Genomic DNA, 72,089 nt, shown 5'->3' on the forward strand with positions numbered 1-72,089 from the left:
GTATCCACTATCTTTACTACATGTATGTTTCCTTAAACACTATATAACTTAGTTTTGCCTATTTTATATAAATGGAATATTTGGTTGTATTCCATTACATCTTATTTCTTTTACTCAATATCATGTTTGTGAGATACATACATGTTGCCTAGTAATTTTTTTTTTTTTTTTTTTTGCGGTACGCGGGCCTCTCACTATTGTGGCCTCTCCCGTTGCGGAGCACAGGCTCCGGAGGTGCAGGCTCAGCGGCCATGGCTCACGGGCCCAGCCGCTCCGTGGCATGTGGGATCTTCCCGGACCCAGGCATGAACCCATGTCCCCTGCATCAGCAGGCAGACTCTCAACCACTGCGCCACCAGAGAAGCCCCCCTAGTATAGTTTTAATCTGTCCATTTTTATTGTTGTATATTATTTCAGTATACAAATACAATACAATTTGCCCATTCTCTTCCTGATAAACCTGTGGGGATTTTTTTCCCGTTCAGAATTGCTATGGATACAGCTGGTTAAACTCTAGGTGCATGTCTCCTGTTGTTCACAGGCAAGAGCTTTCCTGAAGTATATAATTAATGTGGAATTGCTGTCAAAGGGTATGTGACTATCCAAGTTTACAATATAATGATTAAATGTTTTCATTAAATGACTGCATCAACACACATTCCCACCAGCAATGCAGGAGTTCCTGTTGATACATTTTTTTCTTTAATACTTAGTATTAACTACTTTTAAAGTGTTTGCCAATATAATGGATATAAAAAGGAGGATTTCATTGAAGTCTTAACTTGCAAGTCCTTGATTACTTATGAGATTCAGCATTTTTTTCATATGTTGAATGGACTTTTAAATTACTTTTGTGAAGTCATTGAGAGTGATGGTGAGAGTGGATAATCCTATTTCCACTTCCTGGTTCCTGGAGATCTGGCATCAAATATCAGTCATTGGTTCAATACAAATACTGTATACTGGAAGACAACATCCTGACTCAAGCTGCCATACATGAGCAAGGCACTCTAGCAGAACTTTAATAGGCCATCCCAACTTTATATCAGACTAGCTTCTTCTGAGCAATGAGGTATATGGTGAATCCAGGGAATCGCATTGTCATGAGCTCATTGTCACATCTCCTTTGCCATAAGATTGATCTTGTGGTCTGAGGTAATAACATGCTGAATACTGTGTGGATAGATTAGATAGTCTGTAAACCTTCAATGGTGATGGAGGAAAGGCAAATCCATATCTGGAGTAGGTGTCAATTTAAATAAAGAAGAATCACTAATTCACCTAGGGTGGATGGGCTCCAATGTAATCAACCTGGCCTCTAGTTGTGGGCTAGTTTCTTGAAGAAATGCTGCCATATTAAGGGCTTAACATTGAATTCTGATAGATGAGGCACTCAGCAATAGCAATAGCTAGATGAATATTGAAGAGAGAGGAGCCCATGTTATTGAGCTATGCATAACCTTTATTCTTGCTACCACACCCACACTGTTATGGTCAACATTTGGAATCACAAAGGAGAAAGTCTGCCTGATATCCATAGGATGAATCTTTCTGTTCATCTTGCATTTAAGAGTTAAATGCTGTCACCTGGCCTCTAACATTCCATAATCCCATCATCCATTTAGAGTATCTCCTAGGGAGTTCAGTTCAATGGCAGTGTCTCCCACTGTCAACTCTAAGCTATAGAGGACAACCACCATTGAGCTTCTTAAAGATGCAAGTGTCCATGTCACTAGTGTGAATCCCACTTATCTGGCCCTCTAACTTCTTCCTCAACAGTTTTTCAAAGGACTTCTGGCATCTTTATGTCATTTACTCTATGCCATTATCTTTGTCCAAGTTTTAGGGAGCTATCCCAAAGGAGTTCTATGAAGAGCTCCAGGCACCTTTGCCAGAACATAGTATCCTGAGTCACATGTGACTACCCTCACCTTAATAAATTTTCCCTTATATAGATTTATATTCCACCACCTACTCCAATCTGATACTCCCATGATTCTTCTTCCGATACTCCCATGCTTCTTTTATCTCCTATTTTTTCTGATGTATCTGTCTGATTCTGTAATTCTTTTAGTGTGTAAGTTATTTCTTCCCATCACAGGGATTTTATTTTAGCTCACGCTGTGCTGAAACCCAACCCTGGTTGCTGGCCTGGAGGCAGTGGGGAGAAGAGGGGCCAGATCTTAAGGAAGATGAACATCATCATGCAATGCACCTGGCTAAGGTGAGGTCTTTGCAGTCTTCAGCTAGGGGAGGCCGCTCATCTCTAACAAGGGAAAGAAGGCTGCTAATGTTGGTGCAGAAAGTTAGAGGAAAACTGAAGATTGAAGATTCTCAGGATTGTCCACTTAAGTATGACCATCTCCTTCTTCCAGGTCCAGTTTGCTCCTTTCATAGCCCTGGCTTTGCCATAGGAGATCATTCAGATGGTCACCATTGCTGTTCTGCCACCCTTCAATTAGATATTGAAAGTCAGCTGTGGTAGATGAATTTCCACTCCTTGCCACCAAAGAGGCCATCTGTCTTTCACATCATGGCTTGAGTTGATATTTGGCTGGTCTGAGCATGTCATTTTCTTTTTTCAAAACTTTCAAAAGAATTAACAACAGCTAGCCCACTTCACAGTTTTTATAATTATAATTACCATTACAGTCATACAATTTCTGTGCCATAACAAAGCATAACCTAATGCTTTATAGTCCACCTGCCACTTATCCCAATCACAAACAGGTGGAAGTTCTAAGTAATAGTGGTACTATTGCTAATGGCTATTTCTGCCACTTACTAACAGCAATGGACCTCTTATTGACATAAGATCAGTGAGTGATCCAGCTCTAAAACCCTATACCAGGGTTCTCCTTTTTAGGGCAATTCTTGGTACTAACTGTTATAACATGAGTTCTCCCAAAAGCAGACCCTGAGATAAAGGGGTATATATGAGTAGTTTGGGAATATTCCCAGGGAGCAGTGGAGGATTCAAGGGTAATGAAAAGTGAAAAAAAAAAAAAGGAGGAGTTATTGTTAGCCACTAATACAAGCAACTGATACATAGAAGCCATGAGATCTCTAAGATAACTGTGAAATGCATCCCAGAACTATGTGCTCTGCAAAGAAAAAAAGTATTTAGACATAGACTTCTGTCAAGGATCAATCTACTGGGCATTAACTCCCTCTCATTTCTGGGTTGCTCATTCATGGATACTAAGTAATTTCCTAAAGGCTCCTGTGCTGTGGTACCAGATAAACCCAGGGATAAAGAACAAAGAAGTAAAGTGAGGCACAGTCAGGCTGAACCTGTATGAATCTGGTTAAACTGGTTGCTGTATCAGTGGCTGAAATAAGCAATGAAGACAAAAGGATTTGAAATGGTGCAAAATTGGTATCTAATACAATCATCCATTCAAGGCTTTTGCCCATGTTACCACTCAGACTTACTCAATTTAAAAGGCTAATTTCATAGCTGATTTAAATATGATTAAGGGGGGTATGGTATATTTTATATACCCCAATATAGCTTATCTAAGCTTGAAAGCTGAGAGGTAGAATGAAGGAAAAGGACCAAGGTCTTTAATGTTTATTTAACTGAAGTTATAAAGTTCTATTTGCTGATCATTAATACTTATCTAGTTAACACCTGCTGGTCCTGGATGTCTTCTGTGTGTCCAGCATCCAAATGCTGATTCTCTGGTGGAATATATGGTTGAGCTTTTTGAAAAGCCAGGCAAATCTTCTTCAATGCCTGCCATGAGAAATGTGGCTCTGGATAACCCTCCCAGTGTTTCCGCATAACCTTCTGCCACAGGCTGTACAGCCTATAGACTTCTCCTGATCAAAACCAGCCACCTACCACAGTATTCCCTTTACCCACAAGGGATTCATGCATTTTTACTAAATTATGTTGCTTCACCAATATTTCTTCTAGAATTGTTATTGCTTTCAAATATTTCAAAAATCTGAGAATGCTTTTAGAGTCAGAAATGACATAGTGAACCCAGCTTTATTTTTTTCAAAATGGATAAGGAATTGAACCAGCAACATATATTGAAAAATTCAAATTTTACTAATGACCTTAAAAATAAACTCTGTCATATCAACTCCTCATATGTAATTTGATCTCTCTTTATACTCTCAATTCAGTTCCATTGAAATGTCTATTTCTGTACTAGTTTCACACTATTTTAAGTATTGTAGCATTATAATATGTTTTAACATCTGCTTGGTCAAGCCCTCCCTAATTATTGTCAATTTTCTTAGTTCTTTAAATTTTTGGTCACCTACTATGTGCTGGGAATTCTTAGAGATACTTAGTATACATATGTGTCCCTGTCATTATGGAGCTTACATTTTAGTGACTATTCTAATAGGCTCACATTACTATTCTTGTATATAAATTTGAAAATAATGTTGTCAAGTGTTCTCTCTCCCAAATCCTAGAACTAGCTTGACATAACTACAAATTTTATAGATTTAGAAAAACTGATATTATTGTAATATTTAATCTTCCTATCAAAGATCTGACTCTCCATTTATTGAGGTCTTTATTTTTATCCCTTAATAGGGTTTTAGATCTTTATACATATAGATTCTAGGGTAGTCTATATGTTTTTGTTATTACTAAAGTAAATACCTTTGATAAGCTTTCTACTTGGTTACTACTGGTAGAGAGTTGTTCAACTGATATTTTTATCTAGATGTTTTATATTATTTCCAAAGTTTTTCAGCTAGTTTATTAAATCCTTGAGATTTACAGATACATGATCATATCATTTGTAGGTAAATGGTAATTTTGCCTTTTTCTAATTTTACACTCTGTATTTTATAATTTTTACTAAAATACATTGACTACCATTTACAGATCATTGTTAAATAGCAGTGTTGTCATTCTAGTTCTAGATTTTAATTGAAATACTTTCAGTGTAACATTAAGCATAATGCCAATAATTTAAAATGTATAATTTTCTTAATTTTAAGAAAGTGTCTTTTTATTCTCTATTTAGTCATATATAATCATAACAGATTTTGAAAATAACAAATGCCTTTCCAGCAGCCACCAAAATGAGTACATGGCCTTTTTCATTTGCCTTATAGTGAGAAATAGGAATAGATTTTCTAACATTATCCTATTTACTTCCTAGTTATAGTATGCTACTCTTTTTTTTTTTGTCTGCTACTCTTTAAGTATATCTCTAGATGTACTTTTCTCATATTTTGTTTAGAAGTTTCTACATTCATAAGTGAGACTGCATTGTAGTGTTCCTTTTGAGTGTTAGTTTTGTCAAGTAATTTTCTGGTTTCAAAAAAATTGGGGAAAATTTCTTTTAATAATTTGTGGAACAATTTAAGTACACTAATAAGTAGCCATTGCTTAAAAGTTGAATAAATACACCTGTAAACAGGCATCCTCAGGCAGCATTGATAAATATATAGGTTGGCACAAATTTTCTGAAGGAGGGTTTGACAATATATGCCAAAATTCCAATTCTAGTAATTTATCTTATAGAAATTTTCAAAAATGCACACACAAGAATGTTTATTACATTCCAGCAAACAATTAGAAATAATATAAATATTCATCAGCATCAGCAAAAAGAGATGAAACCATCACTAGTCATAAGTCCTGGATAATATTGGCATCTGTGCAGGAGGAAACATAAGAAAACAAAAGGATGTCTGAAGGGTTTTAACATATTTTTAGTTTACCTGTTACTATTTTTTAATGCATTCCTTGTATTATACTATGGTTATAAAATGTATTCTATAATATTTTTATTTTCTTGAATTTATTAATTTTTTGCCTAAGGTATTTTCAAGTTGTTTAAATTACACATAGAAATTTGATAACTTAAAAGGGCATTCTCTGTGTTCAAAGAAGAGTATTTGATATGCATATATTAGAACAACTTTATAAATAATATTATTCACACTATATATATAGATGCATACTTTTTGTCTAAATATTCTGAAAAGCAGAGATGTGCTATAAATCATTATTTTTTCTAGCAAATTCTTATATTTACAGAAAATTTCAATATATATTATAATATCATTAATATAACACTTTAATATACAATATGCTACATTATTCAGTCCATAAATATACATGACAGGTAAATTTTCATTGCAGCATTCAACTTTCATGAATATAAAATGACTCATGTCATACTACTTAATGCTAATTGATTTTTACCTTATTTGACATTAATATAGCTATACTTGCTTTCTTTGTTTGCATTTATTTGCTGTAGATGCCTAATTTTTTCCTTTCTACTTTTTAAGTTTTGGGTGTATGACTTTTAGGTAAAATATGGTTAAAACTGGTTTTTTATCCAATTTGTGAATTCTTTATTTGTTATGTTTCTCAATTTTCATTTACGCTAAAAATCTATAAATTTGGTCTTACTGTTGTCACCTTCTTTTAAGATTTCTCTTTTCTATCTTTTGTTTCTCATTTATTTTCTAACTTTTGCTACATGATCTGTGCTTCCTTTTATTGTTCTCTCTAGGAGTTTGAAAAATGTACCTTCTTTTTTGGTTCTACTAGTGATTATTTTTATAATTATAAATAGAATGCACAGGAATATATTGATCTATTTGTAACTTTCAGAAAAAGAAAACTGAAATCCATTGACTATAGATCATGAGGAAATTAACATTTTACATTTCTTCCCACTTCCTACTTTTAAATTTTAGAATTGTAGTTTTGTTCAACAATAAATTGGGTAAGGTTTTTTTTTTTTAAACATCTTTATTGGAGTATAATTGCTTTACAATGGTGTGTTAGTTTCTGCTTTATAACAAAGAGAATCAGCTATACATATACATATATATCTCCATATCCCTCCCTTTTGCATCTCCCTCCCACTCTCCCTATCCCAACCCTCTAGCTGGTCACAAAGTACCAAGCTGGTCTCCCTGTGCTATGTGGCTGCTACCCACTAGCTATCTATTTTACATTTAGAAGTACATATTACTCCATGCCACTCTTTCACTTCGTCCCAGCTTACCCTTACCCCTTCCCAAGTCCTCAAGTCCATTCTCTACATCTGTGTCTTTATTCCTGTCCTCGCCCTAGGTTCTTCAGAACATTTTTTTTTTTAGATTCCATATATATATGTGTTAGCATACAGTATTCTCCTTCTGACTTACTTCACTCTGTATGACAGACTCTAGGTCCATCCACCTCACTACAACTAACTCAATTTCATTTCTTTTTATGGCTGAGTAATATTCCATTGTGTATATGTGCCACATCTTCTTTATCCATTCATCTGTCAGTGGACACTTAGGTTGCTTCCATGTTCTGGCTATTGTAAATAGAGCTGCAATGAACATTGTGGTAATGACTCTTTTTGAATTATGGTTTTCTCAGGGTATATGTCCAGCAGTGGGATTGCTGGGTCATATGATAGTTCTATTTGTAGTTTTTTAAGGAACCTCCATACTGTTTTCCATAGTGGCTGTATCAATTTACATTCCCACCAACAGTGCAAGAGGGTTCCTTTTTCTCCACACCCTCTCCAGCATTTGTTGTTTGTAGATTTTCTGATGATGCCCATTCTAACTGGTGAGAGGTGATACCTCATTGTAGTTTTCATTTGCATTTCTCTAATGATTAGTGACATTGAGCATTCTTTCATGTGTTTGTTGGCTATTATGTATTTCTTTGGAGAAATGTCTATTTAGGTCTTCTGCCTATTTTTGGATAGGGTTGTTTGCTTTTTAGATATTGAGTTGCATGAGCTGCTTGTAACTTTTGGAGATTAATCCTTTGTCAGTTGCTTCATTTGCAAATATTTTCTCAATTCTGAGGGTTGTCTTCTTGTCTTGTTTATGGCTTCCTTTGTTGTGCAAAAGCCTTTAAGTTTTATTAGGTCCCATTTATTTATTTTTGTTTTTTATTTCCATTACTGTAGGAAGTGGATCAAAAAAGATCTTGCTGTGATTTATGCCAAAGAGTGTTCTTCCTATGTTTTCCTCTCAGAGTTTTATAGTGTCCGGTCTTATATTTAGGTCTCTAACCCATTTTGAGTTTATTTTTGTGTATGGTGTTAGGGAGTGTTCTAATTTCATTCTTTAACATGTAGCTGTCCAGTTTTCCCAGCACCACTTATTGAAGAGGTAGTCTTTTCTCCAGTGTATATTCTTGCCTCCCTTATCAAAGATATGGTGACCATATGTGTGTGAGTTTATTTCTGGCCTTTCTATCCTGTTCCATTGATCTATAGTTCTGTTTCTGTGTCAGTACCATACTGTCATGATTACTGTAGCTTTGTAGTATAGTCTGAAGTCAGGGAACCTCATTCCTCCACCTTCATTTCTCTTTCTCAAGATTGCTTTGGCTATTCGAGGTCTTTTATGATTCCATACTAATTGTGAAATTTTTTTCTCTAATTCTGTGAAAAATGCCATTGGTAGTTTGATAGGGATTGCATTGAATCTGTAGATTGCTTTGGGTACTAGAGTAATTTTCAAAATGTTGATTCTTCCAATCCAGGAACATTGTATATCTCTCCATCTGTTTGTATCGTCTTTAATTTCTTTCATCAGTGTCTTATAGTTTTCTGCATATAGGTTTTTTTGTCTCCTTTGGTAGGTTTACTCCTAGGTATTTTAATTTCTCCATCAAATCTGAATGAGATCCTTGCTGGGTAGAGTAGTCTTGGTTGCAGGTTTTTCTCCTTCATCACTTTCAGTATGTCCTGCCACTCCCTTCTGTCTTGCAGAGTTTCTGCTGAAAGATCAGCTGTTAACCTCGTGGGGATTCCCTTGTATGTTATTTGTTGTTTTTCCCTTGTTACATTTAATATTTTTTCTTTGTATTTAATTTTTGATATTTTGATTAATATGTGTCTTGGTGTGTTTCAACTTGGATTTATTCTGTATGGGACTTCTGCACTTCCTGTACTTGAATAATTATTTTCCTTTCCCATATTAGGGAAGTTTTCAACTCTAATCTCTTCAAATATTTTCTCAGTCCCTTTCTTTTTCTCTTTTTCTGGGACCCCTATAATTTGAACGTTGGTGCGCTTAATGTTGTCCCAGAAGTTTCTGAGACTATCCTCAATTCTTTTCATTCTTTTTTCTTTATTTTGCTCTGCAGTGTTTATTTCTACTATTTTATATTCCAGGTCATTTATCTGTTCTTCTGCCTCAGTTATTCTGCTATTGCTTCCTTCTAGAGAATTTTTAATTTCGTATTTTGTGTTGTTCATCACTGTGTTTGTTTGCGCTTTAGCTCTTCTAGGTCCTTGTTAAACGTTTCTTGTATTTTCTCCATTGTATTTTCAAGATTTTGGAAATCTTTACTATCATTACTCTGAATTCTTTTTCAGGTAGACTGCCTATTTCCTCTTCATTTGTTTGGTCTGGTGGGTTTTTCCTTGCTCCTTCATCTGCTGTTTATTTCTCTGTCTTCTCATTTTGCCTAACTTACTGTGTTTGGGGTCTCCTTTTCAAAGGCTGCAGGTTCATACTTCCCGTTGTTTTTGGTGTCTGCCTCCAGAGGCTAAGGTTGGATCAGTGGGTTGTGTAGGCTTCTTGGTGGAGGGGACTGGTGACTCTGTTCTGGAGGATGAGGCTGGATCTCATCTGGTCTGGCAGGACCACATCCGGTGATGTGTTTTGGGGTATCTGGATCTCATCTGGTCTGGCAGGACCACATCCGGTGGTGTGTTTTGGGGTATCTGTGACCTTATTATGATTTTAGCTAGTCTCTCTGCTAATGTGTGGGGTTGTGTTCCTGTCCCGCTAGTTGTTCGGCATAGGGTGTCCAACACTGTAGCTTGCTGGTCGTTGAGTGGAGCTGGGTCTTAATGTCGAGATGGAGACTTCTGGGAGAGCTTTCACCATTTTATATTATGTGGAGCTGGGAGGTCTCTGGTGGACCAATGTCCCGAACTTGTCTCTCCCAACTCAGAGGCAAAGGCCTGACACCCGGCCGGAGCACCAAGACCTTGTCAACCACATGGCTCAGTAAAAAAGGGAGAAAAAAAGAAGGAAAGAAAGAGAAAACTAAAGTATAATAAGATAAAGTTGTTAAAATAAAAATAAGGAAATAATTTTTAAAAATTAAAAAGTAATAAAAAATAAAAAGAGAGTAACGAAACCAAAAAACAAATCCACAAATGATAAGAAGTGCTAATAACTATACTAAAAAATGAATAAATAAAATAAACAACAACAAAACTGACAGAGAGAGCCCTAGAACAAATGATAAAAGCACAGCTATACAGACAAAATCACACAAAAGAGCATACACATACACGCTCACAAAAAGAGGAAAAGGAAAAAAATATATATCTTTGCTCCCAAAGTCCACTGTCTCAATTTTGTGATGATTCGTTTTCTATTCAGGTATTCCTCAGATTCAGGGTACATCAAGTTGATTGTGGAGATTTAATCTGTTGCTCCTGAGGCTGCTAGGAGAAATTTCCCTTTCTCTTCTTTGTTCGCACAGCTCCTGGGGGTCAGCTTTGGATTTGGCCTCCCCTCTGCATGTTAATCGCCCAAGGGCATCTATTCTTCACTCAGACAGGATGGGGTTAAAGTAGCAGCTGATTCGGGGGCTCTGGCTCACTCAGGCTGGGGGGAGGGAGGGGTACGGAATGCAGGGCAAGACTGCAGTGGCAGAAGCCGGTGTGATGTTGCAACAGCCTGAGGTGCACTGTGTGTTCTCCCAGGGAATTTGTCCCTGGATCACGGGACCCTGGCAGTGACAGGCTGCACACACTCCTGGGAGGGGAGGTGTGGATAGTGACCTATGCTTGCACACAGGCTTCTTGGTGGCAGCAGCAGCAGCCTTAGCGTTTCATGCCCGTCTCTGCTGTTTGCACTGATAACCATGGCTTGCACCCGTCTCTGAAGCTCGTTTAGGCAGTGCTCTGAATCCCCTCTCCTTACACACCCTGAAACAATGGTCTCTTGCCTCTTAGGCACTTCCAGACATTTTCCTGGACTCCCTCCCGACTGGCTGTGCTGCACTAGCCCCCTTCAGGCTGTGTTCACACAGCCAACCCCAATCCTCTTGCTGGGATCTGACCTCTGAAGCCCAAGCCTCCGATCCCAGCCCCCACCTTCCCTGGTGGGTGAGCAGACAAGCATCTTGGGCTGGTGAGTGCTGGTTGGCACTGGATCCTCTGTGCACAAGTCTCTCCACTTTGTCCTCTGCACCCCTGACTTTTGCTGTGCTCTCTTCTGTGGCTCCAAAGCTTCCCCCCCGCTACCACTGTCTCCACCAGGGAAGGAGCTTCATAATGTGTGGAAACTTTTCCTCCTGCACAGCTCCCTCCCCGAAGTGCAGGTCCAGTCTCTATTCTTTTGTCTCTGTTTTTTCTTTTTTCTTTACCCTACCCAGGTACGTGGGGAGTTTCTTGCCTTTTGGGAAGTCTGACGTCTTCTGCCAGCACTCGGTAGGTGTTCTGTAGGAGTTGTTCCACATGTAGAGGCACTTCTGATGTATTTGTGCAGAGGAAGGTAATCTCCATGTCTCACTCCTCTGCCATCTTGAAGGTCTCTGTCTGGGTAGGGTTTTGTAACAATTCTTAATGTTGATTAAATTTTCTGTTACATGGATTTCATGCTCATTATCGTTTCTTTCATACCTTAACTTTCCTATTCAGTGATTTATTACTTTTAGATTTATTTTTCAGTTGGATAGATTATAACAACTTGATTTATCAAAATGGGGGCAGAATTGATGTACTTCCTGATTCCCTGTATATGCAAGCATATACTTAAGATCTATTATGATGTTTTCAAACATGTATGACAAACTGGATGGATGTAAAATTTCAGTATCCTGCTCTAAAATTCTCTGTAGATGTCTTTCTTTTTCCTTCTGGCATCTAACGTTGCTGAGGAAAAGTCTTATGTAGATGATTTTCTTTATTTACCAGAATTTTAGGAGTCTGTCTTTATTCTTAAAGTTTAATAATGTGTAGTGAATTTCAGTATTGGTATTGGTGAAGTTTTATTCCTGTTCCTTGTACATGGAAAGCCCATTTGAATTGACAAATCAGTTCTTTCATTTTAGGAAAGTTTTCTTCCATTATATACTTATCTCCAAGAGGGGATGATTGATTTTGTCTTATCTTGACCTATTTGTCCATCAATTTATTGAGTATAACTGGAGATGATAAGAGAATACACAATTCTGGTTAACAAAACTGGGGCTATAATTCAATGGGTTTAGTTTTTTAGAAATTAAAGAACAGTTAAATGATATAAACAACAAAATGTGATCATACCACCTTTTTATTATAATTTTATTCTGGTAAAGGCTTTTACTTTGTAGAAATATTTAACTTTATTGCAATTTTGTTTGACTGCATTTTGTTGATGTATAGGATATTTAAATTTGTATTCTTGTTTTGAATCAATCTTTACTATTAATAGTATATTATTAAAACCTTATATACATATATTATCACAGTCCAGTTTCACTCTTCCATGATCATTCCATTCATTCGTCTATTTATATGTCTGATCCTAATAACATATATGTTCTTTGGAGCAAAGATTTTCTTTATTTCTATTCTCCAAAGTTTAGCCAATGTCTAGCAGACAGGTTTCTTTTGTCATACTTTCAAGAATTCCACAAAACTGCACATATCATTATTATTACTTTATGGCTCTTTTCACTTTTATCCAAACTTTTAACTTAAAAATTTCCAAACATACACAAAAGTGGAAAGAATAGTGCAGTTGATATCCATATGCCCTTTATGTAAATAAACTGCTGTATGCTGCCACAGATACTTTAATTCTCTATTTCTTTTGAATTTTTTTTATACAGTAGGTTCTTATTAGTTATCTATTATATATATATATTAGTGTGTATATGTCAATCCCAATCTCCCACTTCATCCCACCACAACCCTCCCCCCCCTTCCCCCCTTGGTGTCCATATGTTTGTTCTCTACACCTGTGTCTCTATTTGTGCCTTGCAAGCCAGTTCCTCTGTACCATTTTTTCTAGATTTCACATACATGCGTTAATATGTTTGTTTTTCTCTTTCTGACTTACTTCACTCTGGATGACAGTCTCTAAATACATTCACATCTCTACAAATGACCCAATTTTGTTCCTTTATATGACTGGGTAATATTCCATTGTATATGTGCCTTATCTTCTTTATCCTTTCATCTGTTGATGGGGATTAAGGTTGCTTCCATGACCTGGCTATTGTGAATATTGCTGCAATGAACATTGGGGTGCATGTGACTTTTTGAATTATGGTTTTCTCTGGGTATATGCCCAGTAGTGGGATTGCTGGGTCACATGGTAGTTCTATTTTTAGGTTTTGAAGGAACCTCCATAGTGTTCTCCATATTGGCTGTATCAATTTACATTCCCACCAGCAGTGCAAGACAGTCCCCTTTTCTACACACCCCCTCCAGCATTTGTAGTCTGTAGATTTTCTGGTGATGCCCATTCTAACTGACGTGAGGTGATACCTCATTGTAGCTTTGATTTGCACTTCTCTAATAATTACTGATGTTGAGCAGCTTTTCATGTGACTCTTGGCCATCTGTATGTCTTCTTTGGAGAAATGACTATTTATATCTTCTGCCCATTTTTGGATTGGGTTGTTTGTTTTTTAATATTGAGCTGCATGAGCTGCTTATATATTTTGGAGATTAATGCTTTGTCTGTTGATTCATTTGCAAATATTTTCTCCTATTCTGAGTGTTGTCTTTTCGTCTTGTTTATAGTTTCCTTTGCTGTGCAAAAGTTTTTAAGTTTCATTAGGTCTCATTTGTTTATTTTTTTTCCATTATTCCAGGAGGTGAGTTAAAAAGGATCTTGCTGTGATTTATGTCAAATAGTGCTCTTCCTATGTTTTCCACTAAGAGTTTTATAGTGTCCTGCCTTACATTTAGATCATTAATCCATTTTCAGTTTATTTTTATGTGTGGTGTTAGGGAGTGTTCTAATTTAATGCTTTCCATGTATCTGTCCAGTTTTCCCAGCACCACTTATTGAAGAGGCTGTCTTTCTCCATTGTATATCCTTGCCTCATTTGTCATAGATTAGTTGACCATAGGGGCATGGGTTTATCTCTGGGTTTTCAATCCTGTTCCATTGATCTATATTTCTGCTTTTGTGCCAGTACCATATTGTCCTGATTACTGTAGCTTTGTAGTATAGGCTGAAGTCAGGGAGCCTGATTCCTCCAGCTCCGTTGTTTTCTCTCAATATTGCTTTGGCTATTCAGGGTCTTTTATGTCTCCATACAAATTTTAAGATCTCTTGTTCTAGTTCTGTGAAAAATGCCATTGGTAATTTGATAGGGATTGCACTGAATGTATAGATTGCTTTGGGTAGTGTAGTTATTTTCACAATATTGATTCTTCCAATCCAAGACAATAGTATATCTCTCCATCTGTTTGTGTTATCTTTGATTTCTTTCATCAGTGTCTTATAGTTTTCTGTGTACAGGTCTTTTACCTCCTTAGGTAGCTTTCTTCCTAGGTAGTTTATTCTTTTAGTTGCAATGGTGAATGGGATTGTTTTCATAATTTCTCTTTCTGATCTTTTGTTTTTAGTGTATAGGAATGCAAGAGATTTCTGTGCATTAATTTTGTATACTGCAACCTTACCAAATTCATTGATTAGCTCTAGTAGTTTTCTCGTCCCATATATACAATTACCTATGTATCATGTCATTTGCAAACAGTGACTGTTTTATTTCTTCTTCTCCAATTTGGACTCTTCTATTTCTTTTTCTTCTCTGACTGCTGTGGCTAGGACTTCCAAAACTGTGTTGAATAATAGTGGCGAGAGTGAGCATTCTTGTCCTGTTCCTCATCTTAGAGGGAATACCTTCAGCTTTTCACCATTGAGAATGATGTTAGTTATGGATTTGTCATGTATGTCCCTTATTATGTTGAGATAGGTTTTCTCTATACCCACTTTCTGAAGAGTTTTTATCAGAAATCGGTGTTGAATTTTGTCAGAAGCTTTTTCTGCATCTATTGAGATGATCATATGGTTTTTATTCTTCAATTTAATATGGTGTATCACATTGATTGATTTGCATTTATTGAAGAATCCTTGCATCTGTGGGATAAATCCCACTTGCTCATGGTGTATGATACTTTTAATGTGTTGTTGGGTTTTGTTTGCTAGCAGTTTTTGAGGATGTTTGCATCTATATTCATCAGTGATATTGGTATGTAATTTTCTTTTTTTGTAGTATGTTTGTCTGGTTTTGGTATCAGGGTGATGTTGGCCTTGTAGAATGAGTTTGGGAGTGTTCCTTCCTCTGCAAATTTTTGGAAGAGTTTGAGAAAGATGGGTATTAGCTCTTTTCTAAGTGTTTGATAGAATTCACCTGTGAAGCCATCTGATCCTGGACTTTTGTCTGTTGGAAGATTTTTCATCACAGTTTCAATTTTGTTACTTGTGATTGGTCTGTTGATATTTTCTATATCCTTCCAGTTCAGTATAGGAAAGTTATACCTTTCTAAAAATTTGTCCCTTTCTTCCAGGTTGTCCCTTTTATTGGCATAGAGTTGCTTGTAGTAGTCTCTTATGATGCTTTGTATTTCTGCAGTGTCCGTTGTAACTTCTCCTTTTTCATTTCTAATTTTATTGATTTGAGTCCTCTTCCTCTCTTTCTTGATGAGACTGGCTAAAGGTTTATCAATTTTGTTTATCTTCTCAAAGACCAGCTTTTAGTGTTACTGACTTTTGCTATTGTTTTCTTTGTTTCTATTTCATTTATTTCTGCTCTGATCTTTATGATTTCTTTTCTTCTATTAACTTTGGGTTTTGATTGTTCTTCTTTCTCTACTTCCTTTAGGTGTAAAGTTAGATTGCTTATTTGAGATTTTTCTTGTTTCTTGAGGTAGAATTGTATTGCTATAAACTTCCCTCTTAGAACTGCTTTTGTTGCATCCCATAGGTTGTGGATCATCGTGTTTTCAATGTCATTTGTCTCTACGTATCTTTTGATTTCCTCTTTGATTTCTTCAGTGATCCCTTGGTTATTTAGTAGTGTATTGTTTAGCCTCCATATGTTTGTGTTTTTTACATTTTTTCCCTGTAACTGATTTCTAATGTCATAGCATTGTCAGAAAAGATGCTTGATATGATTTTAATTTTCTTAAGTTTATCAGGGATTGATTTGTGACCCAAGATGTGATCTATCCTGGAAAATTAGCCATGTGCACTTTAGAAGATAGTGTAATCTACTGTTTTCAGTTGGAATGTCCTATAAATGTCAATTACATCTATCTGGTCTATTGTGTCATTTAAGGCTTGTGTTTCCTTATTAATTTTCTGTCTGGATAATCTGTCCATTGGTGTAAGTGAGGTGTTAAAGCCCCCTACTATTATTGTGTTACTGTCGCTTTCCTCTTTTTTTTTTTTTTTTTTTTTGCGGTACGCGGACCTCTCACTGTTGTGACCTCAGGCTCCAGACACGCAGTCTCAGTGGCCATGGCTCATGAGACCAGCCACTCCACAGCATGTGGGATCTTCCTGGACTGGGGTACAAACCCATGTCCCCTGCATCAGCAGGTGTACTCTCAACCACTGCACCACCAGGGAAGCCCCTCCTCTTTTATAGCTGTTAGCATTTGCCTTATGTATTGTTGTACTCCTATGTTGGGTTCATAAATATTTACAATTGTTATATCTTCTTGGATTGATCCCTTGATCATTATGTAGTGTCCTTCCTTGTCTCTTTTAACATTCTTTATTTTAAAGTCTATTTTATTTGATATGAGTATTGCTACTCCTGCTTTCTTTTGATTTCCATTTGCATGGAGTATATTTTTCTATCCCCTCACTTTCAGTCTGTATGTGTCCCTATGTCAGAACTGGGTGTCTTGTAGACAGCATATATATGAGTCTTGTTTTGTATCCTTTCAGCAAGCCTGTGTCTTTTGGTTGGAACATTTAATCCATTCACATTTAAGGTAATTATTGATATGTATGTTCCTATGACCATTTTCTTAATTGTTTTTGGTTTGTTTCTGTAGGTCCTTTTCTTCTCTTGTGTTTCCCACTTAGAGAATTCCTTTAGCATTTGTTGTCAAGGTGGTTTGTTGGTGCTGAATTCTCTTAGCTTTTGCTTGTCTGTGAAGCTTTTGGTTTCTCCATCAAATCTGAATGAGATCCTTGCCAGGTAGAGTAATCTTGGTTGTGGGTTCTTCCCTTTCATCACTTTAAATATATCTTACCACTGCCTTCTGGCTTGTAGAATTTCTGCTGAGAAATTAGCTGTTAACCTATGAGTGTTCCCTTGTATGTTATTTGTTATTTTCCCCTTGTTGCTTTTAATAATTTTTCTTTGTCTTTAGTTTTTGTCAGTTTGATTACTATGTGTCTCATCATGTTTCTCTTTCAGTTTATCCTGCCGGGGATTCTCTGTGCTTCTTGGACTTGGGTGTCTATTTCCTTTCCCTTGTTAGGGAAGTTTTCAACTGTAATCTCTTTAAACATTTTCTCTGGTTCTTTCTCTCTTCTTCTTCTGGGACCCCTATAATTCGAATGTTGGTGTGTTTAATGTTGTCCCAGAGGTCTCTTGGCCTGTCCTCATTTCTTTTCATTCTTTTTCCTTTAGGCAGTGATTTCCACCAATCCATCTTCCAGATCACTTATTCATTCTTCTGCTTCATTTATTCCGCTGTTGATTCCTTTCAGTATGGTATTGTTCATCTCTGTTTCTTTGTTCTCTAGATCTTCTAGCTCTTTGTTAAATATTTCTTGTATCTTCTACATCTGTGCCTCCACTCTTTTATTGAGATCTTGTATCATCTTTACTGTCATTTCTCTGAGTTCTTTTTCAGGCAGATTGCCTATCTCCTATCTTTACTTAGTTGTGCTTCTGGGCTTTTATCATGTTCCTTCATCTGTAACATATTCCTCTGCTGTCTTATTTTGTGTAAATTTCTGTGTTTGTGGACTCTGTTCCACAGCGTGCAGAATTGTATTTCTCTTGCTTCTGGTGTCTGCCTCCTGGTGAGTGAGGCTTGTCTAGTGACTTGTGAAGGCTTCTGGGTGGCAGGGACTGATGCTTGTCCACTGGTAGTTGGAGCTGGGTCTTGTCCCTCTTGTGGGCAAGACCATGTCAAGGGCTGTGTTTAGCAGTGGTTGTGGGCTCAGGAAGAGTTTAGGCAGCCTGTCTTCTGTGTTACTTCCCTGTTGGTTGTTTGGCCTGAGGCGTCCCAGCACTGGAGACTACAGGCTGTTGGATGAGACCAGGTCTTGGTGCTGCTGACTCAAGAAAAATGTCTGTCTCCTTTAGAGCTAAACACTTATGGATATTTCCACCACCAGCCTTTATGACCCCAGAAAGAGACACAGCCTCCCCCTGCCTCCCCAGGAGTCCCTCCAAGACTAGCAGGTAGGTCTGGCCCAGGCCCCTATGAAGTCACTGCTTTTTCCCTGGGTCCTGGTGGGCAAGAGACCTTGTGTGTGCCCTCCAAGATTGGAGTTTCCATTTATCCCAGTCCTGTGGAGTTCCTTCGATCAAGCCCCACTGGCCTTCAAACCAAATGCTCTGGGGGCTCCTCCTCCTGGTGCCAGATCCCCAGGCTTGGGGCTTCACATAAGGCTCAGAACTCTCACTTCTGTGGGAGAACTTCTGTGATATAATTATTCTCCAGTTTGTGTGTCACCCACCCAGTAGGTATGTGATTTGGTTATATCACGTGTGTGTCCCTCCTACCATCTCACTGTGGCTTCTCCTTTTTCTTCAGATGTAGAATGTCATTTTTGGTAGGTTCCAGTATTCTTTGTCAATGGTTGTTCAGCAGTTAGTTTTGATTTTGGTGTTTTTGTGAGAGGAGATGAGCTCAAGTCCTTCTACTCCACCATCTTGTCTCTATTCTCCCCCCATTAAGTCTTATTTTCTGTAGTTCTTTTGTATGTGAAAAAAATCAGGAAATTTTTGAGTAAAATTAGATCTGGATGACAAAGAAAGTACTACATGTCAAAAAAAATTCAGGCAGATAATCTCCATTGTATACAAGTTTTTTTGTTAAAGAAAAAGGGACAATAGAGAAAATAAAATGATATGTCTGATTTACTCATAAATATTTTGTGAGAGCCCTACATGAAAATATTAGTTAACTCAAATCATCAGTGAGTTACATAAAAGACTGATCATGACCAGAGTTAGGATTTATACTAGGAAATAAATAATGCTTAAACAAGAGAAAAGCTTATTGATATACTTTAACACATTAATGAAATTAATTGTAAAAATTTTATAGCTAGCTCAAAAGAAGAAATTCACTTGATGGATTTCAACATCAGTTATTGGTTGAACATTTAGTGAAGATCCAGGTCAAGACAATGATATAAGGTAAAAAGAAAGATGTATAAAGATTAGAAGTGAAGAAAACTTGCCTTTTGCAATAGCCATAACCATCTACATTAAAAAGCCAGCATAATCTATGTGAAAAGACATAACATTTATTATATAATATATAATAGATGAAATATTAAATCGTGACAGTGAGAGGGAGAGAGTGAGAGATGGGGAAAGAGACACAGATCTGTCAGGTTGCTGGATAAAAAATAAAAATTCAAAGATCAGTAGCATTCTTCTACATTCACAAAAATTATGTAGAAAATTTAATATATTACCATTAAAAATAGTAACAAAATCTACAGAATATCAAGGAATTAATCTAATGATTAATAAATAAGATCTTTATTAATAAAAATTTTAAACTTTATTAATGGACATAAAACAGACTTCAGTAAATGGAAAGATACCCCACATTCATGGAAGGAAAGTCAATATTTTACATATCTTAATTCTTAAAAACTTAACCGATACATTTTTAATTAAAAACTGCAAAATTTTATGGGAAAGGATTTATGAAGTATTCTAAAATGTATATGGAAAAATAAAGAAGCACAAATAGCTAAACAACAATACCAAAAGGAAGTAAAAGATTAAGTGGGCTCCACCAGGTTTGAATATATACCACCACATCATAGTAATTAAAACAGGTTCAGAAAGAGAAAATAAACCAAGGAATATCTTAAAGATCACAGTGGAAGACTTATCTATACAACAGAAGTGGTAAAAATCAATTAGAAAATTGCTTTGAGTTTCCAGTCCAGCATTTATAGAGCTTGGAAGTTGTCATTCCATCCTACCACAAATAAAAAGCTGAACAAACTAAAAATCAAGTTTTTCTTAAATCTTTCAGAGAATTGAGGTTACAAGGCAAATTTCTGCTCCCCATGTTAAAGAGGCATATAGGTATATAAAGAAAAATCACAACTTACAAGAAAGGAGGGCTGTGAGCAAAAACCTCCATGGGAAAAATTATTGGAGTAGAAAACCTGAACTATAACTGATGAATTGCTGGATGCTCCATGTGGACAACTCTAAGAGATAAAAACTAAAGGGGATCCCAATCTATGGGTGGAGAGTACTTTCATTTTTGTGAGTTTTACTTCCAAGAGTTGTACCAGGTTCTCAAAGTGAAGATTGGAGAAAACTCCCCTCGTACTTCCTGCAGGGGAGAGGAAATGTAGCTATCTTGAAGTAGGCCACAGCATTCTGTTCTTCATAAGGTTTGCCCCCAGGAGAAAGTCATTTATTAGAGCCTAAACTATTGGGGTTCTATCATAGTCTAATGATCTGGGGGAATGGAAATATCCAGCTGTAGCCCACTCTAGCCTGCCACTTGGGATAATGGAAACACTCAACTACAGATCTCACTAGTCTTCCACGTAGAGGAAGGAAAATACTCACTTCCAGTCCCCTCTAGCCATCCAGTCCCTCCTTAGGTGGAGGAGGAACAAAGTCACACTTGTTAAGTTCACAGTCCAGGGGCACAGGCTCACTAAAAGACTGAGACTTAATCATAGGACTAAAGAACACTTTTCCTCTCTACACATCTTACCACCATATTATTAAAAGTTTATTTGCTGTAGGTCCTTTATCCCTGTACAACATGTTTGGCTTTCAACAAAAAATTTCAAAGCATACTAAAAGGCAGAAACAGTTTAAAGAGAGAGAGCAAGCAAGCTTCAGAAGCAGAGCCAAATACGGCAAGAAGATTAGAATTCTCAGACCAACAAATTAAACTAACTATGATTAATATGCTAAAGGCTCTATGGATAAAGTAGACATCATTCCAGAAGAGAAGGGCAATGTAAGAAGAGAAACGGAAAGTCTAAGAAGGAATCAAAAGAAATGCTAGAGATCAAAAATACTGAAACAGAAATGAAGAATCCTTTCAATGGACTTATTAATAGACTGGTCCAGGTAGAGGAAAGATATCTCAGCTTGAAGATATGTCAATAGAAACTTCCAACACTGAAAATCAAAAAAGAAAAAAGACTCAAGAAAGAATAGAATATCGTAGAACTGTGTGACAAAATGTGTTAACAAAATGTGTAATAGGTAATGGGAATACCACAAGGAGAAAGAGGGAAAGAAACAGAAGGAATATTTGAAGTAATAGTGACTGAAAACTTCTCCTAAATTAATGTCAGATACAACAGCACAAATTCAAGAAGCTCAGAGAACCAAGCAGGAGAAATGTCAAAAAAAAAAAAAAATCCACCTAGGCATATCATATTCAAACTGCAGAAAATCGAAGAAAAAGTCTTGAAAGAAGTCAGAGGAAAGAAACACTTTACTTAGAAAACAGAAAAAATAAGAATTACATCTGATTCCTCATACAAACCCATGAATGCAAGATGAGAGTAAAATATTTAAAGTGTTGAGAGAAAATAAAACAGCAACTTACAATTCTATAATTATCCTTCAAAAGTGAAAGAGAGATAAGCACTTTCTCAGACAAATACTGAGAGAATGTTGCCAACAGACCTGCCGTATGAGAAATGATAAAATAAATTCTCCATAAAGCACAAAAATGATATATGTCAGAAACTCAGATCTGCATAAAGGAGAAGCACTAGAAAAGGAATAAGTGAAAATAAAATAAAAACTTATATTTTTCTTATTATTAACTGATGTAACAGATAACAGTTTCTTCAAAATAATGATAGCAATAATATATTCATTGATTTTAGCTCATGTATAAATAAAATGAATGATAATGATAACAGGGACAGGATAGAGGAATTAGGAATAGTTATTATATGGTACTTTACTATCTATGAAGTATTATAGTGTCATCTGAAAGTGGACTTGGATTACTTCTAAATGTATATTGCAAACTCTAGGGAAACTATAAAAAGCCCCTCCAAAAAAAGAAAAAATAAGAAGTATAATTGATACACTAAGAAAGGAGAAAAAAATGGAATCATAAAATGCTCAATTGAAACCACTAAAGACAGAAAAAGAGTTGAATACAAAAATTGGAACAAAGAATAAGGACAGTGAATACAAAACAATCATAAATACGGTACATATTAATGCAACAATATCACCAATCACTTCAAATGTCAATGGCCTAAATACACCAGTTAAAAGGCAGAGACTGTCACAGTTGATCAAAAAATCAAGAAAACTATTGATAAAAGTTGTCTGTAAGAAACCCACTTTAAATATAATGATATGTATATAGATTAAAATTAAAGGGATGGAGAAAGGTATACCATGCTAACACTAATCAAAGAAAGCTGGAGTTGGTTTATTAATTATAGACAGAGCTACCTTCAGAGCAAGGAATATTATCAGGGATAAAGAGAGACATTGCATAAAGATAAAAAGGTCAATTGTCAAAGAAGACATAAGAATTCATAATGTGTATGTCCCTAACAAGAGAGAGTCAAAATGTGTGAGTCAGAAAGTGTTTGAACTACAAGGAGAAATAGATGAATCCACTACTATATTTGGAGACTCAACACTTTTCTCTCAGAAAAGGACAGATCTAGCTGGCAGAAAATCAGTAACGACATAGTTGAACTCAACAGAACTTTCAATCAATTCTTAAAGCTCAACAAATGACAATGAACAACCCGATTAAAAAATGGGCCAAAGACCTTGACAGAACCTCACCAATAGGAGACGTAAAAGTGACAAGTAAGCATATTAAAAGATGATGAACATTATATGTCATTAGGGAATTGCAAATTAAAACAACAATGAGAAATCACTACAAACCTATTAGAATGGCTAAAATCCAAAATGTGGACAACACCATATACTGACAAAGATGTAGGGCAACAGAAATCTCATTCTCTGCAGGTGGGAATGCAAAATGTGTACCATTTTGGAAAACAACTTGGCAGTCCTTTACAAAACTAAATATACTCTTACCATATTATCCAGGAATCAACCTCCTTGGTATTTAACCAAATGAGTTGAAAACTTATGTCCATCAAAAAACCTACACACATGTTTATAGCAACTTTATTCATATTTGTCAAAACTTGGAAGCAACCAAGATGTCTTTCAGTAGGTGTATGGATAAACTGCGGTACATTCAGACAATGGAATATCTAAGTACTAAAAAGAAATTATCTATTAAGCCATGAAAAACCATGTGGGAACCATAAATGCATATTACTAAATGAAAGAAGCCAATCAATAAAAGGTTTTAAGGGCTTCCCTGGTGGCACAGTGGTTGAGAGTCCGCCTGCCGATGCAGGGGACACGGGTTCGTGCTCCGGTCCGAGAAGATCCCACATGCCGTGGAGCAGCTGGGCCCGTGAGCCATGGCCACTGAGCCTGTGCGTCCGGAGCCTGTGCTCTGCAATGGGAGAGGCCACAACAGTGAGAGGCCTGCGTACTGCAAAAAAAAAAAAGAAAAAAAGAAAAGGTTTTAGGAAACCAACTATATGACACACAACTATATGACATTCTGGAAAAAGTAAAACTATGGAGATAGTAAAATGATTAGTAGTATCCAGAAGTTGAGAAGAAAAAAGAATTAATAGGTGTAGCACAGAGGAGTTTTAAGGCAGTGGAAATACTATGTATGATACTATAATGGTGGATATATGTCATTATACATTTGTCCAAACCCATAGAATGTTCAAAACAACAACAGTGAACCCTGAAGTAAACTATGGACTATGGGTGATAATGATGTATCCATGTAGGTTCATAGATTATAAAAAATATACCACTCTAGAACAGGATGTTGATAGTGGATGAGGCTCTGTGTGTTGGGAACAAGAGTTATATGCTAACTCTGTATCTTGTGCTCAATTTTGTTGTGGACCTAAATCTGCTCTGAGAAACAATCTATCTAAAAACATCTGTGAGGAAAATGTAAATTATTCTCTATTGGAAAAACTGCCTACTATATGTAGAAAAACAAAAGTGGATCTTTATAACTTGCAGTATTAAAAAAATATAAATTCCAAATCGTGATAACTCCAGGAAAATTATGTCGAAGACTAAAATAAGGAAAATCCATATTAGAATCTGAAGAATGGGCCTAGGTATATGCAAGTTGAAAAAGCTCCTTAAGTTGATTCCAGTATTCACCTCTGATTAATAGACTCTTTCAACATCTCATCTTAGTTATTTTAATATTTAGCACAATAATATGGCTTGTGACATGCTTTTGGAATCATTTGGCCAAAATTCTATGGCTATATAATGACTTTTAAAATGCATAACTCCTCATATAAGGATTAGATCATGTCAGAGGTCACAAAGCAACTCCACATTTTTATACACACACACACATACACACACACACACACACACACATACAGGGACAGAGGATAGAAATTTTGTAAAAGAAAGATATTTTTCATTAAAATCATAACAATATATGTTTGAAGTTTTAAGAGATTTTAAAAATAGATTTTAGTAAAAGGAATCAGTGAAGACCAACAAACTAAGACATAACCATGAAAATAATAGTTGTTTTTATTATTACTAGTATTATTATTACTAATACTTAAATAGTGCTTACTCTGTGCTAGACATCATTCTCAATTTTATACAATATTAGCTCATATAACCCTCATAATAACTTTATTGGGCAGTTATTATTTCAATTTTATAAATGAAAAAGTTGAGGTAGACAGAGATTAAGTAACTTGCTCAAGGTCACACAACTAATGGTAGTGTTGCTGGGATTCAGATCCAAGTGTTCCATCCCTAGAGTCTGTACCTTTAACCAATTCAATAAATTTAAAACTATGCTCAATTAATTAAAGAGAAAATTGTGAAATTTTCACTTAGAAACTAGACAAGAAAAAATAAAGGAAGATAAAGGAAAGTAAAATATCTGTAAATATTTAACAGACAATATAGGGAGGCAGGTAGAAAGGAAAAGAAAAGGACAGGAATTATAATATTATCTGAGTATTGTGTATGAACAAAGTTATGTTATAGTTACAAAGGACAACTCAGTGAAAAGTTGATAAGGAAAGTGTGAATGTACTAGAGTTCTTGGGCTAGAGATCTAGTTTCCCCTGGATTGGGTAGACTGGATAGATTTTTATTTGGATTATGAGAGATTATCCTTTGCCAGCAGAAAACAAAATCCTTTCCTATTCACTTCATCCTTCAGCACTAAGCCTCTTTTAACAAGAATTCTTTTCAAACTACCTGTGAAAACAGGGATATTGCTCCTGAATTCAGCAAATATGCACAGCTGACCTAAAGGGATGTTTAATAGCTGTAGCCCAGAATTCTTCCTCACTATTGCCAAGCACATTTTCATGTTTGTTCCATTTCTACAACTAGATAGAGTTGCTTGCTGCTTTTGCTAATGATTTTGCTAATGATTTTGCTTTCTACATGTGTTGTCTTATCCCTTTCCAATAATTGATTTTAGAGTTCAATATTTTTAATTTATCTAAAGGAGAGCACTAATGTCATAAAAGACCCAAGCAATCTTTGCATATTTTCTCTTTCCCAGTGACTAAGTGATATATGATAAAACAAAAACATACTAATGGTAATTTTAAACAAAAAACATACTAATGATAACTGCTTTCCAACTAACCCTAAATGGTCAAAAGAAAGGCATGATATATTTAGCAAGAAGCTTACATATCCTGCCTGTTTGTGAGATGAGCAGCTGTACAAAACATTGATGCAAGTTTCAGTATCACAATGTATGTAAATACGAGAGTGCATTCTTTAAAGATCTAATTAATTCAAAAATTCCTCTTTTAGGGCTTCCCTGGTGGCACAGTGGTTAAGAATCCGCCTGCCAATGCAGGGAACACAGGTTCGAGCCTTGGTCTGGGAAGATCCCACATGCCACTGAGCAACTAAGCCCGTGCACCACAACTACAGAGCCCGCATGCCACAACTACTGAAGCCGCACACCTAGAGCCCATGCTCTGCAACAAAGACAAACCACCACAATTAGAAGCCCATGCTCCGCAATGAAGAGTAGCCCCCGCTTGCCACAGCTAGAGAAAGCCCGCGAGCAGCAACGAAGACCAAACACGGCCAAAAATTTAAAAAAATTCCTCTTTTAAATTGAGAAAATAAATTGAAACCCTGGATCAAAAAAACATATGCATCCCAAAGATCATAAAATTCATGTAATATAGTAAGTTTAATTGCTTATGGGGGGTTCAGTTCAGATCCAATTTAATCTTCAAAACCTTAAGGACTGATACTTAATGTTTAATAGGGAAATTATCTCTCCAATGAAAGATAAAATTTGTAATTTATTCATTATGTCGCAGCATAACTCTGCATGAGCTATTGCTATTATTTAATGATCCAATTTGTGATTTTAAGAATATTTGGGATGTGTGTTTCTTCACGTATAGAGATCCTCCTCCTCTTTGATGAATGAGAGGCAGTTTTTCATTTCTTGTAATAAAAAAGGGATAGATATAACCAATCAAAAGGAAATGGAAATGTTGACAGCTTAATCGATTTCCTTTTTTTTATCTTGAGTCACAGTTTCCTCTCTAACTACACTTTAACAGACAATGATACACATGAAATATTGTGTTTCTTCCATAATAATTCCTCGTTTGAGTGTCTGAGTGTATATAATTTCCTTCATCTTTACTATATCTGAAATTCTATCATTTATCTGAACAAATGAGGCAATTATTACCTTTTAATTTGGATTAGTTATGAATCTTATATTTCCACAACTACTTTCCCTGTCATAAAATGCTTATACTACTCCCAGTATTTCCACCTGCCTAAATGACATAACCTTTATCTTACTTGATTACTGAACGTCAAGTAAATTGTGGAAGTTGATTTTAGCCAACAATTACTATTTATGTAAACATCCCAAAATGTTTATTACTGTCTTTATAACAGGTAAGTATCCCAAACTTACTATTCAAACTGATTGTAAATATCTACAGAAATTATTCAGACAAGAGTCAGAGAAACAAGTTTCCTTAACTTCATTTAACCAGGGAAAGGGGTCTGTGTTGCAAAATACTTGTGTCTTCTAATTCCTGTGATACATGATATTAAGAAAGATAGTTACCTAACAACCTATATCAAACAGACTAAGGCCAATTTCCAGATTTATCTGCTAGTTGTCTTTTCCCCATAGTTTTACAGAAATAAAGGCTTTGGTTGCAGATTAAACATTATGGGCTGTTCATCTCCTATTCCAGTACAAAACAGACTTCTGAGTATGGGTGCCCATCACACTTAAATCAAACAGCCTATAGGGTGCTTTAGGGAGAATGGTGATAAGCTATCTTACTTACAAAGTGGTTAAGACCTCCATTAAGCTCTTACAGACTTTGGTTATATCCAAGATGGCATATCCCTGAGGAAGGGAATTCTGAATACTGTGGAAAGCAAGCACCTGGGAGGGACACTCAGAGTCCCAAGAGAAACAAATATAATGTCTTAAATCTGTACCTGAAAAATAACTAGATAGTTGGTAGGCAGTATATAGAAAGAACAAAGATGTATCTTGGGGCAATCTTTGAGAGGCAGGCTTATATAACCCCAATGTGTGACTGAATGCAATACTATCAAACTTGAAGACTCTTCCACCCATACATTTAGTTAACTAAACCAAAGGTCCATTCCAGAATAATGAGGCAGAACACCACTAGCTACAAGTTTTGTTAGTGTTCAGAATATAAATTTATTGGGATAATTTAACTCAAAGAAAATCATACATGTAAATACCTCAAATATTATGTTTATAGACTGTCCAAAATCCCTGAGAATTCAGGCATGTAAATCTTGGACCTTGAATATCAGTTTTTCATAGTCATTGCTACAGGATACATATCCATTAGGGGTATTTTGTTGAATGTAAGGTAGCTCATATGGTGGATAGGAAAACTGGAGAAATAGAATTGTAAGCAAGACAGGAACTATGGTGGAGAGGAGATAAACTCTTTAATTGTCAGAGCACAATTGCTGAGTTCAATGAACTCCACTTGCTTCCTCTCTTGTTTTACTTGTTTCAGGATCCAAAGTTCAGGGAGAGAGATTCCAAAAGACTGAGCTTATCTCACTTGTCCACTCCATTTCCATTACAATGTAGTAAGAAGAGATTGGAAAGGGGATTTTTAAAAATTGAGGAATTGCTAAAAATTGAGGAATTGCTAAAAATTCCTCAACACTAAAAGTTTCTATGATTCAGTAATGAATGGATGAATAAATGAATGAATAAAACCTTAATAAAAAATCAAAATTACCAGAATGCTATCTCTTATACTCTCTTACATCTTCATGCTGATAAAATACACTGTCCCTCCCATGCAGCAATTGATATGATTTCCCTATTTAGCATCACAGCTACCTAGGAATCAGATTGCAGAAACATCTCTAGTATCGTCAGAGATGTCTCAGGGGCCTAGAGAGGAAAAGGGGAAGGACAAGTGCTGGGACTATAGACCTCTTCACTCTACTTCAGCCAAAGCATCACCACTCTTATTTCTTTATTTTTGTGGGGTTCTATTTCTAAAAGTGTATTTGAGAACCACTAATCCAAGGTCATAGAGCTAGTTAGTGTTATAACTAAATTATCTTAAACCTACCTGTGCTACCTGATTTCTATAGGAAATCTGAACTGGAGATTTTGAAAATTTGGCAGTCATCATATATGTTATGTGGCAGACTTCTTTGAACTTCCCAGCCAGTTTTCTTTAGCTATCCCTAAGATCAGTAGCTATATGACTATTCCCATCAATTCTTGTCAAGATGAATACTGTGTCTAGGTCTTATTGGACATCTTAAAAAATCATATTGTCATTGATTCTAAGCTTAGGAGTGTAACAATATATATTTTCTTCACATATGACCTTGTATTATGTTAACAATAATTAATCTAATTCCCTTGTTGTCCATATCTCTTCTTTTCCTTCTAAGAGATTTAATAAAGAAAAATGGGGCTGCTTATATATTTAACAGCAAAGTCATAGGAAAAATCTTGTAAGAGTTAACATGGTAATTTTTCAAAGGTGAACCAGGACAAAAAGAAATCAATGCCTTGTGCAGTAAACAAAATACTTTGACCTTCCTTGGAATTAAAAAAGAAAGAATATTTGATAAAAATTGCACTTATGATCAGGTCTTCATCACAAATAATAATTCTGGGGAAGCCACAGACGTTTGAAAAATTTTACAGTATTTACTTTAATGGTTAATGCCATGATCATCCTGTTTGCCTACTTTGATTGTTCATTTTTAAAGCAAAAGATTTTTTCAAAAAACAAATAAATGTATACATATGAATGTATGTATATATATGTATATTTTATATATATATATATAACCTTTCCTTGAAAGTTAGATAATAAGTCTAAAAATATTCCATATTATTTTGACACATTATCTGGTTCCTCAATTTGACCATTCAATATTGTTTCAAATAGAGTGATCCTTTAAGCAAGGGACTATGCTGAAACTGGGAAAATAAACATAGTGATCTATGCTAACTAGCATGCAATTTAAAGAGTTGGTAATTAAGGTAATGAAATACTAAAATAGAATGTATGCTAAACATCCATACTTGAGGCAATGTTGAATATTTCCTTTTCTTGTTAGGATCATTAATAGTCTTAGCATTAAGGACCACCTGGTAATGAAATAACTATTAACAAATTAACTAAGTAGAACAATTATTCTCAACTTTGAGTTAGGCTATCAACTAGTAAAAAGAGCCATATTAAAAGGAAAATTATATTTAATAATCCTTGATCTGACTACTACCATTATTCAAATAACTCTAGTACAAAGTATTATTGGCATTAATCAAAAAGCTTTGATCCAGGGCTTCCATGGTGGCACAGTGGTTGAGAGTCCGCCTGCCGATGCAGGGGACACAGGTTCGTGCCCTGGTCTGGGAAGATCCCACATGTCATGGAGCAGCTAGTCCCGTGAGCCATGGCCACTGAGCCTGCGATTCTGGAGCCTGTGCCCCGCAACAGGAGAGGCCACAACAGTGAGAGGTCCGCGTATCGAAAAAAAAAAAAAAAAAAAAGCTTGGATCCATATTTTGAGGGGAAAGTACTGTTTTCAAGATATGCATAGTAGTGCTGTGTTTTCATTTTTTCTTTCAGTACAAGATGTAGCAGAATCATGTTGCAAAAGAAATATGTAAAATTTGAGATCTTACATGTGAAAAAAACAAGCAGTATAACAATCTTCAAAAATTTAAGCCAGAAATGGAAGAATTTTTCAAGATTTTTTGTACTGAGTGATTTTAATGAATCTGGTTATTTACAATTTGGGCTACAAAGCTAATATGTTACAGGATGCACAAAAACAGAAACCAAGGCCCTTCTACTCATTATGCTTCATAATGGAGAGAGTGTAGAGAAAAGGGAATGTTGGTGGGAATGTAAATTGGTACAGTCACTGTAGAGAACAGTATGGAGGTTTGTTAAAAAACTAAAAATAGAACTACCATATGACACAGAAACTCCACTCCTGGGCATATACCCAGAGAAAACAATAATTCAAAAAGATACATGCACCCCAATGTTCACTGCAGCACCATTTACAATAGCCAGGACATGGAACAACCTAAATGTCCATCGACAGATAAATGGATAAAGAAGATGCGGTACATATATATATAATGGAATATTACTCAGCCACAAAAAGAAACAAAATAGTGTCATTTGCAAAGATGTGGATGGATCTAGAGATTGTCATGCTGAATGAGGTAAATCAGAAAGAGAAAAACAAATATTGTATAATATCTCTTATATGTGGAATCTAGAAAAATGATAGAGATGAATTTATTTGCAAAGCAGAAATAGAGACACAGACATAGAGAACAAATGTATGAATACCAAGGGGGAAAGGGGGGGGTGGGAGGAATTGGGAGATTGGGGTTGACACATATACACTATACGTATACATATACACTATTGATACTGTGTATAAAATAGACAACATACACACACTACTATATATAAGATAGATAACCAACAAGGACCTACTTTTTGTACCAGGAACTCTACTCAATATTCTGTAATAACTTAAATGGGAAAATAATTTGAAAAAGAATAGATACATGTATATATATAACTGAATCACTTTGCTGTACACATGAAACTAACACAACATTGTTAATCAAGTTTACTCCAATATAAAATAAAAAGTTAAAAAAATTAAAAGGGGCAAGAAGAAATTCATAATAAAAAAGATGTGATATATATGTATATATATACATATATATATATATATATATACATATACACACATACATACAATGGAATATTACTCAGCCATAAAAAGAATGAAATAATCCCATTTGCAGCAACATGGCTGGAACTAGAGATTATCATAGTAAGTGAAGTAAGTCAGACAGAGAAAGACAAACATCATATGATATCACTTATATGTAAAATCTAAAAAATGATACAAATAAACTTATTTACAAAACAGAAACAGACTCACAAACATAGGAAACAAACATGGTTATCAAAGGGGAAAGGTGGAGGCAGAGGGATAAATTAGGAGTTTTGGATTAACATATATACACTACTATATATAAATTCATAACCAATAAGGACCTACTGTATAGCACAGGGAATTTTACTCAATATTCTGTAATAATCCAAATGGGAAAAGAATCTGCAAAAGAATAGATATATGTATGTGTATAACTGAATCACTTTGCTGTACACCTGAAATTAACACAACATTGTAAATAAATTATACTCTAATATAAAATAAAAATAAAAAAATAAAATAACCCATCACAAAAAAAACCCAAAAACAATTTAGAAAAGTAAAGGATGCATATGATTTATATAAAAAAGTGCATGAAAGATGGATTTTAAAATGTAATTTTAGGGCTTCCCTGGTGGTGCAGTGGTTGAGAGTCCGCCTGCCAATGCAGGGGACATGGGTTCGTGCCTTGGTCCGGGAAGATCCCCCATGCTGCAAGCGGCTAGGCCCATGAGCCATGGCTGCTGAGCCTGCGCATCTGGAGCCTGTGCTCCGCAACGGGAGAGGCCACAACAGTGAGAGGCCCGCGTACCGCAAAAAAAAAAAAAATGTAATTTTATATTCTCTCTTCTGTAACTGAAGTACATTTTTAGAGATGCTGAAGGAGAAAGGACACTAGGTTGTCAACTGGTCTCGTGCATAGTCACCTGGGCAATACATGAGAAGATTGATGAAGAGGCTATTGCTTCAGAAGATTGGTACTACAGAGGAAAATATTGCAGAATCACTAAGGGCTTTTCATGTTTGATTCCTACTCCCTTCCCTAATGTACCCAGAGATCATCACAAAAGTGGATTGAAATATGTTTCAGGATAAAAGTCTCTTTTGCATGAAAAAAATAAAAGTTAAAAAAAAAGAAGATGCACTAAAACAGAAACAAAGGCCCTTCTACCCACTATGCTTCATCCTGCCACAGGGCCTTTGCACTTGCTCTTCCTTTTGCCTGAAATGTTCTTTCCTCACTTCTTACACAAATTAAATTCTATTCCTACATCACTCAGCTCTTAGTTCAAGTAACAGAGCTAAAACAGATAGCTCCAGTGACATGAAATATATTATTTGTTTCTTTTTCCTTTCCCTCTTTTATTCTGCTGCCCAGAGACCAGATATGATGGCCACAATCTTAGAACATAAGAATGAGAGCATTACCCTAGCTAGGGAGGACAGAGTACTGAGCTGACAGAAGTCTGAGTCTCTAAGGACACTCTGGAGCAAAGCCACCTTATCAGTCCTGATGGCCTTCTTCTGGCTTTTATATGAGAGAGAGCACTTATCTTGTTCAATTCACTATGTTTGGATTTCTCTTACTCTCAGTTAAATGTAACCCTAACTGATAAACCACCATTACAGCCTCTGATAACATCACTCTTTCAAGACACTTATCCAGTTTTTAATTATGTGTTTATTAGTATTATTAGCTTTTGGATTAATATCTGTATCCCTCTCACCGAATAGTAAGTTTCATGAAGGTAAGGACTATATTCACCATTGTACTCCTATCACCCTAGCACAGCGAAAAATAAATACTATCTTGAAGGAAGGAGGAGTGGAGGGAAGGAAGTAATGAAGCAATGAAGGAACAAATGAACAAGAAAAGAGAAGGTAGAAAAACATAAGAATGCTAAGTTTATCCCCCATACTCCTCAGTCTTCCTTCTCTCCTTGCCTCAGTGCTGTAGTCTCTCTTTTAAGAGTACTCTGTACCTTCAAGTTATCTTTACGTTTGAAAACTTTTCAGTAGGTGATCTAAAAAAATCTATTATTACCATAAGTCTTCTTAGAGGTGTTTATATTTTACAAACAAAAAAGTAATAAGTGAAAGAAATGTCATAAGTGGAAGGATTTGATCTTGATCATGGAAATCCTTGCAGAACCTGACCCAGAGAAAATCATTAAATCATTACATGTTTCTACTTCAGAAAGTTTTATTTTGGAAAGCTCATGTAGATATCTTCAAAATGGCATCTTCTACTCAAAGGCTATTGTGGTCAGTCAGTCTCTAGATTTATCTGCTTTATTTACAAAAAAATTGCCACTTCCTATGACTTTAATAGCTTCAGGAAAAAAAAAAAGAAGAAGCTAGGATGAAGGAATCCTTTTTAGAAAGAATAAAAAAATGCGGAAATTGCAGCTATACTGTTCTTCAGACACAGATATTTGGCTGGAATTGTTTCACGTCATGAAAGAAAATGAGAAGAAATTTAGATTAGCCATAATCTAGGTTTATTTTAAATGTGTAAATCTTTCTATGCTTCTTTGGTTGTATATTGATGATCTTTTAATAAAAGAGCCTATTTCAGGGTTGAGAGGAGGAGGAGTTGGATGAAGCTGGTCAAAAGGTGCAAATTTCTAGTTATAAATAAGTACGAGGGGTGGAATGCACAACATGATTAATATAATTAACACTACTGTATGTTATACATGAAACTTGTTGAGATTAAATCCTAAGAGTTCACATCACAAGGAAAATTTTCTTTTTCTTTTATTTTGTATCTATATGAGATGGTGGATGTTCACTAAACTTGTAATCATTTCATGATGTATGTAAGTCAAATCATTATGCTGTACACCTAAAATTTATATAGTACTGCATGTCAGTTATACCTGATAAAACTGGAAGAAAAATAAATAAAAATAAATTTTAAAAAGGTCTATTTAAATGGAAAAATTTGAAATAATCAGATGCTAAACTCTTTGATGCATTTATTTTGTGCAATTTTTTACCCTCAGGGAAGAATTAGGACTCCTTTATAAGCTAATTAGAATTTTAAAAAATAATAATTTCTCATTAATTCAGAATGCATGCCAGCTTCAATATTTACTTGATTCCAAGAAATTATGATAAAATTTTCTAGCAGAAATTTGAGATGTAACTAACATAAACCAAAATAGTTTGACTAAGAGGGAGCTTACATTCTGATGTTGATAAATATATTTTTATTATTTATAATGATAAATAAGATAATAAATAAGACAAAGCGATAAAGTTGAAACAAAAATAGTGTAATAATATAACAAGTACAATGTAACTTATAATGCCATGCAGTGACAATTTCTATGAGGGAAAATAAGGCAGGATAAGGGGATAATGAATCTTGAGCTATATTAAATAGAATGTTGAAGAAAGACCTTCCTGAAAAAGTCACATTTAAGCAGAGACCTGATCTGAATGAAATGAGGGAGCTTTGTTGGTGATGGGTATTTCAGGAAAAGGCAATAGAAACACAAAATTCCTAAGGTTGAAAAAGAACTTGATGTTTTCAAGTGACAATAAGAAAGCCAGCATGCACAATGAAGGGAGAATGGTAGTAGATGAGATGAAATATATAGTACAGAGCTAGATTAGATCATGTACAGTTTTGTTGCTCATACTATGGAGTTTGGATTTTACTCTGAGAGTGATTAGCAAATTTGAGTGGCATGATTTAAAACTTTTTTAAGGCTGATTCTGATTGTTGTATGGAAAACAGTGTTAAAAGAGGGCAAGGAAGGAAGCAGGGGAAACCAGTTAGGCAACTATTGCAATAGTCCAGATGAGAAATACTGGTGGCTTGGACTAAGATAATAATGGTGCAGGTGGTGAAAAGTAGTCAAATGGGATATATTTCTAAAATGGAGCTGAAAGTATTTGTTGATGGTTTAAGTACAGGGTGTGAGAGAAAGCAAGGGGTTAAGATTCCTGAGTTTTAAACTTAAATAATTAGATGATTGTCATTTACTGAGAAGGAGTAAAGCATGGGAGGAATAGGTTGGGGGATGGGAATCAAGAGTATGGTTTGGGACATTTTATGTTTGAGATGCTTACTAGATAACAGTGGAAAGGTCATGTAGATGTATGAATTGATGGGTCTGTAACTCAAAGGAGAGGTTGGGCTGGAGATATAAATTCAGAAGTTGAGCATATAAAAGATATTAAAAACCATGGGAGTACGTACAACAGAGGTCTGAGAACTGAGCCTTAGGATACTCTAATATTTAGAGGTGTACAGAGAGGAAGGAACCATAAGAAGAGACTGAAAAGCAGCAGTTGGTAATGTAGGATGGAGAACATGTGTCACTGAAACCAAATGAAAAAAAATATTACAAAAAGGAGGGAATGATCAACTCTGTTAAATATTGTTAAGAAGCCAAGATGAGGACTGAGAATTGACCACTGGACTTGGCAAAGTAGAGGTTGTCTACAACCTTTACAAGGATGGTTGTAGCTAAGTAGTGGGGACAATATCTTTTTTAATCTTAAAGGATATTGAATCTTAAGGATACTACTATTACTATGCAAGTTTTTGAACTCATGCGATGTTTAAAGCATTGTGCTGATTGTATACATTATTTCATTTAATCAGTGCAACAAACCTCTATTATCATATTAGGATTTTTATTTTATAGATGAGGAAACAGAGTCTCAAAAAAGTTAAGTAACTTTCCTCCTCACATAGCTGGTAAGAGGCAGAGCCATGATTTAGGTAAGGGCTCCTTGATTTTAGACCCTCAGTATATAATCATTTTTAATACTGCCTTCTATCTCAAGTAGGCCAACTAGACATTCTATCAAAGTCTTAACCTTGACTCTGTATTTTCCTTGTGATTTCTCATAGTGAGTCTTCCTATACTCTGTTATCTCTAAGAGAACCCTCCTTCAACCATTATTTTCATTCATCCTTGCCCTCTTGTCTGAGCTCCATTTTTATGTTTCACATACTTATTGGACATTTCTGGATTGTCACCTCCAACTCAGCAGGTGTAAAAATAACTCTTTTTCTTCCTCCCACATTCAATTAATCTACTGTACTTTAATTTCTTATTTTGGTTATGGACTTCATTCAGCCACTAGGAAACCAAATGCTGGTACCACCGTGGATTTGCTCTCTACTCCTATTCAGCTAAGAAGCTCTCCCTACTTTTCTTACCATAAGATTTGTCTCTCTTTTCTATCCATTTTCATGTTCACCTCCTTAGTTTAGGCCTTAATTTCTTTAAGATTAACTATTGAAGTAGCCAATTAACATGGATCTTTGAATCAATTCATCTGTTTATCTTTGTGAAACTGCATTTCCTCAAACTTTGTTTTTATTACACTATCCCCTTCTTTAAATAAAAAATAAATATATCCTCTGGCTAAAGCAAAACTCCTTTGTCTAGTGTACGGGGTCTTCTATGTTCTAGTCCAATATAAGCTCCCATTACTCTAAACTACAAACACTACACTATGTCAGTCAAGCTGGTTTGTTCATGACACTTCTCTGCCTGAACAGCCTGCCCTCATTTTCATTATCTAGTAAAGCCAAATCTGTCCTTCAAGGATCAGATCACATTCCTGTCCCACAATGTAAAGTTTATGAATCTTACCCTCCAGGAAGGTGAATTCTACCTTTTAACCACTTATCTAGAACTTATTTTATAAATTATGATTTCTTAACATCTTTATTAGGGTATAATTGCTTTACAAGGGTGTGTTAGCTTCTGCTTTATAACAAAGTGAATCAGTTATACATATACATATGTTCCCATATCTCTTCTCTCTTGCATCTCCCTCCCTCCCACCTTCCCTATCCCACCCCTCCAGGCAGTCACAAAGCACCGAGCTGATATCCCTGTGTTATGCGGCTGCTTCCCACTAGCTATCTACCTTACGTTTGGTAGTGTATATATGTCCATGCCTCTCTCTCGCTTTGTCACAGCTCACCCTTCCCCCTCCCCATATCCTTAAGTCCCTTCTCCAGTAGGTTTGTGTCTTTATTCCTATCTTATCCCTAGGTCCTTCATGACATTTTTTTTTCTTAAATTCCATATATATGTGTTAGCATACGGTATTTGTCTTTCTATTTCTGACTTACTTCACTCTGTATGACAGACTCTAGGTCTATCCACCTCAATACAAATACCTCAATTTCATTTCTTTTTATGGCTGAGTAATATTCCATTGTATATATGTGCCACATCTTCTTTATCCATTCATCTGATGATGGGCACTTAGGTTGTTTCCATCTCCGGGCTATTGGAAATAGAGCTGCAATGAACATTTTGGTACATGCCTCTTTTTGAATTATGGTTTTCTCAGGGTATATGCCCAGTAGTGGGATTGCTGGGTCATATGGTAGTTCTATTTGTATTTTTTTAAGGAACCTCCATACTGTTCTCCATAGTGGCTGAACCAAGTCACATTCCCACCAGCAGTCCAAGACTGTTCCCTTTTCTCCACACCCTCCCTAGCATTTATTGTTTCTAGATTTTTTAATGATGGCCATTCTGAATGGTGTGAGATGATATCTCATTGTACTTTTGATTTCCATTTCTCTAATGATTAATCATGTTGAGCATTCTTTCATGTGTTTGTTGGCAGTCTGTATATCTTCTTTGGAGAAATGTCTATTTAGTCTTCTGCCCATTTTTGGATTGGGTTGTTTGTTTTTTCGTTATTGAGCTGCATGAGCTGCTTGTAAATTTTGGAGATTAATCCTTTGTCAGTTGCTTCATTTGCAAATATTTTCTCCCATTCTGAGGGTTGTCTTTTGGTCTTGTTTATGGTTTCCTTTGCTGTGTAAAAGCTTTGAAGTTTCATTAGGTCCCATTTGTTTACTTTTGTTTTTATTTCCATTTCTCTAGGAGGTGGGTCAAAAAGGATCTTGCTGTGATTTATGTCATAGAGTGTTCTGCCTATGTCTTCCTCTAAGGGTTTGATAGTTTCTGACCTTACATTTAGGTATTTAATCCATTTTGAGCTTATTTTTGTGTATGATATTAGGGAGTGATCTAATCTCATACTTGTACATGTACCTGTACAGTTTTCTCAGCACCACTTATTGAAGAGGCGGTCCTTTCTCCACTGTACATTCCTGCCTCCTTTATCAAAGATAAGGTGACCATATGTGCGTCGGTTTAGCTCTGGGCTTTCTATCCTGTTCCATTGATCTATCTTTCTGTTTTTGTACCAGTACCACACCATCTTGATTACTGTAGCTTTGTAGTATAGTCTGAAGTCAGGGAGCCTCATTACTCCAGCTCCTTTTTTCGTTCTCAAGATTGCTTTGGCTATACGGGGTCTTTTGTATTTCCATACAAATGGTGAAATTTTTTGTTCTAGTTCTGTGAAAAATGCCAGTGGTAGTTTCAGAGGGATTACATTGAATCTACAGATTGCTTTGGGTAGTATAGTCATTTTCACAATGTTGATTCTTCCAATGCAAGAACATGGTATATCTCTCCATCTATTTGTATCATCTTTAATTTCTTTCATCAGTGTCTTATAATTTTCTGCATACAGGTCTTTTGTCTCCTTAGGTAGGTTTATTCCTAGGTATTTTATTATTTTTGCTGCAATGGTAAATGGGAGTGTTTTCTTGATTTCATTTTCAGATTTTTCATCATTAGTGTATAGGAATGCCAGAGATTTCTGTGCATTAATTTTGTATCCTGCTACTTTTCCAAATTCATTGATTAGCTCTAGTAGTTTTCTGGTAGCATCTTTAGGATTCTTTATGTATAGTATCATGTCATCTGCAAACAGTGACAGCTTTACTTCTTCTTTACCGATTTGGATTCCTTTTATTTCCTTTTCTTCTCTGATTGCTGTGGCTAAAACTTCCAAAGCTATGTTGAATAAGAGTGGTGAGAGTGGGCAACTTTGTCTTGTTCCTGATCTTAGTGGAAATGCTTTCAGTTTTTCACCATTGAGGATGATGTTGGCTGTGGGCTTGTCATATATTGCCTTTATTATGTTGATGAAAGTTCCTTCTATGCCTACGTTCTGCAGGGTTTTTATCATAAATCCATGTTGAATTTTGTCAAAAGCTTTCTCTGCATCTATTGAGATGATCATATGGTTTTTCTCCTTCTATTTGTTAATATGGTTTATCACATTGATAGATTTGCGTATACGCATATCTATAAATTATTTTTCCCATGTGATTGTCAAGACATCTCTTAGTATAAATACCCATAACAGTGCCTTATATGTATAGAACATGTTTGGAAAACAAGTATAGGGTTGGGATATTAATAGCACTATTTGATAGGTTGTTGTGAACTTTGAAAGACTTAAATCCATGTAAAGTATTGAATACAATAATTAAAAATAGTGAGTACTCAAAATCTTAGCTATTTTATTTTACTTAAAAAGTATAGTATCACTTGATATCTCAAACTTAGAAAAACATCCATTTCTCAGAGATCCTTAAGCATATTTTAAAATGTTTAGTTACTATATATATATGTGTATGTGTGTGTGTGTGTGTGTGTGTGTGTGTGTGTGTGTGTGTGTGTGTGTGTGTATTCAGGGATAGGTTTTGAGAAGCACAAATAATTTTCAAACAAAATAAAATTATTTTAAAAATTAATGTTCTTTGGAGGGTAATAATTGTTAATCCCATATGTGTACATAATTTTCTTTAAAATATTGCTATACTTCAATTTATCTAGAATCTAAAATATCAGAAAGTGAAAATATCCTGGAAATGCTTCATTCTGTATTCTGAAACAAAGAAACATATCAGCCAAAAGTTATTTAACAAATACACTTCTAGGATATGCCTTAAAATTGATACAGAATCAGTCCAAGCTCCTATAACTTCCAAATTTCTGTAAACATCAAATAGAAGAATTGATAATTGAAACAAGAGTCCTAAGACATTTCAAATAGTGTATTGACTTAGAATAAAAAATAAGCTATTGTGCTTCCCTGGTGGCGCAGTGGTAGAGAGTCTGCCTGCCGATGCAGGGGACATGGGTTCGTGCCCCGCTCCGGGAAGATTCCGCATGCCATGGAGCGGCTAGGCCCCTGAGCCATGTCCACTGAGTCTGCGCATCCGAGGCCTGTGCTCTGCAATGGGAGAGGCCACAACAGTGAGAGGCCCACGTACCGCAAAAAAAAAAAGAAAAAAAAAAAGCTATGGTCATTATAATTATTTTTGTGCTTATTTCTTTTGTTCCTAACATATAAAAATTGATAATCTAAATATGGGAGTAAAGAATAAGAGCAATAATACTGATGATGACTTTCTATGAAGGTAGGGGCCATGTCTAATTTGTTCATCACTATACATCTAATAGTTAACTCAGTACTCAGTATATGGGAGGTGTTAAATAAATACTTTCAAGCAAATAATTATTCATTATAATACTCACAGCTAGTGCTTTTTCAGCATCTGGTATGGGCCAGAAATTATGCTAGGTACTTCATAGACATTACGGTAATCCTTATCAAAACCTTTATAGTATGTAATATTATTATCTCCACTTCACAGCTGAGAATCTGAAGCCTAGAATAATCAACTAACTTGCCTAAGAATACGCAATTAATGAGTGGTAGAGCTTAACTACAAATGCAAGTCTGTTTGACTACAAAGCTGGGCATTTTTCTCTATGTCACTTTCTCTCTTAATAGCAGTTTAATAGAATTTTAAGTTACTCATTCACCACAAACAAAGTATAAAACAGCACTTTATTGTTGAATAATACCATCTTCAACAGCTAAAATGGAAGACATATATCTGAACTATAATGGGTTATGTTAGAGGGATATGTTAAGGAAAAGTTTTATTCTTATCACACTATTCCTATTCTTTCTGGAAGTTTCCTTTTAACAAAAACCAAAAAATCTCTGAGATGTGATTTGTCTGCCAGTTTGAGTAAAACGTATTTGTCACATAATGTGAACACTTTAGAAAATCTTAGTAAATGCCAGCATAGAGACGGATCTCCCTGGACACTTCTACTTTCATACTATGCCTAAACAAGCAGCAGCAACCCTTTTACTAAGGGAAACTCAGGTTAGACACTGTAGAAGACAGAAGAGATATAAGTTTACTCAGGTGAAAAAAGTGGTAACAACTTCATTTTTCAGTTGTGAACCTACTTCGTGTAAAGAGAATATTTTTTTCTCCTTAGTTTTCCCATTCTCTGTTATTTAAGAGATAATTCTTTATTTTCAGATAAAAACTGATTTCTCTTAGACCAAATATCCTTTAGCCATATTTTTGGTAATAACAAAACAATTTATAAAGTATAAAATATTTATGTTTCCCTACTGGGAGGAGTGTGTAAGAACTTTATTAATATCTTTAATTTTTTTTATGTCTAATATGTGTTTTGGCCCAGTTATTGTTACTTTAAGGATTTTTTAGAAAACAAACAGGGAACAGAGTTGTTTTTCATAAAAACTTGTAGAGATTTGGAATTTTAGATGGGGAGAGGGCTTTGAAGGAAACACAGATAGGAATCAGAGGTAAGGAGTAAAGTAATAATGATAACAATAAAAATAATAACAGCTAACATATTGGGAATTTGCCAGTAATCATTCTAAACACTTTACATATATTAGCTCATTTAATCATCAGTACAATCTTATGAGGAAAGTAATATCTCCATTTTACTAATGAGATAAGGGAGCCACAGAGAAATTAGATAATTTTCCCAAAATCAGACAACAGGTAAATGATAAAGTCAGAATTCAAGTATCTTAATGAATAAATCTGGCTAGGGACTGAGCCAAAAAATCTGAAAAGAGACCAGGAGTTTTGAGGATGAATATTCCCTGTGGCTGATAGAGCCAAATAATTTTCAAGAACAAAGATCTCCACTATTCAGTTTTACTTCTCTGCTGTGTAGTTTTGCCACAGAAAACACCTATAAATTATCTTCCTGAAACTTGAGTAAATGTGTACCATAAACAACCAATATATGTGAAAGACTTTGGAGAAACCAGGAGAAAAGGACAATACACTATGTTTATGTACACAGAGCTTAGAGAAAAGGAAAGAGATATAGGAGGAAAGAAAGGAATATATTGAAAATTCAGAAGCAGAGAGGACAAGAAGTGATTAAAATAAACAAATCTCTTGAGAATCCTTAGCTATTGGGGAATGCTGAGTATCCCATTATTTTTAGATGAAGACCTAAACCATTTTTAAATTATTTATTCATTTATTTAATTAATTTATTTTTGCTGTGCTGGGTCCTAGCTGCAGCATGTGGGATCTTCGTTGAGGAAGGTGGGCTTCTTAGTTGCGGCCTGCATGAGGGACCTAGTTCCCTGACCAGGAATCAAACCCAGGCCCCCGGCATTGGGAGTGTGGAGTCTTACCCACTGTACCACCAGGGAAGTGCTAAGACCTAAACCATTTTAAGTGTTAGGTAAGTGTTATACCATAAAGCTGAAGAACAAAGATGTACCCAGGTTGCTAACATTAGAATAAGTTAAACAATTTTTGAAGATGAAGAATTTTTAAATATGAGCAAAACCCACAGAACACTGATACACAGTCATTTAATTTTTAACTTTTTAATGAAATTTTGCTGCAGTGATAGATAATTAGGGACCCATTGAAATAATTAAGAATTTACACAGGATGAAGAATAATTCTACTGTGTACTTTGGGAAATTCTCCAGGATACTATCCTCATACCTTGTTTGTTTTTTTTGTTGTTGTTTTGTTTTGTTTTTATTTCACACACTCAGCCTGAGCAATCTCAAATACACCCTTCAGCTTCAACTACCAGGTTTATGATAAGGATTCCTACATCTGCATCTAAAACTCCTAGTTTTCTCTCCTAAGCTTAAATTCTACTTAATATCTCTCCCCTGCTTGTCCCAATGCCGTCTCATAACAACATCTCTAAATCTGAATTCTTCATCTCTCTCCATTCTGTCCTCTTTTTATATGTCCCCCATTCTGCTGAGTGGCATCATTATCCATCCTGTCACTTAAGCCAGAAACCAGGGAATGATCCTATATTATTATTTCTCAAATATCCCCTGGCACATAATCAATCATCAAGTTCTGAATTTCTCTTGTACCTACCCTATTCTCTCCATCTCCACTGCCACTGCCTTAGGGCAAGCCCTCATCCTCTCTCACTTGAATTATTTCAATAATTCCTTTCTTGACTACAGTTTTCACACTCTTCAATATATCCTCCAAACCAACAGCAGAATCATACTTTTAACACACAACATTAGTCATTTCATTCTCTTCTCAAAGTTTATTTGGTGTTCCACATCATTCACTGAAATATAAGGCTTTTCATGATATAGATTCTGTATGTTCGTCTATCCACATTTCCAGCAACCTTCCCCTTCCTACTTTACACTAGTCATCCTGAACTGTTAAGATTTCCCCACACATACCATCCAGCCTCATGCCTACATGCCCCTACAAATAGCATATCCTCTGACTCCCATCCCCTCCATTTATTTATACTTGTAAAATCCTATTCATCCCTGTAGTCTGGGCACAAATGTTACCTCCTCTGAAAAGCCTTTCCTGACAGCCCATGCAATAAGGTGTTCCATCCTCTATGTCACCAATGTCCTTTTTTATCAACAGCATATACCTCTATTTTAGCAATACACTTACTCTATTGTAATTTGTTGAAATAATAAGCAAATGAATCAAACTAATAAATACCCATAGAGAAAAAGATTAAAACAAAAACTAAACATTATTTAAAAATTAATGGCTAACAATGTAGAGATGAGAAATTGGAAAACACATAGAAAGGTACAATGTAACACAATGAAAGAGTAATCAACATTCAGCAGAAGAGAAAAGTGTATACAAAACTGAACATGAAATCAAACAGAGGCTAAAAATTATCTAAGGAAATGAATGCAGACATTTAGAGAGAAATCAGTAGAAAAGAAAAAAGATTATCCATATTTTGAACTTAGAATTTTAAAAAGTGCCATTCTCTTCCACTTCCACAGCCAACAGTGTTTGAAATGAAAAGAGAAAAATACCTGAAAAAGTCAAAGACAGAAAAAAGAAGACACTTTGAAAAAGTGACTTGGGAAAGCAATCACTCTCTTGCTAGCCTTAACTAAATGGGCTATATTTTACCCAGGTTATCTGCTGGCCAACACACACCTGCAGAGAATATTTAGTACTGATAGAAGCAGTGACACTGAACAACAAGCCCTGCTGCCAGAAGATGTAGAAAATCTAATATTTATCTAAATTAACTATGATATCTTTACAGAATACCCTGGGTCATTGCCAAAGAATTGTTCTGTTACCCAAAAATACGTTATTAACAAGAATGATGACAAACAGAAGATAAACACTGAAAAGCACAGGGACACTTTTTTACAATATGAGTTTTTATTAAAGCTCTTCCAGTTGCATGTGCTTTCTGTTTTTCTGTGATATCAGAGGAACCACAGCAATACTGAGGGGAAAAAAAGCTGGAAGAATCATGCTCCCTGATTTCAGACTATCTTACAAAGCTACAGTAATAAAAACAATATGGTAATGGCACAAAAAAAAAACAGACACATAGATCAATGGAACAGAATAGAGAGCCCAGAAATAAACCCATGCACATGTGATCAATTAATGTACAATAAAAGGCAAAAATATACAAGTGGGAAAAGACAGTCTTTTCCATGAGTGGTCTTGTGAAAACTGGAAAGCTACATGTAAAAGAATGAAATTAAAATATTTTCTCACACCATATACAAAAATAAAGACAAAATAAATTAAAGACCTAAATGTAAGACCAGAAACCATAAAAATCCCAGAAGAAAACATAAGCAGTACACTCTTTGACAAAGTCTTAGCAATATTGTTTTGGATCTGTTTCTTCAGACAAGGGAAACAAAAGCAAAAATAAACAAATGGGACCTAATTAAACTTTAAAAACTTTTGCACAGTGAAGGAAACTCAATAAAATGAAAAGACAACCTACTGAATGGAAGAAGATATTTGCAAAAGATATTTCTGATAGGGGCTTAATATCCAAAATATATAGAGAGCTCATGTAACTCAATAAAAAGATCAAACAACACAATTAAAAATGGGCAGAAGATCTGAATAGATATTTTACCAAAGAAGACAAGCAGATGGCCAACAGGCACATGAAAAGATGATCAACACCACTAATCATCAGAAAAATGCAAATCAAAACCATGATGAGATATCACCTCACACTTGTCAGAATGTCTATCATCAAAAAGACAACAAATAATAAATGCCTGTGAAGATGTGGAGTAAAGGGAACACTAGCACACTGTTGGTGGTAATGTAAATTGGTACAGTCACTATGAAAAACAGTATGGAAGTTCGTCAAAAAGTTAAAAATGGAACTACCATATGAGCCAGCAATTCCACTTCTCAGTATATATCTGAAAAAAATAAAAGCATTGATTCAAAAGATAGAGGCACCCCAATGTTCACAGCAGCATAATTTACAATAACCAAGATATGGAAGAAACCTAAGTGTCCATCAACATATAAATGGATAAAGATGCTGTGATATATATATATATATATACATAACTATAAAAAAGAATGAAATTTTGCCATTTGCAACAATGTGGATGGACTTGGAGGATATTATGCTTAGTGAAATAACTCAGAGAAAGACAAATATTGTATGTTTTCACTTATATGTGGAATCTAAAAAGTAAAATAAATGAACAAAACAAAAGAGAAACAAACTCAGAGATACAGAGAAAAAACTAGTTCTTACCAGTGGGGAGAGTGGGGGGAGGGGCTAGATAAGGGAAGGGGATAAAGAGGTACAAACTACTAGGTATAAAATAAGATACAAGAATGTGATGTACAGCACAGGGAATATAGCCAATATTTTAAATTATAGTTGATTTAAATGTTTTACTGGTTTCAGGTGTACAACACAGTGTTTCAATATTTATATAGATTATATTCCATTTAAATTTACTGGAAACTAATGGCTATATTTTGTGTAGTATGGACATTTTGACAATATTATTTTTTTTAATCCATGAACATGATATATGTTTCCATTTCTTTGTATCATCTTCAGTTTCCTTCATCAATATTTTATAGTTTTCAGAATATAGGTCTTTCAACTCCTTGTTTCAGTTTACTGCTAGGTGTTTTATGCTTTTTGATGCAATTATAAAAGGGATGGTTTACTTGCTTTCTCTTTCTGATAGTTCATTGTTAGTGCGTAGAAAACTAACAAATTTCTATATGCTAATCTTGTATCCTGCGACTTTGTGGAATTCATTTATTCTAATAATACTGGACAGTTTAGGGTTTTCTGTATATTGTATTATGTCATCTGAAAATAGTCATAGTTTTACTCCTTCCCTTCCAAACTTCATGACTTTTGTTTATTTTCTTGTCTGATTGCTGTGGCTAGGACTTCCAGTGTTAAGTAGAAGAGGTGAAATTGGGCATCCTTGCCTTGTTCCTGATTTTAGAGTAAAGGCTTTCAATTTTTTGCAGTTGAGTATGATGTTAGTTGTGGGTTTGTCATAAATGGGCTTTATTATGTTGAGATATGTTCCCTCTATACCAACTTTGATGAGAGTTTGTATCAAGAAATGGATGTTGAATTTTGTCAAATTCGTTTTCTGCATCTATTGAACAGATCATGTGATTTTTATCCTTCCTTTTGTTAATGTGGAGTATCACATTGATCAATTTGCAGGTAATGAACCATCTTGGCATCACTAGAATAGATACCATTTAACCATGGTGTATGATCCTTTTTCTTTATTGTTGAACTTGGTTTGCTGAACTTTGTTGAGAATTTTTGAATCTATATTCATCAGAGATATTGACCTGTAATTTTATTTTCTTCTAGTGTCTTTTTGTTTGGTTTTGGTATCAGGGTAATTGTGACCTCATAGAATGAAGTTGGGTGTGTTTGTTCCATCCTCTTCAATATATTGGAATAGTTTGAGCATATAGTTATTAGCTCTTCTTTATATTGATAGAATTCCCCTTTGAAGTCATCCAGTCCTGGATTGTTATTTGCTGGGAGGTTTTTTTTTTTTTTTTTTACAAATTCAATTTTACTATTAGTGTTTAGTCTATTCAGATTATCTATTTCTTCTTGATTCAGTACTGGAAAGTTGTATGTTTCTAAAAATTTGTCCATTTTTTTCTAGGTTGTCCAATTTGTTGGCATATAACCATTCATAATATTCTCTTATGATATTTTGTATCTCTGTGATATCAGTTGTTATTTCTCCTCTTTCATTTCTTATTTTGTTTATTTGGGTCCTTTCTCATTTCTTCTTTATGAGCTTGGCTAAAGGTTTATCATTTTTTTTTTTCAAAAAAAAACAGCGCTTGGTTTCATTGGTCTTTTTTTTTTTTTTTGGTCTTTATTTTATTTACTTTCTCTCTGATCTTTATTATTTCCTTTCTTCTCATGACACTGGGTTTTGTTTGTTCTTTTTCTAATTCCTTTAGATGGTAGGTTAGGTTGTTTATTTGAGATTTCTCTTGTTTCTTGAGGTAGGCCTGCCTCACTATAAACTTCCCTCTTAGAACTGCTTTTGCTGATCCCATAGATTTTGGAAAGTTTTGTTTCCATTTTCATTTGTCTCAAGGTATTTTCTGATTTCTTCTTTGATTTCTTCATTGACTCATTAGTATTTTAATAGCATGTTGTTTAGTCTCCATATGTCTGTATTTTTTCCATTTTTCTTCCTGTAATTGATTTCTAGTTTTATACCACTGTGGTTGAAAAAACATGCTTGATAAAATTTCTATCCTCTTAACACATTATTGAGCAGAGATGTATTAGTACGTCTTTTGTTACCTGAACATTATTGACCAGAGACGTATCAATACACTTTTAGAGAGTGATACAATTAACATCACTGTGTGAAGTTGTTAGAGCTTAAACTTGATCAAGGTTCATTATACAACTTATGATTGTTGTTATCTTTCACATTTTTCTCCATTAGGTTTTTGTTCCAACTTTTTGTATGTTACACACATAAGGTTACTCCTGTAAACTTTTCAAAAATGACACATCGTGAAATTTATGTGAAGAAGAATTTTTCGGTGAATTTTATGCAGATACTTTCTCTGATTTTCTGAGCGACATATACACTAGTGTCTCAGAAGATGATAATTCTTCAGAATAGAGTTCTGATTCAGATGATGTGAATATTAGACCAACAAAAAGACAAAAAACTTAGTGATTGATTCTGATGCAGAAAGTGAAAATGAAACTCATGGTGCTGGAGAATATTCCTTTGCTTCTACAGAAGAGTGAATTGAAGACACAAAAATTAGAAGACTTTACAGGTGTGTCAGGTGTAACTATTGAATGTAATAACCCACAAAGTGTTATTGAAATAGAATTAATTTTTGGTAATGAGTTTTTCAAGTTGGTCACTTCTCAAACAAACTTGTATTACCAACAGAATGAAAAATCATATAAAAAGTATGATAAGGCTTTAAAATGGACTGATGTAACCAATAGTGACATGAAGAAGTTTCTTGGATTAACAATTTTGATGGGACAAATAAGAAAGTCACACTGGAAAGAATATTGGTTGACTGATCCCTTACTTGAAACACCTATCTTTCCAAATATTGTGACCAGAAGAAGGTTTGAACAAATAATGACATTTCTTCACTTTAATGATAACTAGGAAACTCCACTGACTGCAGAAAGAATTTCAAAAGTTAAACCTCTTTTGGATTATTTTCTACCAAAAGTTCAATCAATCTGTATACCCAAACAAGAGCTATCCCTTGGCGAGGCAATGATAAAGAGGAGAGGACAACTTAGATTCAAATCCTATAATCCCAGAAAACTTACAAAATATGGAATTTTGGTCAGAATTGTTAGCGAAACTGAAACTGGATATATATGCAACATTGAGATTTACATGGGTGAAGGAAAGAAACTGCAAGAAACAGTATTATCAGTCCTATAGCCTTATCTTGGTTCATGGCACCATATTTACCAAGACAATTAAGACAAATACAGTGTCCATATCTGAAATATTGTTGAAAACTAAAAACAGAGTTTGTGGGACTCTGGGAGAATCATGTTCTACCAAACCAATTAGAGGAGAAATCTAAAAATCTACAGAGGGGAGAAATGACATTTGTATATGGAAAGACAAGAGGCTAATCCGCATGGTGACAATTATTCATGACGCCTCCATAGTATCTACAGGAAAGGAAGACAGGAGGACTAACCATCAGATAACTAAGCCCACTTGTGTATTAGATTATAATAAATATACAAAAAGAGTTGGTTGATCCAATCAATATTTGGAAAACTTCAATATCCTCCAGAAAACTCGAAAATGGTATAAGAAAGTGGGTTTCTGTTGATATTTGAGTAATTGCAGTTTATTCAATACACTTAAAATTTATTGTAACCTTAATACACAGAATAAAATGACTTACAAGCAATTTTTGTTAGCAGTAGCTAGAGAATGGATAACTGACCATTCTGGTGAATGCAGTGGTAGTCCCACACGTGGTCCTTCTTGTGTCATTTATAAAAGAGCCCCCTACAAAAATCCATCTTGTTGACTATAAGGTTAAAAAAAAAGAACATATTCTAGAGGAAATAATACCCACAGGACTAAAAAATCAATGCCACCAGAAAGCATAGTCTGCTCTTCCCGGAAAAAGTGCAGTGAAACCTGGTATGTTTGTAATAGATGTTCTGTTCCCCTGCACAGAGGTGCCTGCCATATTGCCTACCACACTCTTAACGAAATATTAGAATGCTTTAGTAAGACATGTACAAAGTTTTAAATAAATACATTAAGTGCAAAAGAAGTTGTTGATATTTACTCAAACATGAGTGTTTCAATATTCACTTACATAACAAATTGCCAGCCACAGGCATTACTTTCTGCAAAAGTCCCCCAGTCAATAATGTGTTAAGTTTGTTGAGACATGTTTTGGGTCTAGCATGTGATTTTTCCTGAGAATGTTCCATGTGCACTTGAAAATAATGTGTATTCTATTGTTTTTGGATGAAATGTCCTATAGATATCTGTAAGTCCAACTGGTCTAATGTGTCATTTAAGAGAATTGTTTCCTTATTGATTTTGTGTCTGGATGATCTGTCCTTTGGTGTAAGTGGGGTGTTAAAGAAGCTGCTTTTATTGTATTATTGTCAATTTCTCCCTTTATATCCTTTAATGTGCTTTATATATTTAGGTGCTCCTATATTAGGTGCATATATGTTAATGAGCATTACATCCTCTTCTTGTATTGATCCTTTTATCATTATATATTGCCCTTCTTTGTCTCTTTTTAAGGTCTTTGTTTTAAAGTCTATTTTGTCTGATATAAGCATTGCTATCCCCACTTTCTTTTCACTTCCATTTGCATGGAATATCTTTTTCCATCTCCTCCTTTTCAGTCTGCTTGTGTCTTTAGTTATGAATGGAGTCTCTTCTAAACAGGATACAGATGGGTCCTGGTTTTTAACCAATCAGCCACTCTATGTCTTTTGATCAGAATATTCAGTCCATTGATATTTAAAGTGATTATTGATAGGTATGTACTTATTGACATCTTGTTACTTATTTGTGTTTCTTCTCTGTTCTTCTTCTTTAAACACAGTCTAAATGATCTACATTTTTTTTACTCCCCTTGCACACAGTTTGTGTTTTTGATGTCATATTTTACATCTTCATGTTTATCCCTTTACTGTTTATTGTAATCATAGTTGATTTTACAATTATTTTCTTTTACTCTTTGTACTAGCTGATTGAAGTGGTTGATCTTCAGCCTTTACTATATGTATATTTTGCCTCTACTAGTAGGATTTTTCTTTTCCTACAGGTATTTATTTCTTGTTATACCCTTTACTTTTCGACTTAGAGAAGACACTTTAATATTTATTTTAGGGTCGATTTAGCATGGATGAATTCTTTTAGTTTTTGCTTGAGAAGTTCTTTATCTTTCCTTCAATTCTAAGTGATAATCTTGCTGGTGGAGTATCCTAGGTTGCAGGTTTTTCCATTTTGACATTTTGAATATGCCATGCCACTCCCTTTGGCCTGCAAAATTTCTGCAGAAAAATCAGCTAATGGCCTTATGGCAGTTCCCTTTTATATGACTTTTTTTCTCTTATTGCCTTTAGAATACTCCTTTTACCTTTAACTTTTGCATTTTAATTATAATGTGTCTTGGTGTGGGTCTGTTTGTGTTCCTTTTGTCTGTGACTCTCTGTTCTTCCTGTACCTGAACATCAGTTTCCTTCTTCAGGTTTGGGAAATCTTCAGCCATAATTTCATCAAATACATTTTCAACATCCTTTCTCCTTCTCTTCTCCTTCTGGGACCCCCATAATGCAAATGTTAGTATGCTTAATGTTGTTCCAGAAGTCTCTTTAACCATCGTCATTTTTTAAATTTGATTTTCTTTTTGTTGTTCTGATTGGGTGATTTCCATTTTTCTATCTTCCAGATCACTTATGCATTCTTCTGTATCACTTAGTGTGCTGTTAATTGATTCCTTTTTCATTTATCATATTCTTCAGTTCTGACTGATTATTTTTTACATTTTCTAGTTCCTTGTTAAAATTTTCACTGTGCTCATCTATTCTTTTCCCTAATTCAGTCAGCATTCTTATTGTTAATGCTTTGAACACTTTATCTGGTAAATTATATTTTTCTGTTTCATTAATTGTTTTTTCAGGGGTTTTCTCTTGTAATATCAATTGAAATAAATTCCTCTGTCTTCTCCTTTTGCTTAGCTTTCTCTGTCTTTATGAAATTAAGTGAAACAGTTACTTATTGTGCTCTTGAAGGGGTGTCCTTATGTGAGAGCATCACTATAGAGTCTGCATGTGCCGAGTGGATTTGGTAAGAATGCTAGATTTGACATGTGCATGAGTCGCATCTTTCCCGGTGTATGCTGGCAGCTATCACCTTTGTAGGAAGTGGGGCTGGAGATGAAGGGGTTAGGGCCAGAGCCAGGTGTGATTTGGAGCTTCTCCTCTCCTCAGTAGCCAGCACCAGACTATTGATTGCAGGGGTGGGTCCCAAGTTACTGGAAAAAAAGCCCTGGATGTCAAGTCTGAGCCAGCTCTGCTACTTTTAAGTGTGTACTCTCCACCTCCCAGCACCAGCACCTTCACCCCAGAGGGGAGCAGTGCTTGAGCAGAAGGGTCTGCTGTGGGTTCTTGGCATGGGTCTAGGCATAGGTTGTGGTGGCTCTGGCCACATTCAGAGACCCAGACTTCTTCTGCTGTACTGCCTGCATAAGTGCCAGTAATGGCTGTCCCTACCCTACTCAGATCGAGGTCTGAGCTGCTTTTGTCCCTCACAGTTGATCTCTCCTCTAGGCTATGGCAGTCCTTGCCCCAGTGTGGAGGTCATGAAGCAAGTGGGGCTGGAACAGGCACTCATCTCAGGCTGGGGCACATGCCAGAATGGTCATGGGAAACTGATCAGCATCCTATGTAGTTTCAATCCTTCCTCTCGGCTCTGTTTCAGGAGTAAACAAGTGTGTGCACATTCCTCATAAATGAATTCCAGGTTTCCCACAGCCCTCTTGTTAGTCCCATTGGCCCTCCAACTAGCTAAGGGGACTCATCTTCTTGGTGTCAGACTCCAAGACTGGGGCATCCAATATGTGGCTCAAACCACTCACTCTACAGGGATGATCTTCACCCATGTAATTGCCCTCCTCTTCTTATGCCTCCTAGAGGCACAAGTCCTGACCTGATCGCTTCACTTCCCTTCCTACTCAATTCTGTGTGGATCTTTCTTACAGCTTTTGTTGTACAGGAGTCTTTCTGCAGTCTCCAGTTAGTTTTCAGTGAGAATTTTTCTGCATTCAGATGTATTTTTGATGTGTTTGTGGGGGTAGTTCCATGTCCACATACTCCACCATCTGGATCCCATCTTAGTGGAGATTCAAGAGGGAAACTGGCACAGGAATCAGTGCTGGGGTAGGGAAACTGGAACTGTAATTGATGAATTGCTGAAGGCTCAATGTAGACAACTCTGAGAGTTAAAACCTCCAGGAAGAACCAGTCCTGATTCAGTATTAGAGCAGGTTCCTTACAATATTGTGAGATTTACGTCCAGGAATTTGGCAAGGATTCTACAGTAAATATTGGAGAAAATCCCTCCTGCTTCCCAGAAGGAGAAGGGCAAAAGAACTATTTTGAAAAGTCATAGTCAATATTTTATAATAACTTTAAAAAAATGGTGAAAGGAGTCAAAGTTATTTAACTTGAGGAATTTTTGAGGAAACAAAATGTTAGTCTGAATGTGAAAAAAGAAAGAAGAAAGAAGGGGACAAAGGAAGGAAAGGGAAAGAAGGAGAATATTCACAGCAGTTATCAATAGCTGACCTGAAATATTTAGAAGGCCATTTTGTTAAAAAAAAAGGGGGGGTTAGAATTTGCAGGACACAATGAGACAAAATTAAGACTAACAAGTTTATGTTACCCTAGAAATATATTTCAGGTCAATTTGAGGAAGGCCTCTTGAATAATCAGAGATCTATAAAGAGATGATGAGTTTACCTCAGTCATAGGTTAAGAGTCCACTCAGTAGGATATGGGAAAGGCAAAATGAATATTAGATGAAATGGTAGAGGGACATCTTTAAGGATTATTTCATCCCTGAGACACTCCAACTGTTCCATTTTCTTTTAATGTAGCTAGTATGCATCATTCATTAATTTTTGAATGCTGATATGCTTATTTCTCTAAATTAAATTAAAACTGGCTTGAGAACACATTTGTAAATTAGCAGAAAGTCCAAAATCTTTTATTTGGAGCTCTTATTTTCCTTGTATTGGCCAAGAACTCCAAGGTTTACAGTTTGAATGAGGAGGTCTATTTAATTTCCACACTTAGAGAGAGCTCTGGTGTCCAATGCTTCTGTTACTATCACTGCCTTTGTTTCTTCCTACTACATAGAATCACTATTCAACAATGATCTTCCATAACTGACCTCTGTTGCAGGTTTACATTGAAGGAATGTCTCACTGGTCTCAGCTCTCCAGTACAAGCCAGTATTGTCCTTCAAGTTTAGATGATTCTAAGGGTACAATTTTCACTGTCCTAAAAATGTCCCAAGATATCGCTCATTGGTTTTCCAGGGTTACAGTTTCTAGACCCTTAATCTTTCATCTTCTCCAATCCATTCCCCTCTAAAACTACGGCTACTGATAGAATCACCTTGTCTAGATGTGTTAAGGTTGTTAACCTTTGAGAACTTTCATCTAGTATCCCTATTTCCAGGCTAGTAGATACACACCAGAAATCAGGCAGATTTTCCTTTATAACTCTTAAAATACAAAGAATCTTATTTCATTATGTTTTCCAGATAGTAGGGCTGCTATCTCTCCTTTTTAAATTGGCTTCCTTAAATTTTAACACTTTCTTCTCAGAGGATTATTAATAAACTTAGTGGCTAAAAGATAATTTACAATTCTAAGGAAAACAACCAGTGAAATTAGTTTCTGACTTGCTAGATTGGGAGGTGGGTGTTGGTATTCTAAGTTTGGTCTCTAGCATAAATACTCTGATACATTTAGAAACCTATCTGGTTAAAACCATATCTCCTCTTTATAATAAAAGATACTTTTATTAGAAATTCTATCTTTGTCTTTAGAATTAGGCAAAATTATTTTTCTCTAACTGAACTTTCCAAATATTTCCACCTATCACCAATTAAAGTGTTTATTTCTGCAATAACTGCTTTCAAGCAGGGAGACAAACAGTATCGAAAGATAAAAATATGCTGTGCTTTGGAATTAGAATGAAAAAGCTTAAACAGATATTAGGACATTTAGAAAGAGAGCAAGGGCAGATATTAAAGATTTTGTGATTATCTCACTATCAACCATCTAATACTGATCTTGGTAAATATCCTGACTTTTATTCAGCTATTCATACCTCTCCCATCAGCCCTTGTGCTTTGGAAGAAGACAGCTCCATCTCTGGCCTCTAGCATAGATCATGTGAATTAGGCCTAAGATAATTAGCATAACACCATTTATTGCCAACAGTTATTTTTAGGGGTAAGTTATTTTTAGGGGTAAGAATATGTCCAATTCAGTGCAATAAGTACGTAAGCATACTATATATATTAGAATCTAAGTAATTCAATAGGATACATTTAAGAGAGGAAAGGGGATGCTGCTAATAATTATACCAAAACATGAGGCATAAACTGGAACTGCCCCAAACTAGAACATATGAGAACCCAACTAGTAAGATATAAGACGAAGTTTGCTGGGAACTTCTGAGAAACGAGTTCCCTAGATCTGCAGAGAAAATTTTGAGGAGTTTATTTATCCATATCTGTATGTTATTTCCTGCTTGAGCATTCTGTTATTTCTATTCATTTGTCTTAGGTATTATAAAGATAAAAGAAAAAAATTTAGATCCATTTAAAATTGCCTTGTTTAAATTAGCCAATTAAATGATTTCAAATTTCTTAACAAGTAAATAACATTCTATTAACTTTACTTAGTCCAAATTTTGGTAGATAAGCACTCTGGTATTTTGAAGACATTTAAATTGACATTTCATGATGGAAGATAAAAGATGTAAAGGTAGCACTTTTACCTTCTGCATCTCAAAACAAACAAAACAAAAATGAAAACATTTTATACATATTATATTAGTCATAGGTGTGACCATGCCTGTAAATGATTTTCTGCTAAAGATAACCATATAGCCATGCCACTAATCTGAGCAATTGTAAGAAACCCTGAAGGAAACTGGGTCAAGTTTTAAGTTTCACCTGACTTATAGCCAACAAATAGGGAAAGGAGGTAAAAAGAACAAGAAGTTGTTAAGAAAAAGAGTAACATTGTCCTTTTTTTTCATTATTAAATATCTTTGTCTTCAATCAGTGAATTGAGCTCAGTTCTGGGAAAAAAAATTATTCCTTCAAGGCATACAATGCCCAATAACTTCCTCCTTCATGCTTAATAATCTTGTATATGAGGAACCAATGTAATTTGTGAAAACAAATTACTCCTTGGGGATATGTTATTTCAACCCACACTGAATATATTATTCATTTTAAAAGTAGCAATAAAGATTATAAAAGGTGTAATTCATTATTTTTCTAACTGTTTCATGATTCCATTGGGATGTGAGGCTTAAATCTCATGCAGGATGTCTACCTTAATTAGATTGCTTTTGAAATCAAATACAATATAATTTTAACATAAAAATGTCACTCAAGGGAAACAGTTCATTTTCAAAGACAATTAATGAAATTTAAGGTAAAATATTTTGGTAAGAGTAATACAGAACGTATAAGTTCTGGTCAGCATTAAAATTACCACTAGAGACTTCAATAGTGGACTCTTTCTTTAATACACTAGGACATCATATTAGCTTTCAAGATTGGGAAAAGACATTATAGAAAGACATTAAAATTATACCAGGACATACAAATATAGATGATAATATCCAAACTTAAAAAAAAAATTGGAGCATACCAGGAAATACATTGGATTACTTGGAGCCCTTTGGCCTAAATCTTTGATTTGGTTCTACCAAGAGATTATTGTGCAACTTCTGACAGTTGCCTTGGAATTTTTCCCCATTCGACCATAAAAGACACTTCATTCACCTTGAATTTGCCTAACTAATCAAATCCAGTATTCATGACCTGACTCCAAACAAACTCTTCAGCCCTATCTCCTACTACTTCTCTTCACACACTTAGCTAAATAGAAAAACTTGTTATTCCTAGCATACAACCCATGTTTTCTAAAGTCTATGTTTTTATTCACATTAACCCTTCTGCTTCATATTCCTTTTCACTCTTTCTCTCTCTCAATCATGTATACTTAAGTTCTACCAGGCTTTAAGAATCATCTCTTCCAGGATGGATTCTTCTCTTTATCCTCTTATAAAAGAGCAGTTATTCCATGATTTGAACCTTTCATATGACTTTTTATAACCCATCATTGTCTCTTTATATATCCTATTTCACTGGTAGCTTGGTGAAATCAAAAGATCACTCTTCTCATTTGAAAATAAAGGAGATTCTTGTCCAGATTCACAGTAACCAACTGTGTGACCACAGGTAAGTAACTTAACTTCTCTGAACCTATAAAATGAGAATAGTAAAACAGGTGGTCTCTAGGGCCCCTCCTATATCTTTAGTGGTCTGATCCTGTTATACCTTAAGAAGCTTAAGGGCCATATCTGTGGCTTCAGAAACAAATCCAGTGCTTTGCATATAGTAAGCATAGTAAGGATTTAATAACTGAAGAAGTTAACCCATAAAATGGAGATATTAATATCTAATTCTGTCAGTATTATGATACCAGGATGAATTAGATAATATAGGTGAAAGACTTTTCAGATGAAAGAATTATGCAGTTGCTGAGCTAATTTAATGTCTTACTTTAATTCCTAAATGAAATCAGCTGTTACAAATAGTGTCAAATTATGGGGTCTTTAAATTATTTAAACAAATGTACAAAAACATCTTTTTGTATGAACTAGAGACCAGAAATTATAAGGAATAATGGAAGGTATAACTTTCTTTCTTTTTTTATTGGGGCAATATATGTATATGTATATATATATATATATATATATATATATATATATATATATATATATATATGATTTTAAGCATTTTTAAGAATATAGTTCAATGTTATTATGTCCATTCATACTGTTGTGCAAACATTACCATTATCTATCTCCAGAACTTTTGTATCATTTCAAACCCAAAGTCTTTATTCATTAAACAATAACTCTCCATTTTCCCATCTCTCCAGTCCCCAGTAGCCAACACTCTACTGATACTTTCTGTCCCTACAAGTTGACTATTCTGGGAAAGTCATAAAAATAAAATTATATATTTATCCTTTTGTACCTAGCTTATTTTACTGACCATAACATCTGCATACATAGATGTTAAGAATACATAGATGTTAAGCTCCTAGACATCAGTCTCAGCAATGATATTTTTGGATTTGACACCAAAAGCAAAGGCAACAAAAGTAAACAATTGGGATTACATCAAACCAAAAAGCTTTTGCCCTTAGAAGGAAACCATCAACAAAATGAAAAGGCAACCTACTAAATGGCAGAAAAGATTTGTAAATCATATAACTGAAAAGGTGTTAATATACAAAGTATATAAAAAATTTATACAACTTAATAGCAACAAACAACCAAAAAATAAAAACCCAAATAAGCCAATTAAAAAATTGGTAGAGAATCTGAATAGATATTTTTACAGAGATTACATACAGATGGCAAACAGGTACATAAAAAGATGCTCAATATTACTAATCATCAGGGCAATGCAAATCAAAACCACAATGAGATATCACCTCACACATGTCAGAATGACTATTATCAAAAATACAACAAATAACAAGTGTTGACCATAATGTGTAGAAAAAGGAACCCATGTGCACTTTTGGTGGGAATGTAAATTAGTGTGGCCACTACATAAAAACACTAAAAACTTTCCTTAAAAAATTAAAAATAGAACTAATTTAGGATTCAGACATTGTACTTCTGGGTATTTATCCAAAGAAAATGGAAACACTAATTCAAAGAATTATACATACCCCCATATTCATTGAAGCCTTATTTATAATAAGCAAGACATGAAAACAATCCAAGTGTCCACCAACAGATGAATGGATAAAGAAGATGTGGTATATATACACAATGGAATATTATTCAATCATAAAAAAGAATGAAATCAGAGGAGTGACCATGATGGCAGTGTAGGAAGAGCATGAGCTCACTTCCTCCCATAGGCACACACCAAAATTACAACTATTTACAAAACAAGTATCCATGAAAACAACCTAAATACTAGCAGAAAATATTTTCCACAACTAAAAATATAAAGAAAGAACCACAGTGAAATAGGTACTAGGGGCAGAGACACAGAGTAGAGATACACACCTGGATAGGGGACCCACAAATGGGAGAATAACCACAATTGCAGAGGTTCTCCCCAAAGTTTGAGGTGTCTGAGACCCATATTCATCTCCCCAGCCTGGGGGTCCTGCACCAGGAAGAAGAGCTCCCAGAATGTCTGGCTTTGAAGGCCAGCAGGACTTGCATATGGGAGAGTTGTAAGGCTGTAAGAAATGTTGACTCTGCACTTAATGGCACATGCAAAATCTTGCATGCTCCAAGACACAGTGCAGAAGCAGTAATTTGAAAGAAGCCTGTATCAGACCCACTTGCTGAATTTCAGGGTCTTCCAGGGAGGCAGGAGGTCGCTGGGACTCCCCCTGGGGACACAGATGCTGGTGGTAGCCATTTTGGGGAGGTTGTTCAAACACAAGGATGCTGGTGCTGGCAAGTAACATTTTGGAGTCCTCCCTCTAGACTATTAGTACTGGGACACAGCCCCACCCAAAAACCAGTCCCGGAACGCCCCAGGCCTAGCAATCAGGTGTGTGAGAACCCAGCCCCACACTCCAGTGGACTGAAACTAGCCCCAGGCTTCCCCAAGCCTTCCAGGAGGCTGTGCAGGGACCCAGTACTGTCCACCAGCAAGCCAGGACCAGCCTGGGTACTCCCTGGGCCATGTCACCAGCAGTACGTGGACCCAGCCTTATCCACCAGCAGGCCAGCACATCCCCCAAATTTCAAGGCTTTAGTCCTTCCAACTACTGGGCCAGTACTAGCCCCAGGAACCCAAGCACCTTCAGCCACCCACTCTGGGACCAAGCCCTGCCCACCAGAGTGATGGTGACATTTCCAGGACCCCCAGGCACCAAAGCCAACTACTTTGGATACCCCATAACCCACAGCCAGCCATGCTAGGATCTGGTCTCACCCACCAGCAGGCCAGCAGCAGCTCCAAGCCCCACAGCTAGCTGCCCTGGGACCTGGCCCTAACCACCAGCAGACTGGCACCCAATGCAGGATTCATCAGGCCATACAAACAGCCATGCCAGGACACAGCATCACCCACCAGTGGTCAGCAATCTCTACATGAGGCAAATATTGATAGCCAAGCAGGCTGGGGACCAGCCATATCAACCAGTTACTCACAATATACAGTCCCACCACAAAAGAAAGGCCCACTCAGCCCACAGAATGGGCACCCCTAGACCATACAGCTCTGGTGAGCAGAACGGAGTGTGCTGCTGGGCCATAGGATATCTTCTAAATAAGGCGACTTCTCCAAGATTGGGAAATAGAACTGACCTACCTAATAATACAAATAAACAGAGAATTAGGCAAAATGAGGCAACAAAGGAATATGTTCCAAATGAATGAATAAGATAAAACACTGAAAAGAAAACTGTGTGACATGGAGATAAGCGATCTACCCAATAAATAGCTCAAGGTAATGATTTTAAAGATGCTCAATGAACTCAGGAGAAGAATGGAGAAGCATAGTGAGAAGTTTAACAAAGAGATAGAAAATATAAAGAGGAACCAAACAGAGCTAAAATAACTGAAATAAAAACTACACGAGTAGGAATCAACAGTAGCTTATATGATACAGAGAAACAGATCAGTGAACTGGAAGACAGTAGTAGAAATCATGCAAGTTCAACAGAAAGAAAGAAAGAATAATTTAAAAATATGAGGACATATTTAAGAGATCTCTGGATAATATCAAGTACACTAACATTCACATTGCAGGGATCCCAGAAAGAGAACAGAGAAAGGGGCAGACAACTTATTTGAAACTACAATAGCTGACAAATGTCCCCAACATGGAAGGAAACAGACATCCAGGTCCAGGAAGAAGAGTCTTAAACAACAACACAAAGATGTCCATGACAAGACACATTGTAATTAAAATGGCAAAAAAAAGAGAATATTAATCAAACTGTCAAAAATTAAATACAAAAAAAAACCCATTAAAAACAGCAAGGGAAAACAAAAAATAACACAAAAGGGAATCCCCATAAGGATAACAGCTGATCTTTCAGCAGAAGCTCTGCAAGCCAGATGGGAGTGGCAGGACATATTTAAAGTGATGAAGGAGAAAAACTTACAACCAAGACTATTCTACCCAGCAAGGATCTCATTCAGATTTGATGGAGAAATTAAAACCTTTACAGACAAGCAAAAGCTGAGAGAGTTCATCATCACCAAACCAGCTTTATAACAAATGCTACAGGAACTTCTCTAGGCAAGAAACACAAGAGAAGGAAAAGACCTACAATAACAAACCCCAAACAATTAAGAAAATGGGAATAGGAACATACATATCAATAATAACCTTAAATGTAAATGGATTAAATGCTCCCACCAAAAGACACACACTGGCTGAATGTATACAAAAAAAGACCCATATATATGCTGTCTACAAGAGACCCACTTCAGACCTAGGGACACATACAGACAAAGTGAGGGGATGGAAGAAGATATTCCATGCAAATGGAACTCAGAAGAAAGGTGGTGTAGCAATTCTCATGTCAGAAAAAATAGACGTTAAAATAAAGACGATTACAAGAGACAAAGAAGGACACTACAAAATGAACAAGGGATCGATCCAAGAACAAGATATAACAACTGTAAATATTTATGCACCCAACATAGGATCACCTCAATACATAAGGCAAATACTAACAGCCATAAAAGGGGAAATCAACAGTAACACAATCAGAGTAGGGGACTTTAACACCCCACTTTCACCAATGGACAGATCATCCAAAATGAAAATAAATAAGGAAATACAAGCTTTAAATGATACATTAAACAAGACGGAGTTAATTGATATTTATAGGACATTCCATCCAAAAACAACAGAATACACATTTTTACCAAGTGCTCATGGAACATTCTCCAGGAAAGTTCATATCTTGTGTCAAAAATCTAGCCTTGGTAAGTTTAAGAAAATTGAAATTGTATCAAGTATCTTTTCCGACCACAACTCTATGAGTCTAGATATCAATTACAGGAAAAGATCTATAAAAAATCAAAACACATGGAGGCTAAACAATATACTACTTAATAACGAAGTGATCACTGGAGAAATCAAACAGGAAACCAAAGAAAAACCTAGAAACAAATGACAATGGAGACAGGACAACCCAAAGCTATGGGATGCAACAAAAGCAGTTCTAAGAGGGAAGTTTATAGCAATAGAATCCTACCTTAAGAAACATGAAATATCTCAAATAAACGACCTAACCTTGCACCTAAAGCAATTAGAGAAAAAAGAACAAAAAAACCCCAAAGTTAGCAGAAGGGAAGAAATCATAAAGATCATATCAGAAATAAATGAAAAAGAAATGAAGGAAACGATAACAAAGATCAATAAAACTAAAAGCTGGTTCTTTGAGAAGATAAACAAAATTGAAAAATCATTAGCCAAACTCATCAAGAAAAAAAGGGAGAAGCCTCAAATAAATAGATTTAGAAATGAAAAAGGAGAAGTACTAACTGACACTGCAGAAATACAAAAGATCATGAGAGGTTACTACAAGAAACACTATGTCAATAAAATGGATAACCTGGAAGAAAAGGACAAATTCTTGGAAATGAGCAACCTGCCGAGACTGAACCAGGAAGAAATAGAAAATATGAACAGGACAATCACAAGCACTGAAATTGAAACTGTGATTAAAAGTCTTCCAACATGTCTTCCCTGGTGGCACAGTGGTTTAGAGTCCGCCTGTTGATGCAGGGGACAGAGGTTTGTGCCCCGGTCTGGGAAGATACCACATGCTGCGGAGTGGCTAGGCCCGTGAGCCATGGCCACTGAGCTTACATGTCCAGAGCCTGTGCTCCACAATGAGAGAGGCCACCACAGTGAGAGGTCCACGTACGGCAAAAAAAAAAAAAAAAACTTCCAATAAACAAAAGCCCAGGAGCAGACGGCTTCACAGGCGAATTCTATCAAACATTTAGAGAAGAGCTAACACCTATCCTTCTCAAACTCTTCCAAAATATAGTGGAGGGAGGAACACTCCCAAACTCATTCTACAAGGCCACCCTCACTCTGATACCAAAAACAGACAACGATGTCACAAAGAAGGAAAACTACAGGCCAATATCACTGATGAAAATAGATGCAAAAATCTTCAACAAAATACTAGCAAGCAGAATCCAATAGCACATTAAAGGATCATACACCATGATCAAGTGGGGTTTATTCCAGGAATGCAAGGATGCTTCAATATACTCAAATCAATCAACGTGATACACCATATTAACATATTGAAGGAGAAAAACCATATGACCATCTCAGTAGATGAACAGAAAGCTTTTGATAAAATGCAACACCAATTTATGGTAAAAACCCTGCAGAAAGTAGGCATAGAGGGAACATTCCTCAACATAATAAAGGTCATATATGACAAACCCACAGCCAACATCGTCCTCAATGGTGAGAAACTGAAATCATTTCCACTAAGATCAGGAAATAGACAAGGTTGCCCACTCTCACCACTTTTATTCAACATAGTTTTGGAAGCTCTAGCCACAGAAATCAGAGAAGAAAAAGAAATAAAAGGAATCCAAATCAGAAAAGAAAAATAAAGTTGTCACTGTTTTCAGATTTCATGATACTATACAAAGAGAATCCTAAAGATGTTAGCAGAAAACTAGTAGAGCTAATCAATGAATTTGGTAAAGTAGCAGGATACAAAATTAATGCACAGAAATCTCTGGCATTCTTATACACTATTGATGAAAAATCTGAAAGTGAAATTAAGAAAATACTCCCATTTACCATTGCAACAAAAAGAACAAAATATTTAAGAATAAACCTACCAAAGGAGACAAAAGACCTCTATGCAGAAAATTATAAGACACTGATGAAAGAAATTAAAGGTAATATAAAGAGATGGAGAGATATATCATGTTCTTGGATTGGAAGAATCAACATTGTGAAAAGAACTCTACTACCCAAAACAATCTACAGATTCAATGCGATCCCTATCAAACTACCACTGGCATTTTTCACAGAGCTAGAACAAAGAATTTCACAATTTGTATGGAAACACCAAAGACCCCGAATAGCCAAAGCAATCTTGAGAAAGAAAAACAGAGCTGGAGGAATCAAGCTCCCTGACATCAGACTATACTACAAAGCTACAGTAATCAAAACAGTATGGTACTGGCCCAAAAACAGAAATACAGATCAATGGAACAGGATAGAAAGCCCAGAGATAAACCCATGCAGATATGGTAACCTAATCTTTGATAAAGGAGGCAAGAATATACAGTGGAGAAAAGACTGCCTCTTTAATAAGTGGTACTGGGAAAACTGGACAGGTACATGTACAAGTATGAAATTAGAACACTCCCTAACACCATACACAAAAATAAATTCAAAATGGATTAAAGACCTAAATGTAAGGCCAGACACTATCAAACTCTTAGAGGAAAACATAGGCAGAACACTCTATGACATAAATCACAGCAAGATCCTTTCTGACCCACCTCCTAGAGAAATGGAGATAAAAACAAAAATAAACAAATGGGACCTAATGAAACTTCAAAGCTTTTGCACAACAGAGGAAACCATAAACAAGACCAAAAGACAGCCCTCAGAATGGGAGAAAATATTTGCAAATGAGACAACTGACAAAGGATTAATCTCCAAAATTTACAAGCAGCTCATGCTATTCAATTACAAAAAAACAAACAACCCAATCCAAAAATGGGCAGAAGACCTAATTAGACATTTCTCCAAAGAAGATATACAGATTGCCAACAAACACATGAAAGAATGCTAAACATCATTAATCATTAGAGAAATGCAAATCAAAACTACAATGAGGTATCATCTCATACCGGTCAGAATGGCCATCATCAAAAAATCTAGAAACAATAAATGCTGGCGAGAGTGTGGAAAAAAGACAACACTCTTGCACTGTAGGTGGGGATGTAAATTGATGCAGCCACTATGGAGAACAGTATGGAGGTTCCTTAAAAAACTACAAATAGAACTACCATAAGACCCAGCAATCCCACTACTGGGCATACACCCTGAGAAAACCATAATTCAAAAACAGTCATGTACCAAAATATTCATTGCATCTCTATTTACAATAGCCAAGATGTGGAAGCAACCTATGTGTCCATCGACAGTGAATGGATAAAGAAGATGTGTTACATATATACAATGGAATATTACTCAGCCATAGAAAGAAATGAAATTGTGTTATTTGTGGTGAGGTGGATCGACCCAGAGTCTGTCATACAGAGTGAAGTAAGTCAGAAAGAGAAAAACAAATACCATATGCTAACACATACATATGGAATCTAAGGGAAAAAAAGGTCATGAAGGACCTAGGGTTAAAACGGGAATAAAGACACAGACTTACTAGAGAATGGACTTGAGGATATGGGGAGGGCAAGGGGTAGGCTGTGATGAGGTGAGAGAGTGGCATGGACATTTATACACTACCAAGTATAAGGTGGATAGCTAGAGGGAAGCAGCCACATAGCACAGGGAGATCATCTTCGTGCTTTGTGACCACCTAGAAGGGTGGGATAGGGAGGATGGGAGGGAGGGAGACACAAGAGGGAAGAGTTATGGGAACATGTGTATATGTATAACTGATTCACTTTGTTATAAAGCAGAAACTAACACACCATTGTAAAGCAATTATACTCCAATAAAGTTGTTAAAAAACAAAAAAAAAGCACCAAGAGAAAAGCAAGAAGTTAAACACAAATGAACTCCTATAAGACTGTCAACTGACTTTACAGCAGAAATGTTGTAGGCCATAATGAAGTTACACAATATATTTAAAGTGATTAAAGGAATAAAAACCTGCAACCAAGAATGCTTTACCCAGCAAGGCTATCATCCAGATCTGAAGGAGAAATAGAGTTTCATATACAAGCAAAAGCTAAAAGAGTTCAGTACCACTAAACAAACTTTATAAGAAATGTTAAGGTACTTCTCTAAGTGGAAAAAAATCCACAACTAGAAATATGAAGATTATGAAAGAAAAAATCTCATTGGAAATATATAAAATATGATGTAAAAAAATTAAACATGTGGGAGGGGGAGTAAATATGCATTTAGGATGCATTTGAAATTAAGACAACATCAACTTAAAATAATTATGTAAAAATATAGGTTACTATACATAACCTCATGGAAACCACAAATGAAAAATCTCTAATATATATCCCCATATCCCCTCCCTCTTGAGCTGCAAAGCACTAAGCTGATCTCCCTGTGCTATGCAGCAGCTTCCCACTAACCATATAGCTGGTTCACTTTGTTGTACAACAGAAACTAACACAATATTGTAAAGCAGTTATACTCCAATAAAGATATTTAAAAAAAAAAAGAAAACATGAGCAGACCACACAGCCAGGAAAAAGAAAGAAAGAGAAATCTGTAATAGACATACAAACAAAAAAGGGGAAAAAAACCTCAAACATATCACTAAATATAGCCATCAAATCATAAGGGAAGAGAGAAAAAGAAGAAGAAAGGAACAAAAAAAGAACAACAGAAATGACCCTAAAGCAGTAACAAAATGGAATTAAGTACATACCTATAAAGAATTACTTTAAATGTAAATGGTCTAAATGCTGCAATCCAAAGACAAAGCATGGCAAATGGACAGAAAAACAAGACCCACATATATGCTTCTACAAGAGGCTCACTTCAGATCTAAAGACACAGACAAACTAAGAGAATGGGAAAAGGTATTCCAATAAAATAAAAATGAAAAGAAACCTGGAGTAGTAATACATACATCAGAAAAAAAAATAGACTTTAAAACAAAGACTAACAAGAGACAAAGAAAGACATTACATAATGATAAAAGGGTTGATCCAACAAGAAGACATAATAATTATAAGCATATATGCAAACAATATAGGAGCACCTAAATACATAAAGCAAATACTAACAAACATAAAAAAGATATTGACAGTGATACAAGAAAAGTAGGGGACATTAACATCCTGCCTACATCAATGGACAGATCATCCAGACAGAAACTCAATACGGAAACACTGCCCTTAATGACATATTAGATCAGATGGTATATATACATATATATTGTATTTATATATAGATATACATATTAAATCAGATAGTATATATATATATATATATATATATATATATATATATATATATATATATATATATATATATATATATATATATAACATTCCATCCAAAAGCAGCAAAACACACATTCTTTTTGAAGTTTCCATGGAATATTCTCCAGGATAGATCACATGCTAGGCCAAGTAAAAAAGTCTTAGTAAATTAAAGAAGAATGAGATAATATCAGGCATCTTTTCTGATGATAACACTATGAGACTAGAAATCAACGATATGAAAAAACTGCACAAAAAACACAAGCACGTGGAGGCTAAACAATATGCTACTAAACAGCCAGTGGGTCCTGGAAGAAATCAATGATGAAATAAAAAAATACATGGAGACAAATGAAAACATAAACACAATGCTCAAAAATCTATGGGATATGGGCTTCCCTGGTGGTGCAGTGGTTGAGAGTCTGCCTGCCGATGCAGGGGACACGGGTTCGTGCCCCAGTCCAGAATGATCCCACATGCCGCGGAGTGGCTTGGCCTGTGAGCCATGGCCATTGTGCCTGCGTGTCCGGAGCCTGTGCTCCACAATGGGAGAGGGTACAACAGTGAGAGGCCCACATACTGCAAAAAAAAAAAAAAAAAAAAAAATCTATGGGATAAAAAAACTAAAAATAGAATTACCTTCTGACCCAGCAATTCCACTACTGGGCATATACCCTGAGCAAACCATAATTCAAAAAGAGTCGTACCACAATGTTCATTGCAGCACGATTTACAATAGCCAGGACACAGAAGCAACCTAAGTGTCCATCGACAGATGAATGGATAAAGAAGATGTGGCACATATATACAATACAATATTATTCAGCCATAAAAAGAAACGAAATTGATTTAGTTGTAGTGAGGTGAATGGACCTAGAGTCTGTCATACAGAGTGAAGTAAATCAGAAAGAGAAAAACAAATACCATTTGCTAACACATATATATGGAATCTAAAAAAAAGAAAAAAAAAGGTTCTGACTAACCTAGGGGCAGGACAAGGATAAAGACCAGATGTAGAGAATGGACTTGAAGACATGGGGAGGGGAAAGGGTAAGCTGGGGCAAAGTGAGAGAGTAGCATTGACATATATACACTACCAAATGTAAAATAGATAGCTAGTGGGAAGAAGCTGCACCGCACAGGGAGGTCAGCTTAGTACTTTGTGACCAACTAGAGGGGTGGGATAGGGAGGGTGAGAGGGAGACAAAAGAGGGAGGGGACATGGGGATATATGTATACATATAACCGATTCACTTTGTTATAAAGCAGAAACTAACACACCACTGTAAAGCAATTATACTCCAATAAAGATGTTTAAAAAAAATCTATGGCATACAGAAAAACCTGTTCTAATAGGGAAGTGTATAATGATACAAGCCTACCTCAGGAAACAAAAAAATGTCTCAAATAAACAACCTAACTTCACACCTAAAGGAATTAGGAAAAGAAGAACAAACAAAACCCAAAGTTAGTAGAAAGAAAGAAATGATAAAGATCACAGCAGAAATAAATGAAACAAAGACTAGAAAATAGAAAAGATCAATGAAACTAATAGCTTGTTCTTTGAAAAGATAAAGAAAATTGATACACCTCTAGCCAGATGCATCAAGAAAAAAAGAGAGGATTCAAATAAAATCAGAAGAAATAAAAGACCATAAGAGACTAATACAAACAATTACATGCCCTCCAAAATAGACAACCTAGAAGAAATGGGTAAATTCCCAGAAACATACAGTCTCCCCAGACTGAATCAGAAAGAAATACAAAATATGAGAGATTAATTACCAGTAATGAAATTGAATCAGTAATAAAAAATAAATCTCCCAACAAACAAAAATCCAGGACCAGGCAGCTTCACAGCTTAATTCTATAAAACATTTTAAAAGGAGTTAACACCTACCCTTCTCAAACTACTTCAAAAAATTAAAGAAGAATGCTTCTGAACTGATCCTATGACACCAGCATCACACTGAAAACAAAACCAGACAAAGACACTACAAAAAAAGAAAACTACAGGCCAATATCACTGATGAACATAGATGCAAAGATCCTCTACAAAATATTAGCAAACTGAATTCAACAATACATGAAAATAATCATACACTATGATTAAGTGCGATTTATCCCAGGGATGTAAGGAAGTTTGAACACCAGCTAGTCAGTCAATGTGATATACCAGATTAACAAATTGAAGAATAAAAACCATAGGATCATTTTGAAAGATACAGAAAAAGATTTTGATAAAATTCAGCATCCTTTTATGATTAAAAACTCTCCAAAAAATGGGTATAAAGGGAAAATACGTCAACATAATAAGGGCCATATACGACAAATCTACAGCCAAATCATTTTCAACTTTGAAAACCTGAAAGCATTTTATCTAAGATCAGGAACAAGACAAGGATGCCCACTCTTGCCACTTTTATTGAATGTAGTATTGGAAGTGCTAGCCACAACAATCAGACAAGAAAAAGAAATAAAGTGACCCCAAATTGGAAAGGAAGAAGTGAAACAGCCCCTGTTTGAAGATGACATGATACTATATGTGGAAAATCCTAAAGATGCCACCAAAAAACTATTAGAACTAATCAATGAACTCAGCAAATTTTCAGGATATGAGATTAATATACAGCAATCTGTTGTATTTTTATACACTAAAAACAAACTAGCAAAAAGAGAAAAAAAGAAAACAGTTCCATTTGCAATCTCATCAAAAAGAAAGAAAACAATAACTAGGAATAAAGCTAACTAAAATATATTCTGTTCTCAGAAAAATATAAGACATTAATGAAAGAAATGTAAGATGACAGAAACAAATGGAAAGGTATACGATACTCATGGACTGGAAGAATTAATATTGTTAAAATGACCATAAGACCCAAGGCAATATCCAGATTCAATGTAATCCCTATCAAAATACCAATGGCATTTTTCACAGAACTAGAATAAAGAATTCTAAAATTTGTATGAAAATACAGAGACTTTGAATAGACAAAACAATATTGAGAAAGAACAAGGTCGGAGTTATCATGCTCCCTAATTTGAAACTATACTACAAATCTGCAGTTATCAAAAGAGTATGGTACTGACACATAAACAGACACATAGATCAATGGAATAGAATAGAAATCCCAGAAATGAAACCACCCTTTATGGTCAATTAATCTATGATGAAGAATGAAAGAATATACAATGGGGATAACACAGCCTATTCAATAAATGTTGTTGGCAAAACTAGACAGCTATATGCAAAAGAATCAAACTAGACTACTTTCTCAGAATATACAAAAAAATTCAAAATGAATTAAACACTGAAGTAGGAGATATGAAACCATGAAAGTCCTAGAAGAAAACACGCAGTAAGGTCTTTGATATCAGTCTTAGGAATATTTTTTTCAATATGTTTCCTCAGGCAAGGGAAACAAAAACAAAATCAAAGAAATGTGACTCCATCAAACTAAAATGATTTTGCATAGCAAATGAAACTACCAACAAAATGAAAGACTATCTACTGAAAGGGAGAGTTTTGCAAATGATAAATCTGATAAGGGGTTAATATACAAAACATAAAGAACTTATACAACTCAACATCAAAAACACAAACAAACATAAGACCCAATTAAAAAATGGGAAGATGAGGGGAGAGAGGGAAGATGGTGAAACAGCAAGACGCGGAGATCACCTTCCTCCCCACAGATACATCAAAAATATATCTACATGCGGAACAACACCTACAGAACACCTACAGAATGCTGGCAGAAGACCTCAGACCTCCTAAAAGGCAAGAAACTCCCCACGTACCAGGTTAGGGCAAAAGAAAAAAACAGACAAAAGAATAGGGATGGGACCTGCACCAGTGGGAGGGAGTAGTGAAGGAGGAAAGGTTTCCACACACTAGGAAACCCCTTCGTGGGCGGAGACTGCGGCTGGTGGATGGGGGTAGCTTTGGAGCTGTGGAGGAGAGTGCAACAACAGGGGTGCAGAGGGCAAAGTGGAGAGATTCCCGCACAGAGGGTCGGTGCCGACCAGCACTCACCAGCCCGAGAGGCTTGTCTGCTCACCTGCCAGGGCGGGTGGGGCTGCGAGCTGAGGCTCAGGCTTCGGTCAGAGCACAGGGAGAGGACTGGCAGAATGAACACAGCCTGAAGTGGTTAGTGTACCACAGCTAGCCAGGAGGGAGTCCGGGGAAAAGTCTGGACCTGCCGAAGAGGCAAGAGACTTTTTCTTCCCTCTTTGTTTCCTGGTGCTCTAGGAGAGAGGATTAAGAGCACTGCTTAAAGGAGTTCCAGAGATGAGTGCGAGCGGCAGCTAACAGCGCAGACCACAGAGAAGGGCATGAGACTCTAAGGCTGCTGCTGCCACCACCAAGAAGCCTGTGTGCGAGCACAGGTCACTATCCACACCATCATTCCAGGGAGCCTGTGCAGCCCGCCACTGCCAGGGTCGCAGAATCCAGGAACAACTCCCCCGGGATAACTCACGGTGCACCTCAGGCTGGTGCAATGTCACACTGGCCTCTGCCGCCACAGGCTCACCCCGCACTCCGTACCCCTCCCTCCACCCCAGCCTGAGTGAGCCAG

The sequence above is a fragment of the Grampus griseus genome (genome assembly GCF_964374135.1).
Source record: "Grampus griseus genome assembly, chromosome: X".
NCBI lineage: Eukaryota > Metazoa > Chordata > Mammalia > Artiodactyla > Delphinidae > Grampus > Grampus griseus.